The following is a 65,130-nucleotide window of genomic DNA, read 5'->3' on the forward strand; positions in this document are numbered from 1 at the left end:
GCCAAAGTATTGCCATTAGTGAAAATAATGATGGCCTTCCTGTAGACATCAAGATATTCCCTATGGCTGATTAGTTTTTTAATTTTTGGAAATCTCTGGAACTATTTTAAATCAACAGATCTCTGGAACTATTTTAAATCAAATTTGACATTAGAGAGAAAGTTCTGGTGAAGTTGCTTAATAGGAGCATCATTGATCTAGTGTTACATTTCCTTTTATTAATTTGATACTTAATACACACTGTTCTATAATGTAATTTTATTAACATATTAAGTTATGCCCTTGAGTCTGTGAATAAGAACAAGAAGACTGATAACTAATAAAGCAGAATGATAATCAAATGAAAGAGTTCTGGCTTTATAGGAGAGAGTATATCTACAGTGACTAGTATCATTCTACAGTGTCCTTTATTATAAAGAATAGCCCTTTATTTTAGAAAGCTGTCTTTGAATTTACTTTTCCAAAACTCACTTTTGTCCTTTATTTGGGTTAGTTAATTTTTACTGTACAAGTGCTACCACTTAATGCAGTATTTCACACTCATATAAAAAATATGGAATTGTCTTTTAAAAATAAATTTATATGGTTTGATTGCCAATCTTTTTATTATAATGTGCATTTTTATAAAAATAATCTTGATTTTGTTCTTTTGTAAAACAAAATTATAAATATGAACAATTAACATTTTTATCCTTATAACCCTCTTTCAGATTTGCCCCTTTTTTCAGTTTAGCTTCAATTTTTCCTTTGTTTGCTATCACTTTATTATATCCCAAATATTTTGCCTATTTTATCATGCAGTCCTTAATTTGTCCTGTTTCCATTTTCCATTAAAGTTTGTAGCTTCTTAGCAATAATATTGTACAGAGCTCTAGATCAAATTCAATTTTACCCTTTTCAAATTCATAATTCTTATCCATCTTAAAACTTTACATTAGCTGTACATAAAGAAACCAGTGGCATGTAAAGGCTTCCATCTCCAAGTTTTCTCTTGCTTTTAGGTTAAACTCTCCTTATAACAAATATTGTTGTTTCTGAATATTGCAAGTGCTATAAGTCTATGAAGTTTTGAGTATCAGTTCAAAAGGTTTAAAAATATGAAAAAGGTTGATACATAAGCTTTAAGTAGAGTAGGTTACTACAGAAACATACATTATTTTGCAGTGGATGAACCTGAAGTCGAACAGTCCCTAGGGATGCAAACTAAGTACCCCATTTTAAAAGGTAGGATTTACTAAGGAGCTATTAGATCCATTTTTACTTCTAGTTGCTAAATCTAAATCTAAATCTAATAGTCAACAATGGAAAAGTTTAGATAATTTAACAATTGGAAACTGGCATTCTTATATATTTGAAAAAAAATGACAAATACAATTAGAATTTTAAATACAAAGAGGGCCAAATCACAATTTTATCAAATCTGGTACAATTAATGTACTATCTAGGGTGTAACAAATATTGCAATATTGTAATATTACAATATTGTCTATGAAGTTTGAGTATCAGTTCATAAAGTTTAAAATATCAAATTATATATAAGCTATAAGTAGACTAAGTTACTAAAGAAACCGATGTTATCTTGCAGTGTCAGTGAACTTGTTTGGTGTTGGCCACCCTCAACCAAAGATACAAAGCACAGATAACCCTTTGAAAGGTAAGATTTTTTAAGGGACATGATGTTCTGCAGAATAATAATATTAAAATGCTAGGTTAGGATCCTTGAATCTGTCAATAAGAATAATAAAAAAGTAGTTACTATACTTAATGCAGAAGAACATAATGACCTACTAAAAAAAGTCCTGATCTTTCAGAATGGATTATATCATTTCAGCTTGCAGGTGTTGGTTTAAAATGTTTCCTTTAAAAAAAATAATCAGAAAATTACTACAAAATTGTTTCCCCACTTCTAGGCTATTAGAATGTTTGTCCAGCTTTCAGTTTTCATTCAGAGTGAGAAATCATAGTAAAAAACAAAGACTTTCATGTAAATAAGTCAATTTTCTTGTGTGTGTGTGTGTGTGTGTGTGTGTGTGTGTGTGTAGGTAGGTCTTTGGTTATTCGGGTTTTCTCCCACGTAAAATTGGAAGTGTCTCGGCGACGTTTCAACGAAGTCTCATTCGTCATCTTCAGGCTTCAGCTTCGTGCTTCTAGATGACGAATGAGACTTCGCTGAAATGTCGCCGAGACACTTCCAATTTTACGTGGAGAAAACCCTATATATGGTATATTTTAAATACAAGAGGATCCCCAGCCTGAAAAAACTCCTACTGTAGAGCCAGAGCAGCTTGTTCGATTTCTGAGTGACATGTTGGGGGCTACAGTTTAAAATCTGGGACTTGGATAAGAAGCAGCTCTGGACTCAGTTCTCTTAAATTTCATAGGGTCATAATAGAGAAGGCAGGCACATTTTCAGTAAGCTTTCTGGTCTAATATTTTACAAGGACTTTATTAAAGAAAGACAAAACAAAACAAAAAAGATAACAGGGCATGCAATGATTTTAGTTTTACAAAGACATAGGAATCTGTTAATGAAGCCAATGAGAAGCCTGAATAAAGGATAATCTTGTTGGTTTTCCACAAAATCGTTTTCTATTTAATTCTTTATAAACAGTGGTATAGCTGATGAAATGTTTATCATTCACATTTATGATAAAAGTTCATTTCCAAGGCTAAAATAAAAAGTCCTTGGTGCATGTGCTAAGAACTTACCATCTATCTAGACAAAACTAGATATGAATGGTCCTAATGATTCTACTATACTGGGACATTCTTGGTAGAATGGGTTTTAAAACTGTGAAGTTTTAAATAATTAACTCTTCCAGGGGATAAAAGAGGCTTTGGCTTTCAAAAAAGAATAATATTATGGGAGGGAGGGAGGGAGGGAGGGAGGGAGGGAAGGAAGGAAAGAAGGAAGGAAGGAAGGAAGGAAGGAAGGAAGGAAGGAAGGAAGGAAGGAAGGAAGGAAGGAAGGAAGGAATTCTCACAAATGAAGCCGATCCAACCAAACCTATTACAAACATTGTAGCTTAACTTTCTTTCCAACTAACTTATCTGCAGCATCTTTCTTTTTGAAGGCTTGTTCTGACCTTATTGTTTTGAATTTTAGATGTATTTGGCCCTCATTATCCAACAATGAATACAGATGAGCCGCCCATGGACCTTCCAATAGAAGGTACTATTTTGTTAAGATGAGTGATGCTTTTTATAAATCTAATGACAACTTTTGTTACTAGCATTTCCACCAGTATTTTCCCACCTTCTTGGAGGAGCAAAGATGCTTCAGAGTCAAAGCATGATTCAGGTAACATTTGAGAAAAACTGCCATGCAGAATAAGATGCAGATTTAACATCTGACTTTGTTTTCAATAAGTCACTAATGATTTGTTTGAATTAGCTACACTCTTAATGTGGGTGATGCCTGAAGAATGTTTTACAGTACTGTAGCTACTGCAGCTTACGTAAGCCATGCTTAGAGATAATTTCTGCCTATGGGCATGGGAATCTCTGAAATTGTGCAGCCAAAATTTGGTGGCAGAGCTGCCAATTGTGTTTGGATGTGCATATATATTGTAGGAAAAAGATGCACAATATGTACATTGAAGTTCTACAAGTTTTTGCATTTTAAACCTGGCCAAAAAATATAAAGGACCCAAAATGTAAACTTAACCCACAGACGTTCGTGACTTAAAATATGCCTTTTGAGTTCTCCCATAGATATAAATAAAAAATATGACTAGAAGGAACAGAAGCATTGCCCAACTAAGAAATAAACCAAAATAAAGGTAATTTATTTCTTTAGAAAATAAACATGCATCGTTCCGGGTATTTTAATTGGATTGCTTATTTACATTTGTTACAGGATTGCGGGATGATCAAGATATTCCTCGAAACTTGTTTTTCCAACCAATACCACGTAAGGACATGATTCAGCATAGTTAAAACTCAGTGTCATGTGAATCTAACAACATGTATAATTATTTGCCACAAAGATTATATAATCTGTAAAACCCATATTTATTGCTAGTAAAGAGATATCAAATTCTAAGGAATCTGAGCTGAACAGTCAGAAATCAGGATTGTTCATGAAGCATTATGAATTGTTCAAATTTCTTGGCATTCGCAGCAGATTTTTTTAGGCATCGGAAGGACACGGTATCTATAATTTCCACAACCCTATCCATATGCCTAACAGTATCTCTGAGAGCAATAAAAATTTATTTATTCACACATTTTATAAAGCTGGAGACCCAGCTTTATAAATTACTTCCAGATTGTACTTTTCTGGGGATACATACATTTCATTTTGGTTGACACTCACAATATAATTTGTTGTTTGTATTAGGAAAAGCATACCCCACATTTATGACAGCACTTCCCCATTAAAAAATAGCAATGTTCATCATTCCATGAATTTATGATTTAACATCTACAACTGTATTTTATAATTTATGTATTTCTATTTCTAATTTATTTTGAATTCAAATTTTACTATGAGTAAAAAGAAATGTCGCGTAACAGTGGGAACCCGTATTTCAGCCAAAATTGATAAGCAGTACATATCAAATGATTACAACCATAACCTATTTTAGACCTTGCAGTGCCTAGTCTATCCATTCTGGTAGAGCAGGCAGATAATCTCGGGGAGAGGCCATCCTACAGGAACTCTGGGAGTTGAAGTCCACAAGTCTTAAAGGGACCAAGGTTGGAGACCCCTGCTGTAGGGCTTTAAAAGTGATAATCAGTATCTTGAATTGCATTCAGAAAGAAACTGAGAGTCGGTCGCAGCTTGCACAGCAGAGGTGTAACCTGGGTAAGCCTAGAAGCATCCAGCATTGAGTGCAACACTGCATTATGGACAAGTTGAAGTTTCTGTGGTCTTCAAGGGCACCCCCATGCAAACCACATTGCAGTAATCCAAACATAACATAACATCAGAGTTGGAAGGGACCTTGGAGGCCTTCTAGTCCAACCCCCTGCCCAGGCAGGAAACCCTACACCATCTCAGTCAGATGGTTATCCAACATTTTCTTAAAAATTTCCAGTGTTGGAGCATTCACAACTTCTGCAGGCAAGTCGTTCCACTGATTAATTGTTCTAACTGTCAGGAAATTTCTCCTTAGTTCTAAGTTGCTTCTTTCCTTGATCAGTTTCCACCCATTGCTTCTTGTTCTACCCTCAGGTGCTAGAAACACAAACAGGTGCTAGAAACACAAACAGGAAGTAACCGAGGCATGAATTTTGGTGAGCATGGCTTCCCAGTCCAGAAAGGCCCATGAATGAGAGCCATGAGTTCAGGAGGGAACTCAAATTGCACATCAGCTCAGTCAGGGAAATGCAACCCCATCCAGAGTCAAAAATGAAATATCACCAAACTCTGGAGGGGCTAAATTCCAAAGCCACTCCATCTTCCCAGGGCCAATTCAAAATTAGTTCCTCCCATCCAGACCTTCACTTTTTTTTTTATACCAAATCCACCACATAATAAAAACCCTCCCCACTCCTCATGGCAGCAACAACATAGTCAAATTAACCACTTTATCACCTCTAGCTTCGTATGTGGTCCTCAGACCACAAAATCAATTTTTTAAGGCCTTTCAGAAAAGCAGCAGGATTGGCGCCAGCTGTACCTCAGTTTTGGCCACACCTGTGTCATATATGCAGCATATGTGGCTAACAGCAAGAACAGTACTAGTCTGTTTTTGCACATTATGGGCCAGTACTTGGAGACGTTCACAGATAGAATCTCTAATCTAGAAATTATTCTGAAAACCATCGAAGTTTTCTATATCCCACCAAGAGACATATGCAGTGTACTGACACAAACTCAATATTCAACTTTCTTTTTTCATCAAGCAGGGCTGGCCTAACGATTTTATTGAGGGTTTTTTAGTGGGGTTTTTAGAATTTTACATCTCTATTTTAATTACTTAGTGCATTGAATCAGTTTTTTAACTAATATGTATTTTAACTTTTTTGGGTATTTATGTTTTATTTGTGATGTACACTGCCCTGAGTCCTCGGAAAAGGGCAGTATAAAAATTTGCAAAAATAAATAAATAAATAAATAAATAAAATATATGGTAGAAGAGATTTTTCCATTTCTTTTTCCCTCAAGCACTCACGTACATACATATACACAATGGGTTTGTAAGTCACGATAATAGATAAAATGTAAGAAATAGTAAAATTGTTCTGTTTCAGGCTACAAAGAAAGGTAAGTATTTGAGTAGTTCCACATTGCATTCTTTCTCCTCCTCCTCCTCTTCTACAGACATAAAATCAGCATATGGAAAAGAAACTAGCGTTAGGTACTTGCAATTATGATTAGTTTATATTTTGTACAAATAAAGAATGTAATTATTTCATGCAATTACACATAAGTATGTCCACTTGACTCATTTAATAACATTTTTCATTTTCCTCAACCTCCATTATGTTTAAGTTTCAGACAGACTACATCAGATTGAAAGAAGTGGCCAAGGACATCGGAAAAAAGGAATTGAGGAAAAGATACTGCTTCCCATCTCTATTATTACATTACTGGTTTCATTAATTCTTCTTGGGTGTTCTGCCTTTGGAATCTATGAATGTACCAAAGAAAAGAGGTAGGTTTACCCCTCAGGTATCCCTTCTGAAGGGGAATTTTTTTCCAAATATGCATCTTTGTGTAGCACTTTCTACATATTGTAAATATCATAGTAGAGTCAGATATGCCATTGTTCATGAAATGGAGGAAGGATTTAGCAGATTTCTAGAGATACAAATACAGGGCAACAACAATAATAAGGTGACCTTAAAAACAAGTGACTGAGATTTAAGCATAGCAATAGCAGTTAGATTTATATACTGCTTCAGAGTGTTTTACAGCCCTTTCTAAGTGGTTTACAGAGTCAGCATATTGCCCCCAACAATCTGGGTCCTCATTTTACCAACCTCGGAAGGATGGAAAGCTGAGTCAACCTCGAGCCGGTGGGAATCAAACTGCTGGCAGTGAGCAGTGAGTTAGCCTGCAATTCTGGATTCTAACCACTGCGTCACCAGCATATAACTTATCTGGCTAGGTGGCACATAATAATCAGGGCCATTCCAGACCCTTTTCGTAGGCCCCAGCCACCCCACATATTTTAATTACATGATGAGCTATTCCCTGCCTATCTGAAGGGCCTTAAAACCATTTCCCCTCAGCAAGTCCTGATGATGGTGCATAGTCTTATGTTGACTTTTTAATTCTTCATTGCTGACTGCCTGGACTTGGAGCAGTTTGACTGAAGCAGTTGCAAATGTTGTTGGTTGATCAAGTGAGCAACCAAATGCTGATCTTGGGTGGCATAAGATAAATGGAAGGAATGCATTAGCATATTCAGAGCAGTTGCCAGATTTGTAGAAAGAGAAATATCTTTTAAGGGCAAATGATGTCTGATTTCTGTCTGTTAATGGTTTGGAGACCAAGAATGGAAAACATGAGATAATAAAAATCAAATTGAAGACTTTGAAAGAAAGCCTGTAAAAAGACTAGGAATCAGAAGAGGACCATCTGACTTTGCAACCTTTTGCTGTAATGTCTTGTCATCATTCAGTCTACAAATAGCATACTCATTCTTGGGAGGTCCGAAGCTTTCCGAGGGCCTTTTGAAGCATCACGAGAACAGAGTGCACTACTTGGGAGAATGAATAGTATGTACTATTTTGAGAATGGCACAAGTGGCCTTGGGAAGAAAGCTGTCAGGGTTCCAAGTAATACACCCATAGCAAACAAAACTCAGGGGCAGGTAGATTCCTCAAAGAATAGCTTTATTGGATATATCATATTGACACAGTTCTGGTGAAAACCGACTCTGAAGGTTCCTGTAGTTTTCACCTAATTAAAAGTAAACCTTTTTTCCCTTCCCCAAACAGTCACATGATCCATCCAGTTGCCTGGTAACATCACTTCTCCTCTCTCTCTGACCAGCTGTGAGAATGTCCTTGGTTCCCAGGAGAAAGCATTTTGTTTTGGCTACAAAACCCCAGCTATCTCTATTCCCCCCTCCCTATCCCACAGCTCCAGTGTGGCAACACTGAAGCCTCAGAATGGCTTTGTTCAGGTCAGCTTTAGGGTTGACAACTGCTTTGTATACAGTCGTGTCAGGTCAGGCGCGTCTCGGCAGCAGCAGAGGTCAGTGAAGGTAGGTAGAGTGCAAGGCAGCAAAGGGGGCTGGACTGAGCCAAGCTAAGGTGGCTGACGCTTTGCACTGTGCTGCAATTTAGAGGCTTTCTTGCAGCCCCACAGTGCAACAACAAGCTCCAGAGCTACAATGTAATATAGGTAGGTAGTCCTCAACTTACAACCACAATTCAGCCCAACATTTCTGTTGCTAAATGGTTAAGTGAGTTTTGCCCCATTTTATGACTTTTCTTGCCACAGTTGTTAAATGAATCACTGCAATCCTTAAGATACTAACACGGTTGTTAAGTGAATCTGGCTCCCACATTGACTTTGCTTGTCGAAGGTCACAAAGGGAGATCACGTGACCTTGGGACACTGCAACCATTATTGTCTTACACACTGTAAGCCGCCCTGAGTCTTCGGAGAAGGGCAGGATATAAATGTAAAAAATGTTTAAAAAAAAATTATAAACGAGTCAGTTGCCAACAGTGATTTTAATCACCTGATGCTGCAACAGTTGTAAGTGTGAAAAACAGTCATAAGTCACTTTTTTCAGTGCTGTTGTAACTTTGAATGGTCACTAAATGTACTGTTGTAAGTTGAAGACTACCTGTATCTGGTTTTAAGCATTAAGGTCCTGTGCTCTCAACTGAGGGGTATCACAAAGTTTGATCTAGGTCTTTGGGAGCCAGGTCAAGTGTACTAGAAATGGCACAAATAGTGCTCAGGTAGGTTGATATTTTGGAAAGCGGCTTAGACCTGGTTTCTGGAATGCTTTTAGCTTGGCAGGGCCCCTGTTATTGGTTTTCCTTAGTGTGTTAATGGATGGATAGGAAGATTTACTGTTGTCATTGGTTTGTGGAATTTGTTATTTTTATATTCTTGTAGTCCCCCCTCCCCCTTTGGAGTCTTTTTGGAGTAGCACAGAAATTGCAATAATAAACAAACGTAAAACTTAAAAGGTTAGGGGAAAAAAAAAATAAGAAACTTCTGAATACAGCAGTGTTCCTCAACCTTGCAACTTTAAGATAAGTGAACATCAACATCCAGAATTCTCCAGCCAGCAAGAATTCCTCTTCCTCCCCTCCTCCCCCGCTACACGGCTGACTGAAGAATTCTGGGAGTTGAAGTCCATTAATCTTAAAGTTGCCAGGATTGAGAAACACTGGAATACAGAAATGGGACCTAAGAAGTGGTTTTGCTCACTTTCCTGTTTTTAACAGGAATTTGGGTCTTTGCTGTAAGCACAACTAAGAAGAGTGTGCGTACATGCACATACCTGGGGGCTTTTAAAAATATCTAGTAAGATATATAGCAAGGTATTTAATGATGATATGAATGACATTAAATCATGTGTTAAATTGGTTGCACTTATTTCCCCACACCATTCTACAATTCTAGAGACCAGCGTCCAGGTCAGACCAGATATACGCAAACAGAGGATCTCGAAATAACATCCTTCAATGCTATGGTGAACATTGTGGATGAAGTTACATCGTATTCAGATGTATCTGAAGGCTCGCAAGACAAACATGAAAACAGACCACACCAGTAGTCTAAAAAAGCAGCTTGAACCTAGTTAAAAGAAGTGACAAACAGTGAAAGCAGTACATATCTGTATAGCTACATAACTATCTTTGTTTCAAATTTTAAAAATTTTAATAGTTTTTATTATTCTTTTATATGTAAAATAATAGAGCTCTATTTAAATAATGATGTAATTCAACTTTTAAGCAATTGTAATTCTAATAAAGGTGTATGATTTTTATTCTATTTTTTTGGATACCTTTTATTTCTTTCCATTTATTTATTTATTTTATTTATTTATTTATTTTATTTATATATTTATTTTATTTATATACCGCCCTTCTCCCGAAGGACTCAGGGCGGTTTACAGCCAGGGTAAAACAACTCAGAAAAGTTAAAAAAACATTTAAAAACTACTTAAATTAAAGGCTGAAGGAGTATAAGACTATAATAAAACCCCAATAAAAAAACTTCATTAAGCCAGCCCTGCATGTTGAAATAGAAAGGTCTTTAGCTCGCGGCGAAAGGTCCAGAGATCAGGAAGTTGATGTATCCTCGGAGGCAGCTCATTCCAGAGGGCAAGAGCCCCCACAGAGAAGGCTCTCCCCCTGGGGGTCGCCAGTCTACATTGTTTGACCGATGGCACCCTGAGGAGACCCTCTCTATGGGAGCACACGGGTCGATGGGAGGCTATTGGTAGCAGCAGGCGGTCTTGTAGATAACCCAGTCCTATGCCATGGAGCGCTTTAAAGGTAATAACCAACATCTTGAATTGCACCCGGAAGACCACCAGAAGCCAGTGCAGCTCGCGCAGGACAGGTGTTACATGGGAGCCTCGGGTTGTTCACACTATTACCCGCGCGGCCTCATTCTGAACCAGTTGGAGCCTCTGGGTGCTCTTCAAGGGGAGCCCCATGTAGAGAGCGTTACAGTAGTCCAGGCGGGAAGTGACGAGAGCGTGAGTGACCATGCATAAAGAATCCCGATCCAGAAAGGGACGCAACTGGCGTATCAGGCGAACCTGATAAAAAGCCCCCCTGGCAACAGCCGTCATATGCTCTTCTAAAGACAGCCGTGCATCCAGGAGGATGCCTAGATTGCGAGCCCTCTCCATGGGTGCCAATGACTCACCCCCAACAGCCAGCGATGGCGTCAGCTGGCTATATCGGGACACCGGCATCCATAGCCACTCAGTCTTGGAAGGGTTGAGTCGAAGCCTGTTTCTCCCAATTCAGACCCGCACAGCCTCCAGACACCGGGACACCACTTCAGCAGCATTGTTGGGATGGTTTGGGGTGGAAATGTACAGCTGAGTATCATCAGCGTACAAATGGCATCGCACCCCAAAACCACTGATGATCTCACCTAGCGGCTTCACATAGATGTTGAACAGAAGAGGCGAGAGAACCGACCCCTGTGGCACCCCACATATGAGGCGCCTCACGGCCGATCTCTGCCCTCCTGCCAACACCGTCTGCGACCGGTCAGAAAGATAGGAGGAGAACCACCGCAGAACGGTGCCCACCACTCCTAACCCCTCCAACCAGCGCAGCAAAATACCATGGTCGATGGTATCAAAGGCCGCTGAGAGATCTAATAGGACCAGGACAGAGGAGCAACCCCTGTCCCGAGCCCTCCAGAGATCATCCACCAATGCAACCAATGCCGTCTCCGTGCTGTACCCAGGCCAGAAGCCGGACTGAAACGGGTCGAGATAGGCAGTTTCATCCAGGTACTGTGGGAGTTGTCGCGCCACCACACTCTCTACAACCTTCGTCACAAAGCGAAGGTTATATAGCTAAGAGCCAGAGTCATACACAGTATATGACTCTGGGCTGCTTACAAACAGTTAAAACAATATAAAACAACTGAATAATACAATATAACAGTTTGAAACAATAAAAAATATTTTGTAGGTAGTTAGGACTGTTGCTACTTTGGATACCGAATATTGTGTTTCAACATTTTTTCCTCTCAAGAAGTCCTCCTACAAAAAACCTGAATAAATTGTTTGAACTAAAGAGAAGCTACCCATAACAAGACACCAGCTTAACTTTTGAGGCCAACCAAGATCATGGTCACCAGCGGCCCCCAATCTTTTGGGCATCATGGACTGCTACCTTGGATTTCAGAGCTTTTCCTTAATCTACCCCACTGAAGCAGAGAATTTGATACATGAATTTGTTGAGATGTCCATTTTATATTTCAAAAGTATGTTATCTCCGCTCTTCTTATGGACCAGAGGAGAGAAGATTTGACCTCATGGACCTCCTCCTTCCAAAGCTCCCCTTTTAAAGAAGAACAGCTACCATCTGTAAGGTTAAATTTTCTGATATGTTTTAATCAGTCTCCCTGGGGTGCTCTCGTCTTTTTCCCTACAGACCTCTCTCACATAGTAAAAAAACAAGGCAGAGATTTGACTGCATCGTTGCAGCTGCCATGCTGATTTTTTTGATACCTCATTCCAGTGTTGCCTTTCTATCATACATGTCCTTAACATAGATGTCTAAATACACTCTCTCTTTCAGAGGGCAGTTTGAGAATTAAATAAAGCCCTTGCAGTACTAATTAACTTATGTAAGTTCAGGTGATATTCTGCTCCATTTAGGAGACAAATTAATGGTGATTTCCAGAGGGACTGAGAAATTATGTTCAATCAGCTTTGCTGTATGTTGTATAATATTATATATTTCTTTCTGCTCAATATAATGTTTTCCAGTTTTCTTGGAAAAGTCAATATTGTGGTTTTTCTTTAAAAAAATCTACTTCCATGGTATTTTCAGAAAATAATTACTGCTTTCTTCATAGCCATTTTTGACTTCCAAGGGTAGTCAACAGTCTTGCAAATCTCTTACCCAGATTTAACCAGACTCAATCTTGATTAGTTTCTGAGTTCAGCCAACATCTACTTGGCTATTGACATTTTCTGAAGCACACACAGATGAGGGTAGTTCAGTTTATAAATGGAAACCTTATTTTATAGGCAATAATGTATCATCACCAGTTCTTCTTTGAAGCCATATGTTCTGGCAGATCACCCATCCATACAAAAATGTTTCATATGTGGATTTTTATGGAACAGAAATAACTTTTCGGGATTGGTTTCAGTTAGAATTGGCAGCCCAAGGGTGACATGATGGGGGAAAGGGTATTCTTCCTATGAAAAATTGCCTACTTTTCCCCTTAACTCAAATCTCCTTTTTGACTATGGTAGATGAGATGTATTAGAACAATAGAACAGAACATCAGAGTAGGAAGGGGCCTTGAAGGTCTTCTAGTACAACCCCTTGCTCAGGCAGGAAACTCTATAATATTTCAGATAAATGGTTATCCAATCTCTTCTTAAAACTTCCAGTGTTGGAACATTTACAACTTCTGGAGGCAAATTGTTCCACTGATTAATTGTTCTATCAGGAAATTTCTCCTTAGTTCTAGGTTGCTTCTCTCTTTGATTAGTTTCCATCCATTGCTTCTTGTCCTGCCTTCAGGTGCTTTGGAGAATAGGTTGATCCACCCTCCTCTTTGTAGCAGCCCGAGATATTGGAACACTGCTATCATGTATCTCCTAGTCCTTCTTTTCATTAAACTAGACATACCCAATTCCAGCATCCCTTCCTAGACTAAATCCTTTAGGTCAGGAGTTCCCAAGTAGGGGTGCTTGCACCCTCTGGGGGTGCAAGACAATATTCCAGGGGGTGCAAAACCCAGGTTTAGCAGTTTCAAAATTATTTTTTTATTTTTTTTTATTTTATTTGCATTTATATCCCGCCCTTCTCCGAAGACTCAGGGCGGCTTACACTATGTCAAGCAATAGTCTTCATCCATTTGTATATTATATACAAAGTCAACTTATTGCCCCAAACAGTCTAGGTCCTCATTTTACCTACCTTATAAAGGATGGAAGGCTGAGTCAACCTTGTTGACTTATAGTGTATATTATAGTGTATATATAGTGTATATGCATAATTATATGCATGTAAAGTATTTAGTTTTGTAAGAGATGCGAGAATATATCAAAAGCGTTCTAGGCAGTAGTGAAATCCAAATTTTTTTACTACCAGTTCTGTGGGCATGGCTTGGTGGTTGTGGCAAGGAAGAATACTGCAAAATCTCCATTCCCACCCCAGTCCAGGGGAAGGATACTGCAAAATCCCCATTCCCTCCCTACTCTGGGACCAGCCAGAGGTGGTATTTGCCGGTTCTACTCAAAATTTCCACTACCGGTTCTCCAGAACCTGTTGGCTTTCACCCCTAGTTCTACGGGTGTGGGTTATAGGAAAAGTTGGGAACCCCTGCTTTTAGGTGGACTGAGCCACCCCTACTAATCACTCCCAGCCAATGCTTTCTGGAAATGATGGGATTGGTAGTCCACACACTGGGCGGCAAGGGGGGGGGGAAAGGGGAAGGGACAGAAGCTGGCTCCCTGTGTCCAAGATGCTGTTCTTGCCGGGAGGGCTTATTGATTATGCAAAAAGGCCGTCATGCAGGTCACAGCCAGGCCAGAGCCAAAAGCCTCCGAACGGCCTCGGCGCAAGCGTGGATGGCTTTGCGCGTTTGCGAAGGGCCCCTCAGAAGAACGTCGGCGAAGGAGGCGCAGTCGGCGGCCGTGCGCAGGGGGCGACAACGCGCGAAGGAGGCAGCTGCGGCAGATTTCCACCCAACCCCCCTCCCAGCCACCTCCGCCGCCTATGGCCGCCCGCTCTCGGCCGAGGGCGGAGTCTCCCCGGGTGAAATTGCTCCGGGTGCCGCTGCCGCTGCGACGTTGTATCTTCTGCGACTTCGTTCGCTGAGGGAGGGAAGGCAGGGCTGGAGGGGGCCGGTGGTGACGGTGTTCCCGTTGCAAAGCCGCCGCGGAGCCGCCGCCGCCGCCGCCGCCTCTTCCGCCGGCGGAAAAGCGGGCGCTCCCTTAGCTGAGCCCGAGGCGGCCTCTGAGCGGCGGCGAAGCTTGCGGACAGGCTTCGGCTTCGGCTCGCCCCTGCTCCGCCTCCACCATGTCTGTAGCTGGGGATGGCGGGGCGGGGACTCCCAAGGCGCTACCTTCGTCCGGACCCAAATCCCTGCAGGACATCCCGCACCCGCTGGCCGCCTCCAGCAGCGAGGAGCTCAGCGTGGAACTGACGCCCAGCCCGGATTTGCAACTGCCCCGCAGCATCGCCGACAAGGTTAGTGTGGGGAGAGCGCCTTGTTTTCTCTCCCCCCCACACACACACATCACATTTCCAGGGCCCTCCGGCTTGGGTCTACGGGAAGACGCGGCCGCTTTCCTTGCATTTCGGGGAAACGAGGATCGCCGAGCGACCCAAACGTGGACGGGGGTGGGGTGGGTTTAGCTACTTCTCTCTTGAGCCAAAATGGTGGGGATCCTGCTCTGGGATCAGCTTTTCGGCTGAGCTTCTGTTCTCCTCGTGGCAGCCCCTTTGTCGGGTATGGGGGAGCGCGAGTGGCCGTGCAGATCGGTGGCCTTTTTATTGGCAGGGCTTTGCTAGTTTAGGGGTCCTGCGAAAGCCGTCATGCGTGCTGGTGGAGGGGCTGTGAAACGTCAGTATGTTATACGTGTCGTGGGATTCATGGATCTTTGAGAGGGGCGGGTTGGTGCACAGCTCGGTTTCGCTGTCAAAATTTGCCCTGGTCTCATAGATGTGTGGAGTATATTGTAAACATAACTGGGTGGTGAAGCAATCGGGCCCTTTGAGGAGCCAGTTTTGGTGACATTAATAGTAGCTGCTTGTATTCATTTGTGTTATCTCACCTGGTTTCAAGGGTAGCCCTCACCTAATAGCTTCAAAAAGAGGTGTAACTGCACGGTTGATTAAAAAAAAGATGTTTGATACACTAGTTTTAAACTGAAGCCAAATGAAGGTAGTAGCTGCTCATACATCTCCCCTCATGACTTTACTATGTGCTACAAGGAGAATTGGGTCTTTGCCTCCTCCTCCTCCTTCCTTCGCCTGAACATTTAATACTTCTATGCTTCTTCCACTGAGTAGTTGTGATGGAGCAATGGACTTGTTGCCGGTGTCTGCAACTGTTCTCCTTGCACCTTTCTGTAAAGTTTTGCTCATAATCTTCTCTTTGCGTAACAGGACAGGAAGTATTGCGCTGACCACCAGCAGCTGATGGTGAGACAATAAAGAGAATAAAAGGAGACACTGTGGTGCTTAATAACCATCTTCCACTGAAGGAAAATAAGCAGAGTAATTACCTTACTCCTTGCAGAAGCAGCCGCTACTCATTGGTTGCTTGAGCTCTCTCATCAGCAAAAGTCCATGTGAGGATGATGTCACTGCATCTTTGTCAAAACAGGGGGAAGAGACTAACAGGAGTGGCTGCAAATAGTAATCTGCTTTTTATTCCTAGAGAAGGTTGTAGGGATAATCATGTCTGCCTTTTTTCTCTCTGCCCCATTGGTAGACTGCAGTAATACCTTATGAATAGCTTGACCTAAAATATTAGAAAAGGCAAACAGCAATTGCATTGTCTAGTGTATTTTGTCTTTGGCTCAGTGTGTTGTGTGGATCCACCTCTTTTAAACCGTGGTTTATTTTTATTCAAATTTATATGGCTGCCCATCTCACAGACTGACTATGGGCAGTGTGCAACAAGCCAATAAAACAAATATAAAACAGTTATCTAAATTCATTATTAAAAAACATTTAAAACAAAAAGAACAGAACTGAGCAGGAAAGAATAATAGATGCCAGGATGTTATTTAACAGTGGAGCTCCCTCATGAGCTCACCCATCCCCTGGAGTCCCCAGGTCTGCTGGGATAACTAAGTCCTTAGTTATGTTTTTTGAGACAATATAGACTTTGCTAGCCACTCTCCTTTCTTAATCAGAGCTGATCTGAAATCATATTTGGCAACATAGATTACTCCTTTATAGATTGCCAATGGAGCAGGATGCCTACAGTAAGTAATATGGTTAGAGTTAATGCTAAGATATACCATGGTGGGTCTCCTGCTAACTGTAAGAATATGTATGCTATTATGGCAAACATCCTTGACTTAATTTTCACAGTTGATGGCTGTTTCTTGAGAAATGATACCTATATTGACTGATATATTTTATTACAATTTATTACAATTATTTCCAAGCTATTATTCAACATTTCAATCTCCCAAAGTTGGTGATAATAAGAAAACAGCCTATAATTTCCAGTACAATAAACAAAACCACAATGCTATACATAAACCATTAATTTAAACCAGGCCAGCTGTAATAAAATAAAATCAGAGTCCAACATGTAACCAGCTAAACAGGTAATGAATGAATGACCTTAATTGTTCAGGCAGTATTGTCAATAGGGATCATATGTGGATTGATAAACTAACCCTGCAACATTAGTGACTGTAACAAATAAACTGAATAAGAAATGGTTTGGTTTTGTGTTTTTGTTTTACAATTTGGAAACCACAATTTAAAAAAAAACAGAAGATCCTTTCCAAATGGGTACATCCTTGAGTGCATGTTCAGGCCTTTAAGGTCTTAACTGAGGTTATTGTACAGACAAGATAATTACACTAATCATAGAGCAGGTGCATTATGTTAACAATTCTGCATGGTTTTTGCTGAGGGATCAAATAAGTTTGGCATGTGAACATGCAACAGGTTCGCATTCATTTTGCGAATGTAAAGCCAGCATCCGCCATTCCTCAAGAACCAGCTTTGCAACTTTTGCTATAAACTAGTGTACCAAGCCTCTTATTTATGGGGAAAGACTTTTTCCATTTGGTCTATCATCAAATGGTCTGGATTAACTCAGTTGGAAACTGCAAGTGTGTAGTATTGCTATTAAGGGGGATAAGTCAAATTTCTCTTTCCAAGCACCATTTGTTCAGTATAACCACAGTATGCAGCTATACAGGTAGTCCTGATTTTTTGACCATTTGTTCAATGATGGTTTGAAGTTACAACACTGGTGAAAAAAAGAGACTTGTCATCTATCCTTGAAGTTGCGACCACCCCCATGGTCATATGATCACAGTTCAGGTGTTTGGCAATTGACTTGCATTTACAATGGTTGCAGCATCCTTTGGCCTTGTGATCCTGGATTGCAACCTTCCTAGCTGACTTTTGTCAAGCAAGGTCAATAGGGAAAACTGAATTGCATAATAAAAGTGTGGTTCACTTAACTGGTAAAAATGATTAAATCTGGTCACATGAAAACATGCTTAAGGAACACATTGCTTAGGGACCAAAATTCTAGTTCCAGTTCATAAGTCAAGGACTACCTGTAATCTTACAAATGGGGGGGGGTGGTATTTTAGCAAATGTTCGTCTCTTTCTATTTAGGTAATATTGCAATGTATGGACCAAGTGTAAGAACATATTTCTTTGCTGGCGTGGGAGAAAGAGCATGGTGTAAGTCTGCCTTTGATGTTGGTCCCCTGTATGTTAAAAAACAACTATGGATATTGTCAGGGTTCCAGAAAACACCCCCAATGAAATAAAACTCCAAGGCAACAAGTTCCTCAAAGTTCTACTTTATTAGAGATGTATGTTGGCACATCTGGGAAAACCAGAATCTGAAAGATTCCAGGTTTTTCCCACCCAATTGAAAGTTCACAATCCTGCTCAACACCAACAGGTTCATCACATGGTCCAATCCATTCTTCAAACACAACTGGAAACAATCCCCAATCACTCCCATCCAGGTGCACGCAAATGTCCTTGACTTTGGCTAATTTTCCACCACTCCAACAAAAACACCCCTCCCAATTTCCCAGGCTAAAATATGTGGCAGTTCAGGACACTAAAAGAAAAAATGATTTCCAGGCTAACAGATATTGGAGGGGATGGTGTTTCCATCTGCCCTCAGGAATTTACCTATTCAAGTAGTTCTTGCTTAGCAACCAGAATCAAGACCAGCAGCTCTCTCACTAAGTGCTGCAGTCACTAACTGGAAAATCTTGACTATGACCGGGACTTAGTATCATTTGTCATTTGATTGTTAGGCAAAATATATGACTGCAGCTTGAGATTTTATTTTAAAGCAGGGGTGTCAAACTTAAGGCCCTCAAGTGCTTAGATCTGGCCCATGGGGCCACCCTGGAAACAGTGGAGGACTGGCCCGTGGTGCCTCTTCCGGTGAAAATGGAGCTCGCAAGGACTGCGGGTGGCCCTCACGAGCTCCATTTTCACTGGCAGAGGGTTTCAGGAAGCTGTCACAGCCAAAAATGGAGTTCGGGAGCCCGTTTTTGCTAGCAGAGTGCTTGGGCCACCACAAGCTCTCCCCCCCCACATAAGTGACATCGAGCTGGCCAAGCCCACCCCGGCCCCCTGAGGTCCTCAATGAAATTGAGTTTGGCACCCTTGCTTTAAAGCATTTGCCAGTACTTCTGCTTGTTGCAAGCCAGGATTGATAGCAAAGCTGTTTTTATTTATACTGTCATCACTTGGAATAATTGCTAAATGAAATAGTTGGTAAGCAAGGACCACCTCTAATGTTGAAGGCAAGAATGAGAAACTAGATAATGCCAAACCAGTACTTAGTAGCTCCAACCAACATAAGATATTTTTTAAAATGTACTACTGGAAGTCCGTAGATTCCTCATCCTTTGTTTAGAGGTTGGAATTCCAAGAACCTTTAGATCAGACTTCCCCAGTGTAGAATGAAATAGAACAGGGTTAAGGAATAGGAATAGGAGTAGAATAGGAATAGAATATTTTATTTGGCCGAGTGTGGTTTGTCTCCAGTACAGAAGGTCTCAGTGTACATGCAAAGCAACAGAATAATAATCATAATCATAATACCAATAGGTGAGGGGAGTAAGAAGGATAATAAGGATCAATAATAATGCTACAGCCATACAACAGAGAATGAGGTGGCTGGATGGAGTCACTGAAGCAGTAGGCATGAGCTTAAATAGACTCCCAGGATTGGTAGAGGACAGGAAGGCCTGGAGGAACGTTGTCCATGGGGTCATGATGGGTCCCACACGACTTCACCACTAACAACAACAAACATTGGGTAAATACAAAAGACGTTTGATAACACTGTGAGGATCAGGTGCTCAGCAGAATGATGGCCTGAGGGGAAAAAACCTGTCCCTGTGCCTAATTGTTTTGGCCTATGATGCCTTGTGGTGTTATCCTGAGGGGAGTTGAAACAGTTTATGTCCAGGATGTGAGGGGTCTCTTCGGTCTTCCTCCTGACCTGTGCAATATACAGGTCTTCTATGGAAGGCAGGTTGGTTGCAGTGATTCTTTCTACAGTCTTAGCTATCCCTTTGACTCTGTTTTTGTCCTATTTGGTTGCTATGGCAAGCCAAACAGTTATAGAAGTACATATGACAAACTTAATAATTCCTCTGTAAAATTTTAACAGTAATTCCTGGAACAGTCTGAACTTCTTGACTGATGCAGGAAGAACATTTTTTGTGGTGCTTTTTGTTCTAATGTTAAGTGTTCAAGTCCTGGGAGATTATAGAACACCACAATTTAAAGGACTCTACTGCTGATACTGTGCTGTTGAATGTGGTAAGTGGTGATAAAATAGAAGGGCTCTTCTTAAAATCCACTCTCAACTCTACGGATTTAAGCATATTGAGGTCCATATTGTACCACAGGGCAAGTTGTTCAACCTCCTGTCTATATGCTGATTCATCACCATCTCTAATGAGGCCAGTGACTGTCGCATCATCTGCAAACTTCAGTATTTTAACAGAAGGATCCCTTGAAGTCCCATCTAGGTCCCATCTAGATTGGTTAAATAAGGGAATGATTTAAAAAAAAAGTTCACAGATTCTATTGCATCAACCTAACTCACGTAGGAGTGTACTTACCAAGACTAAGTTGAGAAAAACTATATCTCATCTGCTGCCAGAGTGAACATCAATACTATAATGTAGGTTACTTTATCCTTTTTAGCCAATATCAATATGGAGAGAGTTAATTACAGTAACTGCAGTCTGATGCTGGATATTGTCCAGAGGTAAATCTATATATTTTAAATCAACACAGATAACTTAAATGATTTTTCCCTCCCTCTAAAATAAGTGTTGGTTTAGGTGATTACAGGCTTTCATTTACAGCTAATTTTGGAGAGGGAACTTGAAAGATTCAAAGTAGTGATAATACCTCAATGTTTTAGCAAGCTATTAAGTATCACAGGATAACATGGAAACTATTAATTATTCTTGTCCTCTTTAGTTGTAAATTTAAGAATGTTGAATTGTTTCAGTTTGTCCATATTGAAAAGAGTAGAAATAATAACATGAAAACTTCAATCTTTTAACTTATTCTTATAGCTACTGGGTTTCAACAACTCTTTAATCTTGTCTAGGTTCAGTAATGAAGGAGGGTTGAATCTGGGAATTCTAAGGCCGAGGGTAGAATGTTGAAAAATATTGGACAGGAAAGCAGTGGCGAACATAGTTGCCAAGAAAACTGGCTGGTTATACCTATGTAGTTATCAGAAGTCAAACTTAACTTGATGTCTTTACCTTCTGATATTGCTGAACCAATGCAGTTAGCAGGGGTTCAAATTTAGAAAATCCATAATCGTATTCCAATGTAGAAAAGCAGGATATTTAGCTCATGCTGTGATGTGTAGAAATAGACATGTCTCAGATATTTGTCAAGTTGATAAAAACACTTTTGAGGGAAATTGAAAGTTTCCATAATTTCAATAAAGCATATGATACAATAATTGACACATAACATTATAAACTTATTGCAAAGATGACATAAAAATCTGTCCTGATTGACAGGTATTCATTTTGCATAAACTATCTTGCAGAGATGAGAGAAGAGGAAGTCTGGGATGCTGTTTCTTCCTTGAATGACTCATTTGGGTCATTTGCAACTATTGGGATGTTCTCTGTCTCTCCAAGTTACCAACTTCCGCTTATCCCGTAAATACTCTGTTAAGATGATATTTTGCTAAGTTGTAGCTATTGGTGAGGTTTTATCTAGCAGCTGTGCAGTTTTTAGTTGCATGCAGTCTTTCTGTTTAAGGGAAGGCAGTGGCGGATTAATTGTGCTCTTTAGTCATTGGGTGTTAAAGCATAATTAAAGGTTAAGCAAATCTTCAAGAGATTTCATGAAAAAGTGGACTCTTTAGAACAGTGCTGGCAAACCTTTTGGTTTCAGTGTGTCAAAAATTCAGAGAACATCTAACTTGACTCTGTTGGTGTGTCACCCCTCCTCCTGAATAAAAGAGAAATGATTCTTTACATATTCATTTATAACTCGACAAACTTCTTGTTCACATGAATGCAAAAGTTATTTTCACAAGATCACTAGATAATGTGCTTATTTTGGAGACTGTGGTTGCAGATATCCTGTGCGCTTGCACCTTGAAGACAAGTGCAAACCATCACCCTGGGCAGCATTTTGAGGACAACAGAACTGTGTGACTGCCACATTTCCTACCACATTTGCAAGTTACTCTTTCATGTCACCACCAATCACAATTCTCAAGATGACAGATTGCATGCTGATACAGATGGCGAGAATCCATTTTAAGCTCTGACTGGTACAGGGTCACATATTTCTTGCGTTTTTGTTCAATATTTTTAGTAACTCAGAATAGTTGTTGTCAGGTGTTGGTGAACGGTGTGTCACTCAAAACTTTGTGGCATATCACCTTTGACACGTATGTCATAGGTTCGTTCTCAGCACTCTAGAAACATTCAGCTTGGTATAAGGTTATTGTCCAGTGGTTTATTTCTATACCTGTAGCACTGGCAAAGAATTAGCAATGTTATCAAACAAAACTTGAACAAATAGAACTTCAGATAAAAATGTGGTGCTTGAAAATTCTGTTCCACATATTCTTCATTCAGAGAGAAAGTTGCTATCCCTGTTTTGTTCTTTCCCATCTTCTCTGAGGAAAAAGGAGAATTCATCTAATTTCCCACTGGATTTTTTTGAGGATTGCAGCAAGGTACTGCTGGTATTGTCTCTGGACATTCTCTTTGCAGAAGAGAAACGTATGGCTACAGAGGCTGATTCTGGCCTGAAGTGGAAAAATAACATTGCTCTTTTCTACTTCTGTGGAGGAAAAGAAGGCTGGCTTCTTTTCCATGAGCATGGGAAATGTTATTTTTTGGAATCATAACCCAGTTGGGGAACGGGTGCTCACATCTGGTGTATTTCTGATGTTCTGCTTGAAGACAAAATCCACTCAGAGCAACCTGCCCTTTGATAATACAGTCTAACAGTAGTTAGAAAGTTAGAATGTGCAGGTAAAGACCATCTCATATTTATGGTTGAGATGTTTCTTGATATCTGAAGAAATACTGTGTATGCTAAGCACAGTTACTGTGTAGTAACAGGATGTGCCAACCACTGGTTAAATGGAATAATACAGGAAATTGACATTGCATCACAATCTTTCTTATTAATGAAAGGTCCTTATTCTAAAGAAGATTGCACTGCCACATAGTTTCTGCTGTTTCTTGAGAAATGAGTTACATTGTTCAACAAACCAGATAACCACTACATTGTTCAACAAACCAGATAATTTATATAATGTAGAGATGAGCCAGAACAAAAGTCGATGTGTATTTTGGGAGGAAGATACTAGAGAACGCGTACAGGAGTTACATAAAAACCAAGTGTATTTGTAGTTGCAATTCAAATGTGATGGGAATTGTGACGTATTCTGATTGCTTAAGAGCTGTGGTGGCACAGTGGGTTAGAATGCAGCATTGCAGGCTAATTCTACTGCCTGCCGACTGCCTGCAATTCGGGTCTCGCCACCAGCAGTTTGGCAGTTTGATTCTGACTGGCTCAAAGTTGTCTCAGCCTTCCATCCCAGTAAAATGAGGACCCAGATGGTTGGGGTCAATATGCTGACTCTTTAAATCGCTTAGAGAGGGATTGTACAGCACGGAAGCAGTATATAAGGTTAAGTGCTATTGCTATTTCTATTATTGCAGAAGCCAGACAGTCATTCATGATCTTTTTAGCATTCTTTATGTTTGTAAAGTCATGTAAAGAGTGAAATTGGTGGTTTCTTTCATAGCACACTAACATTTATTTTTTTAAGTAGAAGATTCTAAAAGCATTAAATCAGGCAATACAGATGTTTGGTGGAAGGTGACTGTAATCACATTAATGGTGTTGGATACTGGATATTAGTTATACTGAGATTGTGGATACAAGGCCTCAGTATAACTAGAAGACCAGAATTGTTTCTAGCCTTTCTTCCATCTTCCTCTGGTAACCTTCCTTAACAGAATCAACAAATCGGCTAGCATGGAAGAAATCAGCCCATCTAGAATGCTCCTTTGCCTGTCCATAAGTCTTCAGTCCTCTTTAGCTTTTCTTTACCTATATGGAGAGAGTATTAACCAGATTAGCTGCCCACTTTTTACATGGCAAATAGAAAATAAGGTTAGAAAGTTGCATAAATAAGTAGTTCAGAAAAACTGACAAAATAGAAAATGTTGCTTCAGTGTAATTGTCTAAAATATTAGTAATGTTACCTAAGGAAGAGGATATTTTTATTAGCAAAGATATTCCTTATTCCAAAGAACCAGGAAAAATTCTGGAAGAAAAATCAAAATTAATGAGAAAGCCAGATTCACTTAGCAACTATGTTAGTAACATAACAACTGCAGTGATTCGCTTACCAACAGTGGCAAGAAAGATTGTAAAATGGGGCAAAACTCACTTAACAATTGTCTCACTTAGCAACCTAATTTTTTGGTACAATTGTGATTATAAATCGAGGACTACCTGTATTCTTATTCAGGTGAGACATTCCATATTGTCTTCTAGGATACTTATCATATTACAGTACTCTTTTCCAAGAAATCATCAACATTTCATTCCTTTCACAGAAACTCGGTTCTTATTTGGGTACCATTGAAGTCCATACCTCATAGCACCTCTAAAAGCTTTAGTTCTCTTCGGGCAGTATTTTCATGTTTTTAATTCACAATTAAATTGTTATTATTAATTGGGTAGCTACTTTTGTCTTGGAGTCCTCTTAGCTTTTATCATTCTGCAGATCTTGAAATTTTTCTAAGGTTGATGCTTTTTCTGTAGCAATAATTCTGTACAGTAGCTTTGGAGAAAGTTCAATATCATATATCAGGATATACTTTATATCTACTGCAGTATCTGGATTTCATCTTTGTAATATAAGCAGACTGTAAATATCATGATAGGCTAGAAACTTCTTTTCTGCCAATTGTTTGTTTTATCTCATCTGCTCCCATGAGCCTCTGTTGTTTTAAAAACTGACAATTATGCAAAATTGACAGGAACATGTAATCTCTGATGAGTAAGATTTACTTTCAATTTATTTCCTTAATAAAGAAGCAACTAAAAATATAGAATTATCTTTGCTTTTTATTTCAAACTATTTTTAATCTGTATGCAATTCTACAATTTGCACTGGGAGATGGAAAAACAAAACAAAACAAAATGTTATGAATTAAGAACTCCACTGGTTCTTTTAAAAATGCCAGGGCTGTAGGCTAAACAGCCTAGGAAGTGGAAAAAAATACCACAGAAGAAAACAGTGGCAAATCACTAATTTATCACTGTCGGAAAAGCTACGTGTCTGAGTTCATTAAATCTCAGGTATTAGGCATCACTTATTTTACCTTTACGTACAGACAGTGCTTTCTGAAACTAAAAGATAATTTTTAAATTGTCAGAAGAAAAATAAAGAGAATCAAAGACCATGGTGGTAAAAAACAACAACTCATGAGTTTTGAGAACAAAACATTCCATTTCCTCTTAGGACCATGCAAAACCTCTTCCACGCCATGCTGTTGTGGGCATGGTTCAGAATTAATTTTTGGAACCCATTGAAGTGCCTTTAAAATTGTATCCAAAGGAGGCTCAGCATGGTTTGTGGGGTGTGTGGAATGAAACATTCCAGAGTTCTATGGAAAATTATTTTCTTGAACTGGCAAATTTTACATATCCCTGCAGAAGTTCATAAATATTCCTTCCTTATTCCAGTGGTATTTAATTACCAATCTCAGAATTTTCAGAGGTGTAGAACTGGGCTTAAGGAGGCTCCCCAAATGCTGGCAGCAGCAAGAATAAGAATTCTTAGCCAGATGGCTACCATGAAGATAGAAAGCGTTTTCTTTTGCAGAGGCAGCTGCAGAAAGAGCCCTTCCAGCTTCTTCTGGAGGAGTTGGAGGAGGTAAAATAAATTGGCTTAGAAGGGAATCCCTTAGCTGAAGGTTTTGGCTGTATTCCATTTCACTAAAGTTATTAGGGGAATATTGGCATTAGTAATTGAACTCTATCTAAAGTCTAGAGAAACAAAATATAAATAAACACATATGTATCTGACAGAACAGAATGGAGGAAACTAGCAAACAATCATTTAGTAAGATTTGAAAGATAACTTTTTAGGTTAGCAAGAGGGAACAATGGATTGGAGAAGAATCTCCAGTCTTATTCTCCTTCTAGTAAAGATAATGTTTGCCTACATTACAACACTGAGATAAGAATCACAAGACAACATAAAGCACTGAACACATGAAGGTCTATATAAAATCTGTATAAATACTAAATGTTTTTATCATATTATACTAATATTCTCTACAATGGAATATTCATTAGTATTCAGTGTGTGGCGCACTCTGCTGGCTCATCTCTTTGGCTGAACCTCAGGAACTGGTTTTTGTCCCTCTTTCCCACACCTGATCGTTGTGTCTTCCTCCAGGATCTCAGTTTGCCCAACGGTACTCCTGCAGATACTTCTAGTCCCGCTTCTTCCTCCTCGCTTCTTAATAGACTACAACTGGATGATGACTTGGATGGGGAGATGAGGGACCTCTTTGTCACTGTTGATGATCCCAAAAAGCATGTCTGTACAATGGAGACTTACATCACTTACCGGGTCACAACTAAGGTACCACAAGATAAGTTGCTCTATTCGGAAATATTGCTTTTATTAAAAACAACTTTACTTCAGGTTCCTTGAAATGCAAGGTAGCATTGGGATTCACGTGCATCCTCAAAGTTTGTTTACTCTTGTCCTAAGAGTCAAATTGTCAAGTCAGAGTTGATTTCATTCTTTATGTAGAAGAATGTAAAAAAATGTGTGTATTGGAAACACGCAAGAGCCCCTTGCAGTACATTTTGTTTCCTTTACTTGGTTAAGATCTAAAATACTTTTCATTTCTAATTGGTGTTGGTTGCATGTTTTGAACATCAGTAATGGAAAGGTTTCTACAGCCTACCCAGTTTCCAATAAGATTGAAAATCTTGACCCTATCCCACTGTGGCTATATGAAAAGTAAAATAAAACACTATCCTGGAAAAAGACACTTTTGTATCACATCCAGGAAAACAGCTTCAGTATGTTTACTTGGATGTAGCCACCAGGAGTTGAGCTTAACTCAAAAAAGACATTTGTGAATTGCTTGTATCTATGGAAGAGATAACAATTTGATTTTGGATTTGTTATAGAAAGAAATTCCTTTTAAAATCAAAAGGGTAGAACTTTGCATAAATGTTGGAAATAATCTGGCATTTGCCCACAAATTTGGTCTTGCAGAAATTAAAACTTTTCTCTCTGAAAACCTTTTTTTCTGTCTTTTGTGCATATAACGATTGGACCATAACAAGTTATTCCAGATACAACCCGAAAAACTATCACAACATTGTATCTTTGCCTAAATTGCCTAAGAAGGAAAGATTCGTAATTTGTTTAATTTTCTTCTGTTGCTTGAGTGACTCAGCTTGTGAAATGCTGCATGGTTTGCAAAAGGAATTAAACAAGAATTTTGCAGCATTCAGAAATAATGTATTTTATTTAAGGAATGCCGAACATTAGTTTTCATATACTAGACTTTCTTGTTCTCTTAACCTGTTGATGTTTATTTTTTCTTTTCAGACCACACGAGCGGAGTTTGACTTGCCAGAGTATTCAATGCGCCGAAGATACCAGGATTTTGATTGGCTCAGGAATAAACTGGAGGAATCTCAGCCAACTCATCTCATTCCTGTAAGTTCTAAGTCAGAGCCTAGTCTTTTTTAAACAATGTTCATCTCCCATTATAGGTGCACGGTGGCTTGAGAGGTTGGAATGCTGGGCAGGAGGTTAGCAAGCCCACGTTCAAGAGGATGAGGTGAGGTTGAGCTCTCCTCCTTTACTCCAGCTCCTGCCAGGAACACGAAAGGAGCTCCCAGGCAACAGTGACATCACTGACTAACCTTGGTGCTTCTGACACAAGTACAGAACAAAACAAAAAACAAAAAAACCCCTCCCGTTACAGGTCCAGGCAGTCCCTGAGAATTGGACACAATTTGAATGAAGGGGGAAAAATGGATTCAGGATATATCAAGATGTTCAATTCTGCGCTGAACAATTTTCTGTTGAACTAAGTTACCTTGATATTACGATTCAAAGTTTTAATTTTATAAAATTAGATTTATAGTTTTCTAATAATTGATTTAGATTTAAATTCGAGAGTTTCATTGGACTTCTTGAAGCTGCATATTTTTATGAATAAATAACAAAAGTTCCTTGGACTGGAAACAGTCTTTGACTGTTGTTGATGTACTATTCCATTTTACGTGCTCACTTTCAAATCATGTTATCTAATAGCATTCCCTTTTTTATAAAGTGGGTTACTGGATAAACATCTCTATTAAATTGACTTTATCTGCTGGGATCTTTGGGATTTTTAACATGCACTTTAATTCATCTTCTACTTCCTGCCTTTACCACAACTAAGTGAGATTTAAAGTGCAGTTTGGAAAGTACTAGTGGCAAAATTGTTGTCCCCATAAACATAAACATTAATATTCATAAATGGAAAGCAACTTGCAGTTGATGTGATCTTATGGTGTTAGCACTGCAGTCTTAACTGTATTTCATTGTTAACTTGGAGATTGCAGTGATAAGCTGGCAACTAAAGCAGGCCATGATGACTGAGTCGCAGCTTCTCTTACTGCTCTGCAGGGAACAAAGTGTACTTAAAACAACCCAGATGTCTTTGAGATAAAGCAGAAGGACAAGGCAGGTTTGGGGCGGGGTGTGTGTGGAGTCTTGCATGGTTAACTGGCCTGAGAGTCTGAAGTCAGAAAAACCCAAAGCCTGTGACTCTTACTGGGTTGGGACCAAGGAAAAAACTCATCCTGCTACAGAATAGGTGTAACCTGAACATCAAGGAGAGATGTCAGGTTCCAAGGAGATTTTAATTCTCCCACAGTTACCTAAATACTAATGCAAAAATTACTGTACACACACACACACACACACGTATACATATATGCATACACACATAAGTATGAATCTTGCTCCCTGTAACTTTCTTCCTCCCCTCCTCAGCCTCTTCCAGAAAAATTTGTAGTCAAAGGTGTGGTTGACCGTTTTTCAGAAGAATTCGTTGAGACGAGGAGAAAGGCCTTGGACAAATTCTTAAAAAGGATTGCGGATCATCCGGTACTTTCTTTCAATGAACATTTCCATGTGTTTCTTACAGCCAAAGTAAGTGCATTGAATCCACACAGATTTTCTGATTTTTCAAAAGTTGTAGTTAGAGGTGCACGTCCTTAGATTATGAACATTTTCTTGCAGCAGCATAAATATATGTTTCTCTAATTCATTAGCCAACTCTTTTGTTAAATGCTAGCTTTAGATTCTGGTAGGTGTTGGGTATTGTCTTTTAGTGTACAGCTTGTAGTGTTTAGAACAATAAAATAAACCCAGCTGAATTTTTTCAGTAGCCAAGAACATCCTTCTTTTCTTCAAACAGTTACTTCACTTTGATGTCTTCATTGCATTTAAATAGTCACTTAGATATTGCTAAAAATTTTCTCCTTTTTACAAGCACTCATAGTCTGTAATTTACCAAAACTATAACAAATTCAGTGGTATGAATATGACTGTTTCTTGCTCAGACAGTTGTTTGAGAGTGAATAGTTTCAGGAAAGCTGTAAATTTATTAATCATTCTGTCAATACCAGGATCTTAATGCTTACAAAAAACAAGGAATGGCTTTGCTTACCAAGATGGGAGAATCGGTAAAATATGTCACAGGAAGCTATAAATTAAGAAGTCGACCGTTGGAGTTTGCTGCCATGGGTGAATATCTAGATACGTTTTCTCTGAAGCTAGGAACTATTGATAGAATAGCACAGCGGATAATCAAAGAAGAAGTGGGTAAGTTGGACTTATACTTCCTTTGTAACTTCCATTTTGTTACTTTTGTTTTCAAGAAACAAATTGTGAAAGATGCATGTATTCCTCCTCTCTTGGATGTATTTTATTTATTTATTTAGATTTTTATACCGCCCTTCTCCCGAAGGACTCAGGGCGGTTCACAGCCAGATAAAATAAACAATAATATTACAATATAAATACTATTAAAATACAATTAAAAACTTATTCAATTGGCCAGGATTAAAACAATTTAAATGATAAAACCCATATAAAATTAAAAACCATATAAATCTAAAATCCTATGCCAGTCCTGCGCAAGTGAACAAATAGGTCTTCAGCTCGCGGCGAAAGGTCCGAAGGTCAGGAAGTTGGCGGAGTCCTGTGGGGAGGTCATTCCAGAGGGTAGGGGCCCCCACAGAGAAGGCCCGTCCCCTGGGGGTCGCCAGCCGACATTGCCTGGCCGATGGCACCCTGAGGAGTCCCTCTCTGTGAGAGCACACGAGTCAGTGGGAGGCATTCGGTAGCAGTAGGCGATCCCATAGATAACCCGGCCCTAAGCCATGGAGCGCTTTAAAGACAGTAACCAAAACCTTGAAGCACACCCGAAAGGCCACAGGCAGCCAGTGCGGCCTGCGCAGGAGTGGTGTCACATGGGAGCCACGAGGGGCTCCCTCTATCACCCGCGCAGCTGCATTCTGAACTAACTGGAGCCTCCGGATGCTCTTCAAGGGGAGCCCCATGTAGAGAGCATTGCAGTAATCCAAGCGAGATGTCACAAGCGCATGAGTGACCGTGCATAGGGCATCCCGGTCTAGGAAGGGGCGCAACTGGCGGACCAGGCGAACCTGGTAAAAAGCTCTCCTGGAGATGGCCGTCAAATGGTCATCAAAAGACAGCCGTCCATCCAGGAGAATGCCCAAGTTGCGCACCCTTTCCACTGGGGCCAATGACTCGCCCCCAACAGTCAGCCGCGGCTGCAACTGACTGTACCGGGGTGCCGGCATCCACAGCCACTCCGTCTTGGAGGGATTGAGCTTGAGCCTGTTTCTCCCCATCCAGACCCGTACGGCTTCCAGACACCGGGACAGTACTTCGACAGCTTCGTTGGGGTGGCCTGGGGTGGAAAAGTACAGCTGCGTGTCATCAGCGTACAGTTGGTACCTCACCCCAAAACCACTGATGATCTCACCCAGCGGCTTCATATAGATGTTGAACAGGAGAGGCGAGAGAATCGATCCCTGCGGCACCCCACAAGTGAGGCGCCTCGGGGTTGATCTCTGCCCCCCTGCCAACACCGTCTGCGACCGGTCGGAGAGATAGGAGGAGAACCACCGATAAATGGTGCCTCCCACTCTCAAACCCTCCAACCGGTGCAGCAGGATACCATGGTCGATGGTATCAAAAGCCGCTGAGAGGTCTAATAGGACCAGGGCAGAGGAACGACCCCTATCCCTGGCCCTCCAGAGATCATCAACCAACGTGACCAAAGCCATCTCTGTACTGTATCCGGGCCGAAAACCGGACTGGAACGGGTCTAGATAGACAGTTTCATCTAGGTATTGGGGTAATTGACGTGCCACCACACTCTACAACCTTCGCCACAAAGCGAAGGTTGGAGACCGGACGATAATGTCCTAAAACAGCTGGGTCCAGGGAAGGCTTCTTGAGGAGGGGTCTCACCACCGCCTCTTTCAAGGCAGTAGGAAAAACCCCTTCCAACAGAGAAGCATTAGCAATCCCCTGGAGCCAGCCTCGTGTCACCTCCTGCATGGCCAGTACCAGCCAGGAGGGGCATGGGTCCAGTAAACATGTGGTGGCATTCAATCTCCCCAACAACCTGTCCATGTCCTCAGGAGCCACAGGGTCAAATTCATCCCAAACAGTCTCAACAAGACGCATCTCCGACCTCTCACCTGGATCAACCCAATTTTGATCCAATCCATCCCGAAGCTGAACAATTTTATCGTATAGATAACCACTAAACTCCTCGGCACGTCCCTGCAATGGGTCATCCCACACCTCCTGTTGAAGGAGAGAGCGGGTCACCTGAAACAGGGCGGCCAGGCGGTTATCTGCCGATGCAATGAGGGAGGAGACATAGAGGCGTCTCGCTTCCCTCATTGCCACTAGATAGGTCCTGCTATATGACCTAACTAGTGTCCGGTCAGCCTCGGAACGGCTGGATCTCCAGGAACTCTCTAGGTGTCTTCTCCGGCGTTTCATCTCCCTCAGCTCCTCGGAAAACCAAGGAGCTGGTTGACACCTACGCCAGGTCGGAGGCCGCAAAGGCACAACACGGTCTAGAGCCCCAGCCACAGCCTGTTCCCAAGCCGCAACTAGTTCTTCAGCCGTGCCATGGGTCAGACCCTCAGGTAACGGCCCAAGCTCCATCAGGAACCTCTCCGGGTCCATCAGGCGCCTGGGACGGAACCAACGAATTGGCCCCATCTCCCTGCGGTGTTGAGTGGTGGTCCGAAAGTCCAGACGAAGGAGAGAATGATCTGACCATGACAAAGGCTCGGTGACTAGATCTCCTAAGTCCAGATCATGTAACCACTGACCGGAGATGAAAATCAAATCCAGTGTGCCTCCCCCAATGTGAGTAGGGCCATCAACTACTTGTCTCAGGTCCAAGGCCGTCATGGAGGCCATGAACTCCCGAGCTGCTGTCGATGACACGCCGGTCGATGGCAAGTTAAAGTCCCCCATGACCATAAGTCTGGGGGTCTCAATCGCCACCCTGGCAAGCACCTCCAACAGCTCGGGCAGGGCTGTTGTCACGCAGCAAGGAGCCAGGTACGTGACCAACAAGCCCATCTGACCCCTATGGCCCCACTTTACAAAGAGGGATTCACAACCGGCAATCTGAGGAACAGTGGTCTCCCTCGGTTCTAGACTCTCCTTAATAACAACCGCCACCCCCCCACCCCTACCTTGGGCCCTCGGCTGATGGAATGCTCGGAGACCCGGTGGGCACATTTCAACAAGGGGCACTCCCCCCTCCATGCCCAGCCAGCTCTCTGTAATGCCCATAAGGTGCGCGGACTCCCCCTGTATAAGATCCCGAATCAGGGGGGCTTTATTAACCATGAACCACGCATTGCACAACATTAGCCAGAGATCCAAGCCCTGGTGATGCTGACCGCTCGGGGAACGGGAAAAGTCTGAGGGGCCGGAGCGCGCAATCGCTTTTAAACAGCGAGGACGCGCCCCCTGAACATGATACGGCCCCTCACTTTCGCCGTATCTGCCCCTCCCACTTACCGTGCTGATGGAACATCCTTCTGGAGTAGAACAATGAACCTCCCCCTTCACCTCCGAACCTAATAAAGTCTCGCCGCGAGCATTTGCGAGGACTGGCTCCCTCCCTGACGGGTATCCCCCATTACCCGACTTCACCCTCCCTCCCTTTAAAAATCTATCTAAAAAACCCCAAAGGTTCCTTCTTGCCGCATGCCATCTCTCTGGGTCCCAAAACCCATCATTGAGATAGGCCCCCGGTAACGTAGAGGGCCATTCCTGCGAGGCGTGGGAACCTCGCAGATGATGGAGTTCCAACAAAGAGTATCTCATATCTCATATTGGGCCAAACTGGCATAAAAAGAGTTCATCCCAGACCACTGGTGATGGTATGGCAGTCATATTTTAGGGGCCAATAACAAAAGCCCACAGATGGTAAAGATGATAAAGATGATATAGATGATAAGGCAAGATGATGAAGACAAGATGGATGCTCTCTCATGAAATCCTCAAGACGATGTTAAAGTAGCAGATGTTTAAGGTGACGCAGCTGCCAGTCTATTCCCCTCCAAGACACCCCACTCCCCACCAACAGAGAGTGCGGGAAGGGGGGGAAGAGCCAGGATAAGGCAGATCTTAACATAGATTGGCCAAAATGAGGCCAGTCCCGAACAGCAAACAAACGCTGTCCCAGGGCCCTTGCCAGATCTTAAGGCAAGCCTGGCAAAGCAGTCACAACCATCTAAAACTCCCCCATCCAAGCTCCAAAGTCTAGGGGGGAGTCTAAACTCCAAAGTCCAAAGTCCAAACCCCCATCCAAGCTCCAGAGTCCGGGGGGGGCACCATCATGGAACACCATCGCACACACAGACCACCGAGGCAGAAATAGTTGGCCCAAAACAGCCCTAACAGGTCCAGATGGAATTCCGGGGGGGGGGGGGGAAGATGGAGAAAGCCTACTACGATCACTGCCACGAGTAGCTCAGGCGTCATCCACCACCCCAACAAGACGTCTTCGCCCTCGTGGCAACGGCCGCGGGCCGCCCCCCCACTCTGTGGGGACCTGTGAGTCTTACATTCGTACATCTGTTGCTTAGCTAGGGCCCTTCCTTAGATCAAAAGCTAAGCCGGGGCTGCCATAGCTGTAATCAGGGCTAAGCTGGAACTCCTGTGTCCTGTGTCCGTTGTTGGGGTCAAAGATCAGAACGACCCTCATCCATACCGTCGCCATCAGAGATCGAAAAGGAGGCCGGAAGATCGCCGAAAATAAGCCAGGAGAAAAGAATGCTGCCTGGGAGAGGGCCGAAAAGTAGGCCGGAAGATAGGCCGGAGCTTCAATTGCCCCGCCCCATCCAGCCGCCGCCATTTCACCACCCGTTCCACCGACTTGGTTCCTGACCCGGCACTCAACAACCGCGGACTCCACGAGGGCGAAAAGCCTCTCACGTGGTTGCTGAGCAGTTCACCCATCCGGTCAGGCAAACCAGGACAGCTAGGTCGTCTGCAACCGCTGGAGCGATCGGGACATCTCCGCCAAGGCCCGCTCCGAGATATCGTCAAGCGTCCATCCTAGACATGTGCAGTAGGAAAAAAACAAATGTAGATTTGTTACGCTGCAGAAGTAGCTCTGCAAAAAGATTTTGGAAATGTTGAGCATGTTTTTAAAATCACTAAATTCTTACATATCTCTTCTCTTTATTTAGCTTCTTACAAGACTGTTCTTCATAGTTTTCCCAAGTGTAAAATAGTTTATTTGTCTCCGGCTTGCCAAATACGAATATTTCCACTCAAAATTAGATTTGAATTAAAAAAAGGTCTCCTAATCTTGAAACACAGAATTTTCTGTCCCTCATTTTTATCTGTTGCAGAATATTTAGTGGAACTACGAGAATACGGTCCTGTTTATTCAACCTGGAGTGCACTAGAGACAGAGGTGTCTGAACCTCTTGAAGGAGTATCAGCCTGCATTGGAAACTGTTGCACAGCTCTTGAGGAATTGAGCGAAGACATGACTGAAGACTTCCTGCCTGTTTTACGAGAATATATCCTGTATTCAGATTCCATGAAGGTAATGGGGAATTGCAAGACAGATGTCTGTGCATGCCTTGAGTAGCTTTCCGAATCCTTTCTTTAAAGGAAAGGTAACTCCATCCCTTGAAATTTTATACATCTTAATTAAAATAACCCTCCACTTTAGCATCCCTGAAACTACTCTATGTGTTTCTGTCCCCAGAATAAAGTAAAGGTAAAGGTTCCCCTCAAACATAATGTGCTAGTCGTTCCCGACTCTAGGGGGCGGTGCTCATCTCTGTTTCAAAGCCGAAGAGCCAGCACTGTCCAAAGACGTCTCCGGACGCACTTCAAGGGAGCCCCATGTAGAGAGCATTACAATAATCCAAGCGAGAGGTATGGCTGAGTGACCGTGCATAAGGCATCCCGATCAAGGAAGGCGCAACTGCCGAACCAGGCGAACCTGGTGGAAGGCCCTCCTGAGACGGCCGTCAAATGATCTTCAAACGACAGCCGATCATCCAGGAGGATACCCAAGTTGCGCACCTATCCTTTGGGGCCAATAACTGCCCCAACAGCCAGCCGTGGTTGCAGCTGGCTGAATCGGGATGCCGGCATCCACAGCCACTCCGTCTTGGAGGGATTAAGCTTGAGCCTGTTTCTCCCATCCAGACCAGACGGCCTCCAAACACCGGGACAGCACTTCAACAGCTTCATTGGGTGGCCCGGGTGGAAAAGTACAGCTGGGTGTCGCCAGCGCACTGCTGGTATCTCACCCCAAAGCCACTGATGATCTCACCCAGCGGCTTCATATAGATGTTGAACAGCAGGGCGAGAGGATCGATTTCGCGGGACCCCACAAGTGAGGCCCTCGCGGCCCACCTCTGCCCCGTCAACACCGTCTGCGACCGGTCGGAGAGATAGGAGGAGAACCACCGATATACGGTGCCTCCCACTCCCAATCCCTCCAACCGGTGCAGCAGGATACCATGGTCGATGGTATCAAAAGCCGCTAAGAGTATAACAGGACCAGAGCAGAGGAATAACCCCTGTCCCTGGCCCTCCAGAGATCATCCACCAATGCGACCAAGGCCGTCTCTGTGCTGTATCCGGGTCGGAAACCGGACTGGAACGGGTCCAGATAGACATCTTCATCCAGGTACTGGGGTAGCTGTCGAGCCACAGCACTCTCTACAACCTTCGCAACAAAGCGAAGATTGGAGATCGGACGATAGTTACTTAAAGTAGCTGGGTCCAGAGAAGGCTTCTTAAGGAGGGGTCTCACCACCGCCTCTTTCAAGGCGGCGGGGAAAACTCCCTCCAACAAAGAAGCATTGATAATCCTCTGGAGCCAGCCTCGTGTCACCTCCTGAGTAGCCAGTACCAGCCAGGAAGGGCACGGGTCCAGTAAACATGTCGTGGCATGGAGCCTCCCCAATAACCTGTCCACGCCCTCGGAGCCACAGGATCAAACTGATCCCAAACAGACTCAACAAGACGTGCCTCCTCTCCCCGCTTGATCATCCCAAATTCGGTCCAGATTGTCCCGGAGCTGAGCGATTTTATCGATAGATAACCACTAAACTCCTCGGCACGTCCCTGCAAAGGGTCATCCCGCACCTCCTGATGAAGGAGGAGCGGTCACCAAACAGGGCGGCCGGGCGGTTATCTGCCGACGCAATGAGGGTGGAGGCGAGGTACGCTCGCCTCCCCATTGCCACTAGGTAGGTCCTAGTATAGGACCTAACTAGTGTCCGATCAGCCTCGGAGCGACTGGACCTCCAGGTGCTCTCTAGGCGTCTTCGCCGCGCTTCATCTCCTCAGCCCTCGGAGAACCAAGGGGCCAGACGAGACCTCACGCCGGGTCAGAGGCCGCAAAGGCGCGACACGGTCCAAGGCCCGCCGCGGCCTGTTCCCAGGCCGCGACGAGTTCCTCAGTCGTGCCGTGGGCCAGATCCTCAGGAAAGGCCCAAGCTCCGCCAGGAACCTCTCAGGGTCCATCAGGCGCCTGGGACGGAACCAACGTATAGGTTCCGTCTCCCGCGATGGTGAATGGCGGTTCGAAGTCTAGGCGAAGGAGAAATGATCGACCATGACATTGGTTCTGTTACTAAATCATCTAGTACCAGATCATTTAACCACTGACCAGAGATATAAATCAAGTCCAGCGTGCCTCCCCATGTGCGAGGGGCCATCATTTACTCGAGTCAGGTCTAAGGCCGTCATGGAAGCCTCAAACTCCCGAGCTGCCGTTGATGACAAGCCAACTGACGGCAGGTTGAAATCCCCATAACTATAAGTCTGGGGTCTCAACCGCCACAGCGGCAAGCACCTCCAACAGCTCTGGCAGGGCTGTGGTCACGCAGCAAGGAGCCAGGTGCGACCAACAAGCCCAACTGGCTCCTATGGCCCCACCGCACATAGAGGGATTCACAGCCGGCAATCTGAGGAACAGTGGCCTCGGCTCTAGATCTTCCTTAATGACAACCGCCACCCCCACCCCTACCTTGGGCCCTCGGCTGATGAAATGCTCGGAAACCTGGAGGACACATCTCAACGAGGGGAACCCCCCCCTCTGGGCCCAACCAGGTCTCCGTAATGCCCATAAGGTCCGCGGACCCCGCCTGAATAAGATCGCAGATCAGGGGGGCCTTGTTAACCACGGACCGGGCATTACACAACATCAGCCGAAGGTCCAAGCTCTGAGGATCATGGCCACCTGAGGAACGGGTGGGGGCTGGGGGGCCGGAGCACGCGATCGCATTTAGACATCGAACACGTGCTCCCAACTCTCGATACGGCCCCCCCCCCCGCCATATCTGCCCCTGGTGGAACACCATCGCACACACAGACCACCGAGGCAGAAATAGTTGGCCCAAAACAGCCCTAACAGGTCCAGATGGAATTCCAGGGGGGGGGGGGAAAGATGGAGAAAGCCTACTACGATCACTGCCACGAGTAGCTCAGGCGTCATCCACCACCCCAACAAGACGTCTTCGCCCTCGTGGCAACGGCCGTGGGCCGCCCCCCCACTCTGTGGGGACCTGTGAGTCTTACATTCGTACATCTGTTGCTTAGCTAGGGCCTTCCTTAGATCAAAAGCTGAGCCGGGGCTGCCATAGCTGTAATCAGGGCTAAGCTGGAACTCCTGTGTCCTGTGTCCGTTGTTGGGGTCAAAGATCAGAACGACCCTCATCCATACCGTCGCCATCAGAGATCGAAAAGGAGGCCGGAAGATCGCCGAAAATAAGCCAGGAGAAAAGAACGCTGCCTGGGAGAGGGCCGAAAAGTAGGCCGGAAGATAGGCCGGAGCTTCAATTGCCCCGCCCCATCCAGCCGCCGCCATTTCACCACCCGTTCCTCCGACTTGGTTCCTGACCCGGCACTCAACAACCGCGGACTCCACGAGGGCGAAAAGCCTCTCACGTGGTTGCTGAGCAATTCACCCATCCGGTCAGGCAAACCAGGACAGCTAGGTCGTCTGCAACCGCTGGAGCGATCGGGACATCTCCGCCAAGGCCCGCTCCGAGATATCGCTGCCGTCCATCCTAGACATGCGCAGTAGGAAAAAAACAAATGTAGATTTGTTACGCTGCAGAAGTAGCTCTGCAAAAAGATTTTGGAAATGTTGAGCATGTTTTTAAAATCACTAAATTCTTACATATCTCTTCTCCTTATTTAGCTTCTTACAAGACTGTTCTTCATAGTTTTCCCAAGTGTAAAATAGTTTATTTGTCTCCGGCTTGCCAAATACGAATATTTCCACTCAAAATTAGATTTGAATTAAAAAAAGGTCTCCTAATCTTGAAACACAGAATTTTCTGTCCCTCATTTTTATCTGTTGCAGAATATTTAGTGGAACTACGAGAATACGGTCCTGTTTATTCAACCTGGAGTGCACTAGAGACAGAGGTGTCTGAACCTCTTGAAGGAGTATCAGCCTGCATTGGAAACTGTTGCACAGCTCTTGAGGAATTGAGCGAAGACATGACTGAAGACTTCCTGCCTGTTTTACGAGAATATATCCTGTATTCAGATTCCATGAAGGTAATGGGGAATTGCAAGACAGATGTCTGTGCATGCCTTGAGTAGCTTTCCGAATCCTTTCTTTAAAGGAAAGGTAACTCCATCCCTTGAAATTTTATACATCTTAATTAAAATAACCCTCCACTTTAGCATCCCTGAAACTACTCTATGTGTTTCTGTCCCCAGAATAAAGTAAAGGTAAAGGTTCCCCTCAAACATAATGTGCTAGTCGTTCCCGACTCTAGGGGGCGGTGCTCATCTCTGTTTCAAAGCCGAAGAGCCAGCACTGTCCAAAGACGTCTCTGTGGTCATGTGGCTGACATGACTAAATGTCAGAGGCGCACGGAATGCTGTTACCTTCCCACCAAAGGTGGTCCCTATTTTTTCTACTTGCATTTTTTACATGCTTTCAAACTGCTAGGTTGGCAGAAGCTGGGACAAGTAATGGGAGCTCATCCTGTTATGCGGCAATAGGAATTTGAACCGCTGAACTGCCGACCTTTCGATCAACACGCTCAGCATCTTAGCCACTGAGCCACCATGTCCCTAGTGCCCCCAGAATATTAACTGACAAAACAATGAATGCAAACTGTTATGGCTGGCATAGATGTAAACTGGCTTTGGATTAATAATAATTCCATCATCAGAACTATTTTCAGAAATATATTCTTTTCTAGAGCAAATTTCCTTTTTTCTGTTACTTAGTGTGATTTGCTCTCAGTTTAGTGGTGTTTATAGTTACACTGAGTTATTTGAAACCTTGGGCCTGAAATATAATTTATGGTTTTATTCTTCGGAGTAGTTCAGTACCAGTCCTGCTAAGAATTGGGTAGGGAGGGGTTGATGGTTTGTCAACAAACTGCAGATGAGGACAGAGGATTATTACCCATTATTTCCCCACAAAGCTCTAGCATATCTATTCCATGTGGTATCTCTTATAACAGTGATTCACACATGGCATAGGAATTTTGCAATGTATAATGTGGTTTTTTTCTCTTAAAATCCCTGTCTCCAAAATATAATATATATATACATGTGGGTTGTTTGCCATCAGAATAGAGAGTTAAAATCTTGCCCGCAAGATTTTGCTGCATATCCTATATTTAGATTTCATGGCTAACCACAATACAGGCAATCTCTGTGAGCCTGTTTTCCTTGACCTTAGATTGATTTGAATGTTATTTGCATGTACCAGGTTGTAGTCTACATAACACATGAGGATTGGCTGTTTAAATGTAATCCAGTTGTGTGTTTCTGGTGTATGACTTACGATATGTAGGTTGTGGGAATTGCAAGAGGGCCAGGTTGTGTGGTCTTCATGCTGACTGCTGTTGCGTTTTTTTTAAAAAGCAGAGCAATGAGAACTCTTGGGATGAAACAGAACAACTGGGCAGAGTTAGTACAAACAGTCCCCAATGGAATGTTTGGATCATTAGGTAAGGAGTTAGTTTTTAAACTTTAATATTGCTCGTGCTAGAGTAGTTTACAATACATTTGAAATACTCTCAATGGGCAAATGCTCTCAGTTATCCTTGCTCTGTCTTAAGAAATTGCACTGCTTTGTGTGGTGTTTGAGAGATCTGTAAATTTTTCCAGTCTTAATTTTAAAAGGAAAAAAAAAGTTGACATGTCTTTTATCAATAAAACACAGAAAATTCAGGGGTGGGCAATTAATTTTCCCAAACTGGGACTTTTTTTTTTTTTTTTTTATTAAAAGAGTTTAAAAAAAAAACAAAAACATTTTCCCCCCTTTTTCCCCCCTCCCTCCCAAAAAAAAAACAACAAAAAAAAACACCACCCCCCCTCCCCCACCCCCCGGCTTCCCGGGTCAATCACAAGGTAAAGTTATACATAAACCAAACATAGAATAAAATTTTCCCTTCCAATCCAAATAACCACATCCAAAGCTTTTCATCTCCCAACCCCCTCCCCATTACATAAAATAACTTTCTAATTATTCAAAGGCAATCTGATATTTCTTAATCTGATATCTGTTTTGTAGATAATCAATCCATTTTTTCCATTCAATTAAATATCTTTCCTGCGTATTGTCTTTTAAAACGCTGAGATTTTAGCCATCTCAGCCAAATTAATAACTTTCAATATCCATTCTTCTATTGTAGGTATCTCTTCTTTCTTCCAGTATTGTCCAATCAATAGTCTTGCTGCTGTTATTAAGTTCAAAATCAATTTAGTCTCAATCCCTGTACAATCCGTTATAATTCCCAAAAGGAAAAATTGTGGCAGGAACTTTATCTTCTTCTTCAGTACATTTTGAATAATCCACCAAATTCTTATCCAAAAGACCTTAATTTTCTTGCAAGTCCACCAAATATGAAAATATGTAGCATCATCACAATCACATCTCCAACATTTCGCTTGGATATTAGGATACATACATGATAATTTTTTGGGATCAAATTCTGCAAGTTTCATATCAGACAACTTTAAAAATTGGAGAACAGGAGTTGAAGGTGTTGAAAGAGATTCCTTCAAAGATGTTAAGAGACAGGAAGGAATTTGCTTTTTTTACACAAGAACTTAAAAAACATCAGATTCAATTCAGATGGGAGGTGCCAGTTGGACTGACACTATTCTATCAAGGAAGGAGACATAGAATTGACACTGTTTTAAAGGCAAAGGATTTTCTTTCTACAGTTTTGAAAGTCGAAATAGAAGTGATAGAAAAATTTCAAGAGACTCAAGAAGGCGTGGTGACCCAAGAGCCTTTATTGCTGCCAGTATTAGAGGAACCACAAGAGCAAAGGGTGACAAGAGGAGCTCTTAAGTGTAAAGAAGAGCAACAGTCTCAAAGTAAAAGTCAGGATCCCATTATGGAAGCTGTGGGAGGAGCTAGACGGAAGATACCGGAGGAGGAGCTTCCGTTGTCTGCTTCAAAGCTTCAGGAGGCCAGTAATGGCAAATAGAATCTTGTCATGGAATGTTAATGGCTTGAATTCAGCTCAGAAAAGAAGGAAAATATTTCACTACTTGAAACAATTTAAAAATGATGTGATTTGTTTGCAAGAGACACATATAAAATTATCAGACCAAAATATTTAATTAATTCAAAATTGGGTAACCATTTTGTTGCATCAGCTTTAGAAAAGAAGCATGGAATTGTTGTATATATCAGGAAGGATATACCAGCTAAGCTAATTGAGGCAGATATTCAAGGAAGATTTATTGCTATTGAACTGGTGATAGATGCAAAAGACTTTGTTGATAGGTATTTATGCACCTAATCAGCAACAAGAAAAGTTTTACAAAATGTTACATGAGAGGTTGACTCTCTGGGATTATAGTTCGTTTATTTTATTAGGAGACTGGAATGGAGTAATTGATACAAGAAGGGATAAGAGAACCTCCTCCAAGAAGATACCTATACATGCAAAATTACCAAAATCCTTTTTTGAAATGATGGAAGACTTTGAGTTTAGAGATATATGGAGGTTACGGAATCCAGATGAGAGAGATTTTACTTTTTTTTCTGATAGGCATCAATCTTTTTCACGCATTGATTTTATTTTAATTTCTAATGACTTGCTTTCTAGGGTGAAGAAAACGAAGATATTTCCGAGGTGTTTAACTGACCATAGCCCAGTATGGATGGAATTATTACAAGGAAAAAAAGGTGGTAGAACATGGAGGTTGAATGAAAATCTGTTTAGATATGAGGATAATGTAACTTATTGTAAGAAACAGTTAAAAGAATTTTTTGATTTTAATATGTACAAAGGGACACCTATAGGAACTGTGTGGGAGGCGAGCAAAGCGTTTATTAGAGGGATATTGATTTACTTGGACAACAGGCAAAGGAATAATAAACAAAGGCAGCGTAGATATTTGGAAGAAGAAATTCAAAGGAAGCAACAGTTATTAATTCAAAACCCACAAGATCATAAACTTAAAGAGGCTATAAAAATATTACAGAGTCAATTTAATATGTTAATGGCAGACCAGGTGGCAACGAATATACAATATGCTAAACATAATACCTTTTGTAATGCAAATAAACCTGGGAGATGGTTGGCATATAATTTAAGGAAGAAACAGAAAGCACGTGTCATACAAAAAATAGAATATAAAGGTAAAGAGATATACCAACAGGATAAAATTAAAAGGCATTCTCAGAATTTTATACTGCACTATATGCAAAAGACAAAATATTGGATAGGGACATTTATGATTATTTGAAAGATTATAAGGTGAATATTCTAACATTAGAACAGAGGAGGAGCTGAACCGGCCGATAGCTACTGGAGAAATAGTGGAGGCAATTAAACAATTAAAATGGGAAAACCCTGGTACAGATGGTCTTACAGCAACTTATTATAAAAACACAGGATGAAATATTAGGCCCACTTAAAGAATTATTTAATCAGATACAATTAGGAGTGGGAATACCCCGTCATGGAAAACATCTTTTATTTCACTGATACCAAAGAGGAGCAAGACTGCTCTAAACCTGGTAACTATAGGCCGATTTCACTTTTAAATAATGATTATAAGATTTTGTAAAATAATAGCAAATAGATTAATGTTAGTTTTACAACAAAGAATTCATACTGATCAATCTGGTTTTATAAAAGGGAGGCAGATGAGGAATAATGTTAGACAGATTATTAATATATTGGAATATTTGGAAAAGAAGAATACTTCAGCAGCACTTATTTTTTTGGATGCAGAGAAGGCCTTTGATCGATTGCATTGGGATTTTTTATTTAAATTAATAGAGAAAATGCAATTTGGAGACTGTTTTATTAGAATAATTAAAGCGATTTATGGAGAGCAAACAGCACAGATTATAGTAAATGGTAGTTTGACAGAAGTTATTAAGATTGCGAAAGGAACAAGACAGGGATGTCCCTTATCACCATTATTGTTTGTTTTGACTCTGGAACCATTATTAGATAAAATACGAGAATTAATGAAAATAGAGGAATTAAGATTAGACAATATGAGTACAAAGTTAGAGCTTTTGCAGATGATGTAGTGGTTACGTTAACGAATCCTATAAATTCAAGTAGATTTTGTTGGAAGTAATTGATAAATATGGAAAGGTATCAGGATTTAAAATAAATCAGAAAAAAACAAAAGTGATAATTAAAAATATGTCTATACAACAGAAACAAAAACTAGAGGAAATGACAGGATTTGAGGTAGTAAAAAAGGTTAAATATTTAGGGGTCTATATTAGCTCATCGAACAAGAAACTTTATAAGAATAATTATGACTTGCTATGGCAAAAAGTTCAGAATGATATGAATGGCTGGAAGAAATTGCAGTTATCCCTATTGGGAAGGATTGCGGCTATTAAAATGAATGTGTTACCTAGATTTTGTTTCTGTTCCAGATGATACCTATAATTAAAAAGGATAAAAATTTGGAAGATTGGCAGAGTGGGATTAATAAATTTATATGGCAGGGTAAAAGGCGAGGTTAAAATGAAAATAATACAGGATTCACGGGAAAGAGGTGGTTTAAGAATGCCTAACTTTAAACTATATTATGAAGCAGTAACCCTTTCAGTAATAAGTGACTGGTTTAACTTAACAGAGGAAAGAATTTTGAATATAGAAGGTTATGACTTGTTATATGGATGGCATGCGTATTTATTTTATGGAAAAAAAGTGGATAGGGCTTTTAAGAATCATGTGTTGAGAAGTGCTCTTTATGGTCTGGAATAAATATTCCTATAAATTAGATTACAAGATTCCTATATGGGCGAGCCCTAGACATGCAATAGAGAATATAAATATAGAACAGAAACAGGAAATGATTACATATAAAGAACTTTTGTATGCTGAAGGAGGTAGATTGCAATTAAAATCATTACAGGTATTAAATGAAGAAGGGAGGAATTATACTTGGTTTCAATATGGGCAAATAAGTGCTAGATGGAAAGAAGATCAAAAAATTGGTATAATGCAAAGGGAGGAAAATTTAATAAAGCAAATTAGAAATCAGACCCAGGAGCATATAAAGAGATTGTATAATGTGTTGCTTGAAATAGATTCGGAAAAGGATTTGGTAAAGGATTGTATGATAAAATGGGCACAGAATATTCAGGAACCAATAATGTTGGAAACATGGGAGAAAATCTGGGTTAGAAATGTTAAGTTTACACAAGCACAGAATTTAAGGGAAAATTTTTATAAGATGTTTTATAGATCCCAAACTGGGACTTTGTGCAGGGTCGAACCAATAAGCTAAATTTAATTCTGCTGCTACCTCATGTTGAGGGAAGAGGGAGGAGGGAGCCTTGCCTTGGCCCAGCCACTGTTTTTTTACCACAGGTGCAGAAACCTGTGGCCCACTTATTTATATTTTATTTTCTAATTTCTGATCGACCTCACATGGGCCAGACAGGAACAGTGGCCCCAGGAGCTGTAAAATGCCCAGATCTGGCAGAAAATATATATATTGTTATTCAAACTCAAAGGAATAGCTAGCATACAGCTAACGTCTAAGACTTTTTTCTTTTTTAAGGGAGCTAGATCAGTGATACAGAACATCTCTTGCATGCTGGATATTTAGGCTTTCAACCTCTGGCACCTTCTTTTAAAAAAAAAAAATCTAGTGAGAAAGTCTTACAAGAACACTGCAAGCTGCTGCTGCTACTACTGGGTTAGGTGGTCACATACGGTAATGTAACCTGAATGACTTTTCTATTTACAGATAAGTCGGTTAACCATTTGTTCAGTGACCGTTCAAAGTTATGATGGCACTGAATAAATGATAGTTATGCCTGGTCTTTGAAGTTATGGATCATTGCAGCACTCCCACGATCACTTGATCAAAATTCTAGCACTTGGCTGCCTGCCAGGACATAATGACTGCCAAGGTGCTTCAATTCTTTCCCCCATCACCATTTTTTGGCCATTTGGTCACTTCTGCCAGCCCCAAAAGAGCAGGGATGGGAGTAGATAGTCAGGGGAATTGAAGAGGATGCAGTTCTTTATCTTACTGTGGCTTGGAGCTAGGAGGGACCAAGCTGTGATGGTGACAAATGGGGCCAGGATTATGGTCACTAAGTGAAGTGATCACATGAGGTCACGCTTTTTACAATTGCATCACTTAGTAATGGAAATTGTGGTTCCAATTACTCATTTCTCAGCTGAGGAGTACCTGTACTATGACAAATAGCTGAAAATCCTTAGCCTAAACTGAAGTCTAACTTAATTCTGTCTAAGATGATTTTTTTCGACTCTGCAACCTGTCTTGCCGAATATATATTTGTAAAAAGGCCTCAAAATACCATTTTAAGATGTAAATTCGAAGTGGGAAACTACAGCCCTTTTATGACCTGTGGACTTCAACTCTCAGAATTCTTGACCCAGCATGGACATGGCTCAGGGATTCTGGGAGTTGAAGTTCACAAGTCATAAAAGGGCCGTAGTTCCCCACCTCTGATGTAAATGAAGAAGATAGATGTAAATAAAGGAAATATATATTTTTTGAGTGTGCATTTACTGGCTATGCACCCATCATAACTGCCAGTCATTTTTCAATCTGATTTCCCTAGCTGGGTAAACTGAAGATAGATGTGTTGAGGAAACGTGAGGCGTTTAGATTGTTAATTATTGTTGGTGGGAGACAGTATTAGAGAAGATATGATCATAGAACTCTCTTTCCATTAATGGGATAGGTGGTTCGGTTAAGCCTTGTTGATACATTGATCTGAACACATCACGCTCAAATGGTGAGGGAGATCGAGCTGTGGATGTTGCATCTATTCTCTGTATTTTTTTGTCGTTTGTCAGCCTTCAGTTTTAGACTTGGTCCACTTAAGTCCCAGGTGTCAAACTCGCCGCATCACATTGCCATCACATGATGTTTTGCGACGTTTTCCCCATTCGCAGAGCTGGAGTGGGCATGGCCTGCACGTGAGGTATCTGGCATGCCAGCTGCCAGTTTGACACCCCTGACTTAAGTGATGAAGGTTGTAGTTTCTGCTCATATATTGCTGAAGCGAAGAAGCACTGACTCTGGGCATAAGAGCTGAAGAATATATAGATGAATGGATGAATAAATAAATAAAATATTATTTATTTTATTTATTTATTTTATTTTATTTACATTTATATCCCGCCCTTCTCCGAAGACTCAGGGCGGCTTACAGTGTATAAGGCAATAGTCTCATTCTATTTGTATATTTTACAAAGTCAACTTATTGCCCCCCCAACAATCTGGGTCCTCATTTTACCTACCTTATAAAGGATGGAAGGCTGAGTCAACCTTGGGCCGGGCTTGAACCTGCAGTAATTGCAGGCTGCTGTGTTCTAATAACAGGCTTCTTACCAGCCTGAGCTACCACGGCCCCTTATGGATGCAAAAGAAAAAGAATTGTATGGTTATTGACAATAACAAACAAATAAGGGAGTCTTTGCTTTAAAAACTCCTAACTGGTGAGGAGGCTGACAGATGTTATCTTCTGAAGAGACCTCCCCTCCTCTTTCTCCCTCCTTTTATAAAGAAAACATCTCTGTATTTTTAAGCTGCATTGCAATGTTCTAAAATGTTACATTAGTTGTCCGTATTTTATAGATAAATCAGAACCCTGAATCAAAGACATGTGCTGCCAACTTCCTAGGATCTCTGGATGAATTTTGAGAAATTAGGAGTGAAGGGCCAGCATAGCACATGGTTGTATGGTGCAAAACCAGGACAGGTAGCTCTGTCCACATATCAGTTTAGATTTTAGCCTGCACAAAAACACCATTAAGATCATTCAAGACTTGGTGACATTGCTTTTCTACTCTTAACTACACCTTTGTTTCTCAAAACTGTATTGAACAACATGGAACAGGTGTGACGTTGTGTTATAAAAGAAGATAATGTAATCTTTTTCTGCCCTCCTCACAGACTTGCAGGTAGCCCTCAACTTACAACCACAGTTGAGCCCAAAATTTCCATTGCTAAGCAAGACAGTTAAGTGAGCTTTGCCCCATTTTACAACATCTCTTGCCATAATGAAGCCACACTGCATTACTGCAGTTGTTGAGTTAGGAACACATTTTTTTTTGTTTACATTTATATTCCGCCCTTCTCCGAAGACTCAGGGCGGCTTACAGTGTGTAAGGCAATAGTCTCATTCTATTTATTCTATAGTATATTGATGTTTTATATGCCTGTGAACCGCCCTGAGTCCTTTGGGAGATAGGGCGGTATATAAATTCGAATAATAAATAAATAAATAAATAAATTTGTATATTTACAAAGTCAAATTATTGCCCCCCCAACAATCTGGGTCCTCATTTTACCTACCTTATAAAGGATGGAAGGCTGAGTCAACCTTGGACCTGGTGGGACTAGAACCTGCAGTAATTGCAGGCAGCTGTGTTTTAATAACAGGCTTCTTACAGCCTGAGCCACACCGCGGACATTGTTAAGTGAATCTGGCTTTCCCATTGACTTTGCTTGTGAGAGGATCACAAAAGTTGAACAGATGACTCTGGGACACTGCAATTGTCATAAATACATGCCAGTTGCCAAGCATCTGAATTTTGATCCCGTGACCATGGGGATGCTGCAACAGTCATATGAAAAAGGTCATGTCCCTTTTCTCAGTACCATTGTAACTTTGATCACAAAACCAAGGCTTGTAAGTCAAGGACTACCTGTTTTATTTTCCTGAACCACGGTGGTTTCAAATGGATTATGCTTGTCATTGCTATACAGAATATGAGATCTAGAAAAATGGAAGTTTTCCTGTAGACACCATTGATTTTTAAAGTTAATTAAGTTAATTAAATAATTGAAGTGCCTCTTTCTCTCTTCTCCCCTCTTAGAATGTGCTGAAGAAAAGAGATCAAGTTCAAGCAGAATATGAAGCCAAACTAGAAGCTGTGGCGCTCAAGAGAGAAGACCGTCCCAAGGTTTGCTATGGGGGAGAAGCTTTTAAATAGAATGTGGGGATCTGTTGAATAGTTTATTTTACTGAAGCTTTCCAATATCATCTATTCTTTGAAGAGTAGCATCTTATTTCGATTCAATACCAACATCTATTGAACATGAGGCTAGGATGTGGGTCAGTTTTGTGAAAGAAGTTGTTTTGAAAATACACAAGAGTTCTTATGAAGTATAGAATCTCAACTCTATTTAATTATAATTAGCATTAACTGATCTAATTATAAAACTGCATCCTGATAGGTGAATAGAAGCTTTTATGCACACAAATAGCTGGTGTATTCTGGATCATGAAGTACAGGAGATGAGGAATTATTAGTTTCATTTCTAGACATAATGTCACATCTCCTTCAGTTTAGTGTTGATAAGTGTTCTGAGTTTGCTTTGTTGCTATTCGTTCTTGCCCAAGAACCTACAGGATTAAAAAAAAAATCAGTACTATTTTGTGATTATTAATTGCTTGCCTTGGGAATAAGCTTCACTGGATTTAATTTACCAAATTCTGTGTGCGATAGCTTGAAAATCCCTCCCAGGACAACATCCAGTAGTAACTCCATTTTGTTCTCTAAACAATCTCATGTTGAAAGAAATATTAGTGGGCCAGATGTATCATGTGCAGGCACGCCCATTTCCAGCTCCACGAATGGGGAAAAACATGGCGAAACGTCATGTGATGGCAACATGATGTGGCAAGTTTGACACACGTATAGTAGACTGTATGAGTGGAACTTTAGGAACTCTGCAGCGGACATTAATTAAATTCGTTGTGAGAGCTTGGAAGGTATTTCTCATTCTTCTCAGTGAGAGGCATCTTTTGACATCTAAAAAGCTTTCAGAACTTATTTCCATAGCATTGCTTCCATTTTCAGATGCCCACAGATGTTGAAAAGTGTCAAGACCGGGTAGAGTGTTTCAACGCTGACCTGAAGGCTGACATGGACAGATGGCAGAACAACAAGCGGCAAGATTTTAGGCAGCTGCTGATGGGAATGGCAGATAAAAACATCCAATATTACGAGAAGGTAATGCTCTGAATTTGCCACTAAATGCAGGAAAGCAGTTGAATGTAATTTACTGATTAACTTGCTCATGCCAGTTGAATACAAAGCTGATGCATTAAGGTTTAGAATTGCGCTCTCTTTCTTCCCAGGTGCATTAATCTTGTTAAAGCTTTAGTAGTTTTATATTTCCACTGTCCGCAGAGATAGAGCAGGGATTACACTTGACGGCCATAGCATAGGTCAGGGGTCTGCAACCTTTAACACTCAAAGAGCCGTTTGGACTCATTTCCCACAGGAAAGAAAACACCAGGAGCCACAAAACCCTTCCCGTGCCTGACAATTTCTTGAGTGGCCAAAAAACTAGCATATGTAGTTGAATTAAACGTTCTGTTTTCTTCTGAAACTTTTCTTGATTTATCCATGCTTGGCCTATCTGGTTGAAAAGCTCAATAAATCACGTGCCAGGGGGTGTCACACATGGGCAGTTGTGATGCATATTTTGAGTGACAGGGAGCCGCAGCAGAGGGGTGAAAGAGCCACATGCGGCTCCAGAGCCGCAGGTTGCTGACCCCTGCTATAGGTTAACCTTGCATATCATGGGTTAGATTGGCTGAAAATTCTGGAAAATGTCCTTCCAACAGATTTGGAAGTCATCAGATTATAGAGGACTGACTACCAAAGGCTATTTGCAAGGCCACCATTAAATCTGTTCTGGGTAGGACCTTGCAGAAGTTACATTTTAACACTGGTCAAAAAGACATCCATGTATGTTAAAATGATTGAGATCTGCCAGTCAGTATTGGCATTCTGGAGCTGCCCAATCCATTTCCCCCCCTCCCCATTTTCAGAAAGTTTTAATCCTTAGTTTCCTTGAAGAATTTCACAGCTGAAATATTTTTGCATGCTGTTGCTTCTGTAAAGGTTTATCCTTTTACAGGAGATAATTTACAGGAGATAATTTAGGAGTCAAGCAGCTGGAATAGACGTCATTGGACCCAAACAGAGTCCAGTGCTATTAAGTAGGATCTTAACAAGTATCAAAACTTTCAGAGCAATAGTGCTACTACCAAATAACCCAGATACTATTGGAAATGCAAACAAGTTCATTAGTGTAAAGTTGAATGAGTTGTAAATTATGGGAAACCATATGTGGGTAAGTAATTTTTTACCCTGCAAATAAGGCTTATAGATCTTTTTAACTTGTCAAGACTTCTTTCCACATGGTCTTTTTGCCATATTCTTATGACACATTTTTTTTGGCTCTCCTTAATATCATCTTATACTGATTTATTACAAAATAAATAAATATTGTATATTTCCCATGGTCCTTCCCAGTGTCTCTTCCACATAACTCCTTTGTTCCTGTTCACTTTTGTGTTTGTTCGCACTGGTCAAGCTCCCATCTATCATGGTACTAAAACGTTTTATGAATTTTTTTGAATTTTCAATTTCAGTTCACAAATACCACCCAAAATGTGATCTGTCCTACCCACAAGTCCTAAAACTATATAAAGAAAATCCAATTAAACAAATGAATCAAAAACATACTTGTTCTACAATTTATTGAGGAAAATGATCTGAAGCTACAGATTTGTGTGTGGCAAAAGTATGTGAACCTTTGAGAGGTAGGAAATCTTGAAAATATAAGCTCCAATGCAGCTGGAAGGTGCTAGATTTGGAAAGAATATGAGATATCCCACATAAAGGAAGACAATCTTCAAGGTGTATATGATGTTCTTTAATAGATAAAATGGTAGTTATCATAAAATTGTGCCTTTGCAGCTGCTGTGTTGGAAATGCAGATACTGATAACATTGTTTAATCTACAAATTGTGTTATTTAGGGCCGCTTAAGTTTTATAATTGGAGCGGCCCTATAATAATACCATTATTATAAGACTATTTTTATGATTACTTGATTTAAAATGGCATTGTTAATTAATTGTTGTATCTGGGTTTTTTTTGGTTCAAATAGTGCCTTACGGCGTGGGAGTCTATTATACCACTGTTGCAAGATAAGACAGAGACCAAATAAGCTGCAGCTTTTTTCTGAATTTCTTCCCTGCACCACGGACATTCACCAAATGCCCAGAATCACTACCACTAATTATACTGAAGATTTACTATACACCTTGATGTAAGATTTTTTTTTCTCTCCTGGAGGAACACCAAGTGTGCTAATACTGAACTGTACATTTTTGCCACTTTTTAACCAAACCACCTTGAACATTCTTACTCTGTGAACTTTGGATGATGGAAGTTAAAACAAGAGCACTTTTTTCTCTTGGACCACTTTATATTAAATGAAATTGATAAATGGAACACTAAAATCATAATAAAAATAAAGACTCTTAAATGCAAGGTGCCAACTTGCCCTTCCTTTTTATTATCGGTCAGGATAAGGTATGTTGATCGTGAAACAAGCATCTTCAAGCCATCCTGATTTTACTTCCCTTCACGTATAGAAAGGGAATATGATTGATGTAAGATACCTGTTGGATTCTCTAGCATCTCTTTAATGTGAGCTTTTTGTGCAGAATGGGAATTATTTAATTTAATGTAGAAACAGGAGTTGCTATGGTCTCCATATAATATATTGGAAATGTATAGAATATTTGTAAAATAATGTTTCTAATCTAACCTATGGATATGGTGCATACTCTGACTTCAACTTTGGGATGGGAGAGGAAAGAAACTTATGATTCCCAAAGTTTGTATCCAGTATTGTTTACGGTTTTTTTTTTCCTTTAAAAAAGAATGAAAAGCCAGGTAATTCCTTGATTTCTCAAAATGTTTGGTTTGTGTGTGTGATAAGCTACTCTTTATGTCATGTCTTAGCTCATGCCAAACTTCTCATTGTCACCTAGCCTTGGTTTTTGTTTTTTGTTTTTCTGTGGGAATCTTCAAGATAAATTAGTATAAAGTATTTAAGCAAGCAAATAGTACCTATCTATGTAAGTGATTTTTTTTTCTGACCAATTCTGAAATAAATTCTTGACACATTTAAGGAATCTGGAGGGAAACTATTGCTTTTCCCTACTAAATTGATCAGCTCAGCATTTCAAGCACTTCTGATTCTGCGTTTGTTCTTGTGTTTCTTTTTAGTTCAATAGGCATTTATTTTGGGACATTCTGTATTCACTGTAACCTTGAAAGGGAGAAGTACAACCAAAATGGAGCCTTGATTTAAGGTTTCTTGCTTCATTTGTATTTTTAAGAATTCCTTGGATTTTTTTTATACAATAGCCATAAAAAAACCCAGAAGTGTAAGATTTGAAAGTAGTGATATGTTCAACAGCAAAAAAACAACAACATTGAATTAAATCTGAATTTATTGCTGTCTGACATTTTGTGAATTAGAGCCAACATCATTAGATGTATGAGATAACGACTGTAAGCTCTGAAAACTTTCTGCCTTCCTCAGTGTATTGTCTTCCAGACCGGTTAGGCTACAATTTCCGTCCTCAAGCAATTTTGGCTGCCATGATTGAGCTGATAAAAGTTAATAGTTCTGCATAGTACGTAATCCATCATGTTAATGAAAAGTAGCTTAAATAATGCTTTAAAATACTTTGAAACACTTGATGGTTGATTGCTCAACAGACTTACATAGTTTTGTTAGCATTGCTCTACAAACAGCTTTAACACTATTTAACTAGCAATTTTCTAATTTTTATTATTACCTACGATCATCGAGTGTTCAAACTATTAGAATGCCAGCCACTTAAAAAGCATCCTGAAAAGCTTCAGTTACATTTTTCTCAGTTTCAATAGTTTGGACACCAGTCCCCTAAAACTCTTGTTAACTTGAAGGAAAATTGAAAATCTGTGTCAGGATAATTTCTGAAAATGAACTAATGAAATCATGGCCCCCATAGCGATCCTGCAATTTGTAGAACCTGTGACGCTTCAATCTAAATTAATTAAAATCAATAACTTAAAATAATGTATGATTTTGTATATCAATTCAGGCACATTTCTGGTAGTGGATCTCACATGTGATACTTGCTTAGGGGGAAGAATTTTTACTTGCTCTAAGTTTAGATGATTAGATATACGTAAATATATGATCAAACAGTAACCCCAAAAAGTGAGAGGGAAACAATAGTTTGTAGTTCAGATAATAGACGTTGCTATAAAATCCTTGTTTGTCTGTAAAAAGAAGAATTGTCTGTTCCAACACCCACAAAAGCACCACAGAGAAGAGGTGCAGTTGTTCCTCTGTATTTGGGTAGTACAATTTAATTGTATTAGAAAACTGCCTTCCATTCATTTTCACAGCTGGGGAAAAAAATCATTCTTCTCCCTGCAGTGTTTTCTTTTTCTTAATTCTTATTAGTGTTCGAATTTAGCAGCTTCTCTTATTCCATCTGTTCGTATTTCTAAATTAATTAAGCAGACTTTCTTATGCAGTACTTCATTCTGCTCTAATAGGAATAGATAAGCTACCGTATATACTCGAGTATAAGCCGAGTTTTTCAGCACGTTTTTTGTGCTGAAAAACGTCCCCTCGGCTTATACTCGAGTATATACGGCTTATACTCGAGTTTGTTTTTTTTCTTCTTTTTTTCACATTATACCGGATGGTGCAAACTTGGCGGGCTTTTGCATTAGCGCGGGGAAGCCCTGCCGGTGCAGTGAGAGGGCGGGGCGGGGGAGCCGCCAGCCTTCTCGGCTGAGGGAGGGAGGCTTTCCCTGACCGGTAGCTGCCTCATTTCCCTCCCTCGGCTTATACTCGAGTCCCCAGTTTACCCCAGTTTTTTGGGGTAAAATTGGGGACCTCGGCTTATACTCGGATCGGCTTATATTCGAGTATATACGGTATATGATTTCTGCTCTGATCTGCTTATTCATTTGGATGAATACAGTAGAAGCCAATTTGGGGACTAAATGGACCAAACAAAAATAAGGTGAATATTCCTGTTTATTCCACCTTGCCCCACCCTATTACTCACCCTATTACTCAGTATCACAACTGCCAGCCCTGTATTTATTATCCTAATTAACCAAACTAAATCATGTTGTCATTTGACCACTAGGGGGAGAAGTAGCACATATTTTTCAGCAGCTATAAAATAAATTTCAATTTATAGCCAAAAGTTTTTATTTTAAATGTTAACTTACACAATTATAAATGTTTATTTTAATTGTTAATTATAACTGTTTGGCTTGAGAAGTGGCCTTTTTCTTCCGAGATCTTACTTGTTCCTTCTAATCCAGACTATGGCTGCTTCGGTGTTTTCTATGTGCACGGTTGTAGATCAGGCTGATATTTTTTTGAAAGAAATACTAGCTAATTAAAGCTTGGCAGTAGATTTGTTACTACCAAGGGATTACTACCTTACCCCTTGACAGATGATGGAACATATTTATTGCTGTGGTGTTAAGCAAGCCTTCTGTTTTTTGTGCCAGCTTGCAAACTCTATAATAATTTAGAGAAATGACCAGTATATTACTAAGAAAAAACAAATGTGAATTACTTTCTAAAGAGATGATAGTAATGGCATACAAAGTTGTTCTTGTAAACTATGTAATTCTCTATGTCTGCGTAACTCCGATGGCCTGTGGTTTTTTTTTAAATTGCATGTAACACCTGAGGCTATATATTGGCCTGAACTGGGACAGTTCTGCATACCTGCTTGTTAAAGGTCCTGTCCCAGTAGACAATCTTTCCAATACATTCAAGAGTTGCTATCATCTGGCTTCCATAACTAGCACATGAGAATTTTTGAAATAAATCCTTGTTTATTTAACCAGTGCCAGATTTAGACTTTGTGAACTATACAGAACAGAGCCCTTTGCTAAAACATTACACCTGAATGTCTCACAAAAGTGTGTACCAAAATAAGACTTTGGATCACCACACAAAAAATTTTGAAAACAGAAAATTTTAATTTTCCACGAGGTATTTAAAGTGAAAAATATGAATCATTTTCAAATGGTGATTTATGTATTACATATTAATCATTTGGCCAGCTTGATCTCATAGATGACAGTATAATATGCCTTGGAAATAATACTTAAATGTAATTTTTAAAATAGTGTTAAGATATATTTTATATACACACACAGTGCTGACAAAATAATCAGGATCATTTTTAATAAGTGATAAATAACAATTTGCAAAATGAGAAAACTGACATCAGATACAATTTAAAACATTTTCTTGATTTCTCAAAAGCAAAATAATTCTGGAATTTTGTGAGGCCCTAAACTATAGCTTGTTTAGCTTTTGCCTATGTCTACCCCTGTATTTAATGAAACACACAGATAATTTCCAACATTGTAAAAAGAAATGACCCTTTGGGATTTGATTTCTTTGGGGCTTATGTAAAATGTAGCAGGAATTTGATATGTGGTTTTGATTCATGGGACTTTAATGTTAGGATTCTCTTCACTTATGTTCCCCAAATTGTTAATATGCTTATATTTTGATATTGTCAACGAGTTGATTTGACAAACCTCTTATTCAGGGGTGATTTCACAAAATAAAAATCTTTCAAAAGACAGTACATAAATAGCACTTTGCCCAATATTTGAGCAAACAAAACAGGAGTGATTTTTCTCTCTGAATTATGCTAAAATGTATGGACGTAGGTATGGACATTTTCCCTTGCATTTTACAATCAACATTAATAATAGAGGTCATCTCTGTCTAGTTTGAAATCTGTTTGGAAAGCAATCTTACTTTTAACTATCTAGCATTTACAGATGAATAACCCAATGCTTATTCCAAAGATGACTGACAGGTCAATAGAAATCCATCTTTTGGCATTTTCACATAAGTTTTTTAATGTTCAATACTTTACATTGGAACTTTAGATTGTAATGCAGTTATGCATTTACTGAATTGCACTACAAATGTGTTGCCTGTCGTGTACCTGATAGCAGCGTGCATCTTAAAAAGGGGGGGGAAGCCCCTTTGAGTGTCAGCATGTTCCTTTGCCACCCAATGGTTAAGCTGATTACAGCTTTAAGAGGAATATTAAATGATTTGCTTAAGACCATTACTAGAAATTGCATTGTCCATGTAGACCACAAAAATGGAGCCAGGTTGAATTCCCACCCCCCCAGGAGCTTTAGGAAAGGTATGGCTTTGTGGGGGCATCATTATTGAAAAGAATGTTAGAAAGTTGCCTTAAATCAGATCCTTGAGCCTGTTCAGGTTTTTTTTTTAGAAATATTTCACAAACCATTGAACAATATCTGATATCTGTTGGCAAACCATGCAGATTATCTCTCAACTGTTTGTTTTGAAGGAGGCTCCTGGCTGGCTGCCTTTTTTTTTTTTGGACCTCTAGTTTTTAAACTCCCTCGGCCATCAACATCTAGCAAGAGCCACATATGGCCACCAACAGTCATTTTTCCCCCCTCAAGTTGATGCCAGGCAATTTCTCTCTGAACTTGGCATGAATCAATTTAAAGAGAAATACAACTCCACCACGGGAGTAACTCTAAATGCTTTGCTGAAAAACATTCCCGATTTTGTCTCTGAAAGAACCTGATACAGTAAAAACAGGAGAAGAAAGGCTGCAAAAGCAGAGTTTAATTCCTCCTATATCCTTCTGGGCAGATGCCAAATCAAACTTCTGCAGTGATGCTTAGCAGCAAAGCAGGAGCAACAAACGTGTACAATGCTTGCACAGCAAAGACTTGTGAGATGTTCAGAGGGCATGACAGCGTGGCTTAAGGTTAGATACAGATGTGCTTCGTTGTGTTCATGGCCCCACTATATCTTTACTGGATTGTTTAAGGCTATTGTATTATCATCCCTTGCTAGCCAGAAACAAGAATGGGAGCAATACACCTTAAATAAGTTTATTCAAACTTATTTAAATAAGTTACGCTGTAGGCTGTGGGCAAGCCAGCTAACCAAATGTGAAACAATGCCAAAGATCTAGTTGATTCAATCAGCTATCTTCAATGAATAAAAGAGTTGAACCACATCTATCATAGCAATGTAAAACTTAGTTGTTCTTCCTTGACATGCATTCCATTAAAGATCCTCAGGTATCTGAAACCGAATCTGCGAGATTCTGGAGTATAAAAGCTGTTTGTTATATGCTATGGATTGGGCCTTTTCAACAGTTTCTATTTAGGAAAACATGGCGGAATGCAGTCGGAGATAGCTAGCCTAGTCATCTGTTTGTTCCCACTTGAACAAAATATGTAAATGGTTTTCATTTTTTGATCACGTTTGGGAAATCTAAGGGCATGCTTTGGCAGAAAATAACTCCTGTCCATGCCATACTTTGCACCAGCACTATGAGGTGAGGCTTGCCAAATAATTTTTTCCAGTGAATTTTGTCCAGGTGCTAGCATGGTCACTCCATTTTGTGCTTTTTAAGAAATATATAAATAATATGTTTAAAAAAGAAGATTCTGTGATGTGTTTCTTATGTAGTTAATATTTTGTGGGGAAAAGGGAAGTAAACTAATTTATAAAACGTGGGAGATTCTTTGTGTATCTTCATGAATACGGTTTCTTTTGACAAAAGGACATTCAATAAATGTATTTTTCTCTACCAGCATGCTGGTGTTTCAGTGTATGTTGTTGGACTAGATCAGGGATCACCAAACTCTTCAGATTATCAATCCCTTCATGAAGTTTCAGATTATTCATTAATCCCAAACATTTATTATATGGAAATGATTTTATGAATACTAGTACTATGAATAATAGCAACTTTGGATAGTCCATCAACACTTGGGGGCCAACAGAGACTACTTTTGGGAAACCCTGCACTAGATAATCCCTGACATTTTGCCTATTATTTTCCCCCACTTTCTTCACCTTCATAGATTGGGCTCAAAAGCTTTAGATAAGGCAAGGACTGATATTATATCCCCAGGTTTAGGAGCACCAGTTTTAGTTGCACGATTTTTTAAAAATTACATTTTCTTTTTGCAGAACGATTCCAAACTCTTAGATAAACTACACCAGAGGGGGGGAAATTCAAGCCAACTCCTGTATTTTTAGGAGCTTTTAATAGCAAATGTTCTTCACTTTTTAAAAAACTGCAAATCTTAAATTACAAAATAACTTAGATGGACAAATAATGACCCTCCCTACATTGTTAGGTTCGAACTCAAATCATGCCTAGCCTATTAGTAGTGTTGGGGTCCACAGGAGACCAAGTCAGGCAGAGAACGTAGCTACTAACTTGCTTTAATAGATAACTCCAACATGTCATGTCTCCCTTCATGCTTTTTTGGGTTCGGCTATGGGTGGGAAATCAGATTATATATGTGGCAATATTTGCAGATTTCTTAACTTGCACATATTAAGTTATAAACAACTGGGAATACAATACAGACTTAGTCATTTCATCTTATGCAAGGAGTAATTAGGTTCATCCAGAACACCTGAAAAGTGAGGTCTTGAACTGGGGGCAAAGTAAAAGCTACAGGCTTGCCTTGGCTGCACTGATTGGAATGTTTGCAAAGATACCTCTGCAGACTTGGATGAACTCACAGATACTATAACATCATATGTCAGTTTTTGTGAAACCTAGGTGTGCCAACCAGAAACCTGCAAATTATATAATAACAACAAACCTTGGTTCACAGCTAAATTTAAGTAGCTATGTCATGCCAAAGAGGAAGCCTACAGAAAAGGCGATAGAATGCTGTACAATCATATCAGAAACATATTAACAAGGGAAATCAAAAAGAAGCAGCAAAAAGAAGCTACTATGAAAAGCTAAGGAATCAGTTCTCAACAAATGAACCAGCAAACTTGTGGCAAACTCTTAAAAATATCACCGGTTACAGCAAACCTCTTTCCTGTGCTGAAGGAAATCGACAACGGGCAGATGACCTGAATGTGTTTTACTGTATGTTTGAGTGGAAACTACTGCCACCTATCTTCACAATCACCATCTCAGACACACCAACAACAGCCAGGCCTCCTACAACTGATCCCATCCCTTTGAGCCCCCCACCTCTGGTGATTACAGAAAATGATGTGCAATGTCTATTTCACAGATGAAAGCCAGGAAAAGAGCCAGGCCCAGACAAGATAACTCCTTCTTGCTTAAAAGCTTGTGCTGACCAACTGGCCCCCATCTTCACCTGCATCTTTAATAAATCACTAGAGATGTGCTATGTTCCTTCTTGCTTCAAACACTCCACTATCATCCCAGTACCATAGAAACCCTCCATTAAGGAACTGAATAACTTCAGACTGGTTGCTCTAACATCTGTAGTTATGAAAACCTTTGAAAGGCTAGTGCTGGCCCATCTGAAAACCATCACGGATCCACTGTTAGACCCCTTGCAATTTGTCTATTGAGCAAATATGTCAACAGATGATACTGTTAATACGGCACTGCACTACATCCTACAACATCTTGAATCTCCAAAGACCTACGCAAGGTCCTCTTTGTAGACTTCAGCTCAGCACTAAATACCATTATTCCAAATATTCTTCTAACTAAAGTAAATCAGATAGCTGTGCCTGATCGCACTTGTAAGTGGATCATAAGCTTCCTAACAGACAGGAAGGAACAGGTGAAGCTATGCAAAATCACATCAGATATCTGTACAATAAGCACAGCCCCCCCCCCTTCCGGGCTGTGTGCTCTCTCCACTTCTCTCTATATCAGGAGTCCCCAACCTTGGCCACTTTAAGACTTGTGGACTTCAACTCCCAGAGTTCCTCAGCCAGCTTTGCTGAAACCTGGGAATTGAAGTCCACAAGTCTTAAGGTGACCAAGGTTGGAGACCCCTGCTCTATATACCAATGACTGCATCTCAAAAGATCCCTGTGTTAAGTTTGCAGATGATACAACAGTGATTGGTCTCATTCGAGATGATGAATCTGCATACAAATAGGAGGCTGAACAATCTTGAACTAAACACACTCAAAAACATAGAAATGGTGGTAGATTTTACGAGAAACCCTCTTATATACTACCACCTCTTACAATACTAGACAATACAGTATCAACAGTAGAGACTGTCAAGTTTCTAGGTTCTATCATATCTCAACACTTAAAATATGCACGGTCACTCACGCTCTCGTGACGTCTCGCCTGGATTACTGCAACGCTCTCTACATGGGGCTCCCCTTGAAGGGCATCCGGAGGCTGCAGTTAGTCCAGAATGCGGCTGCGCGGGTGATAGATGGAGCCCCGTGGCTCCCGTGATAACACCCATCCTGCGCAGGCTGCACTGGCTACCTGTGGCCTTCGGGTGCGCTCCAAGGTTTTGGTGACCACCTTTAAAGCGCTCCATGGCATAGGGCCGGGTTATTTACGGGACCGCCTACTGCGACCAGATACCTCTCACCGACCCGTGCGCTCTCACAGGGAGGGACTCCTCAGGGTGCCGTCAGCTAGGCAGTGTCGTCTGGCGACGCCCAGGGGAAGGGCCTTCTCTGTGGGGGCTCCCACCCTCTGGAACGAACTCCCCCCAGGACTCCGTCAACTTCCAGATCTTCGGACCTTCCGTCGCGAGCTCAAGACTCATTTATTCATCTGCGCAGGACTGGCTTAGATTTTTTAAATTTAGAGGGGTTTTAAATCGATTTTAATATTTATATTTCTATTTTTAACAATTGGTATTATTAACTATTGGCATTAGAATAAGTCTTTTAAAGATTATTTTAATTTGTATATTGATGTTTTTTATATGCCTGTAAACCGCCCTGAGTCCTTTGGGAGATAGGGCGGTATATAAGTTTAAATAATAAATAAAATAAATAGACACCTAATGTCAAAAACGCCATCAAAAAAATACAATAAAGAATGTTCTTTCTGCACCAATTCAGAAACTGCCTAAGGAGCTGTTGATACAGTTCTACAGAGGAATTATTGAGTCTGTCATCTGCACCTCTATAACTGTCTGGTTTGGCTCTGCAACCAAACAAGACAGACACATATTTCAATGGATAATTAGAACAGCTGAAAAAAACAATTGCTACCAACCTGCCTTCCATTGAGGACCTGTATGTTGCATCAGTCAAAAAGAGGGCTTTTTGAAAAATATCAGTGATATTTTAAAAAATATTTTGAGTAGATATCAGTGAAAATATCTACTCGTACCCTGGACATAAATTGTTTCAGTTTCTACCCTCAAAATGACACTATAGAGCACTGCACATCAGAACAACTAGACACAAGAACAGTTTTTCCCCGAATGCCATCACTCTGCTAGACAACTAATTCCCATAACACTGTCAAACTATTTATTAAGACTGTATTAATATCATTCTTCTCATCCTTCCTATTATCTATCTCCTTCTACTTAGGACTACAACCTTGTTGCTTGTATCTTTATGATTTATATTGTTTTATTTAGTTTCCTAGTATGATTTTGATTCTTATTTAGTATCCTATGACTATCACTAAGTGTTGTATCTTATGATCCATGATGTATTTTTTATGTACACTGAGAGTTTATGCACCAAAGACAAATTCCTTGTGTATCCAATTACACTTAGCCATTAAATAATTCTTCTTCTTCTCCTCCTCCTCCTCTTCCTCCTCCTTTTTTTCTGATAAGCCTTCTCAGAAAAGCAAATTTTATGGGGTTCTGCTCAGGTTTTCAGAATGCAGGGAGACTTCTATCTAAGGTGATGAAGTGATACTAACAATACTAGAATCAAATTAGTCCTTTAAAATATTTAAAATATAGAGTAGCTGGTGCAAGCATGGTATGGACTATCTTACAGAAGATACTTATCTTACTTATCATGGCCAAAGGGAGGGTTATTTACAAAATGACAGCATCCATCACAGAAAATGGCTATTTACCAGTTATCCCTATTGGTGAAACTCTTTCCAATCTCCCAAAATTGTAACTTTTATATTTTGGCTCATCCAACTATAATTTTCCAAAGACACCCCACTCCCTGTCAAGTCTATGTGGGACCTGGAGACAGACTTGGAAAAATTGTAGGGGCAGGTGATACGTTTTGCAGCATATCACAGTTTCCATTTAGAATAGAATAGAATAGAATAGAATAGAATAGAATAGAATAGAATAGAATAGAATGGAATGGAATGGGATGGAATGGGACGGAACGGAACAAAACAGAACAGAGCTGGAAAGGGCCTTGGAGGTCTTCTAGTCCAGCCCCCTACTCAAGCAGGAGAACCTATACTATTTCAGATAAGTGACTGTCTAGTGACTAGTCTCTTCTTAAAAACCTCCAGTGATGGAGCGCCTACGATTTCTGTAGGCAAGCTGTTCTACTGGTTAATTGTCCTCACTGTTAGGAAGCTTCTTCTTAATTCCAGGTTGCTTCCATCCTCGATGAGTTTCCATCCATTGCTTCTTGTCCTCCAGGTGCTTTGGAGAATAATTTGACCTCTTCTTCTTCTCCTCCTCCACCTTTTCCTCCTCCTCCTCCTCCTCTTTTTCTGATAAGCCTTCTCAGAAAAGCAAATTTTACAGGGTTCTGCTCAGGTTGTCAGAATGCAGGGAGACTTCTTTTTAAGGTGATGAAGTGATACTAACAATACTAGAATCAAATTAGTCCTTTAAAATATTTAAAATATAGAGTAGCTGGTGCAAGCATGGTATGGACTATCTTACAGAAGATACTTATCTTACTTATCATGGCCAAAGGGAGGGTTATTTACAAAATGACAGCGTCCATCACGGTAGCCAAACAGAAAATGGCTATTTACCAGTTATCCCTATTGGTGAAACTCTTTCCAATCTCCCAAAATTGTAACTTTTATATTTTGGCTCATCCAACTATAATTTTCCAAAGACACCCCACTCCCTGTCAAGTCTATGTGGGACCTGGAGACAGACTTGGAAAAATTGTAGGGGCAGGTGATACGTTTTGCAGCATATCACAGTTTCCATTTAGAATAGAATAGAATAGAATAGAATAGAATAGAATAGAATAGAATGGAATGGAATGGGATGGAATGGGACGGAACGGAACAAAACAGAACAGAGCTGGAAAGGGCCTTGGAGGTCTTCTAGTCCAGCCCCCTACTCAAGCAGGAGAACCTATACTATTTCAGATAAGTGACTGTCTAGTGACTAGTCTCTTCTTAAAAACCTCCAGTGATGGAGCGCCTACGATTTCTGTAGGCAAGCTGTTCTACTGGTTAATTGTCCTCACTGTTAGGAAGCTTCTTCTTAATTCCAGGTTGCTTCCATCCTCGATGAGTTTCCATCCATTGCTTCTTGTCCTCCAGGTGCTTTGGAGAATAATTTGACCTCTTCTTCTTCTCCTCCTCCACCTTTTCCTCCTCCTCCTCCTCCTCTTTTTCTGATAAGCCTTCTCAGAAAAGCAAATTTTATAGGGTTCTGCTCAGGTTGTCAGAATGCAGGGAGACTTCTATTTAAGGTGATGAAGTGATACTAACAATACTAGAATCAAATTAATCCTTTAAAATGTTTAAAATATAGAGTAGCAAGCTTAGGGGGCTGGTGCAAGCATGGTATGGACTATCTTACAGAAGATACTTATATGACTTATCATGGCCAAAGGGAGGGTTATTTACAAAATGACAGCATCCATCACAGAAAATGGCTATTTACCAGTTATCCCTATTGGTGAAACTCTTTCCAATCTCCCAAAATTGTAACTTTTATATTTTGGCTCATCCAACTATAATTTTCCAAAGACACCCCACTTCCTGTCAAGTCTATGTGGGACCTGGAGACAGACTTGGAAAAATTGTAGGGGCAGGTGATATGTTTTGCAGCATATCACAGTTTCCATTTAGAATAGAATAGAATAGAATAGAATAGAATAGAATAGAATAGAATGGAATGGAATGGAATGGAATGGAATGGAATGGAATGGAACAGAATAGAATAGAGCTGGAAAGGGCCTTGGAGGTCTTCTAGTCCAGCCCCCTACTCAAACAGGAGAACCTATACTATTTCAGATAAGTGACTGCCTAGTGACTAGTCTCTTCTTAAAAACCTCCAGTGATGGAGCGCCTACGATTTCTGTAGGCAAGCTGTTCTACTGGTTAATTGTCCTCACTGTTAGGAAGCTTCTTCTTAATTCCAGGTTGCTTCCGTCCTCGATGAGTTTCCATCCATTGCTTCTTGTCCTCCAGGTGCTTTGGAGAATAATTTGACCTTTTCTTTGTGGCAGCCCTTCAAATCCTGGAATACTGCTATCATGTCGCCCATAATTTTTCTTTGCATCCATTACAAATATTATTTTTAACATAGAAATCTTTTAAAGAAA

General features: G+C 40.6%; 1 protein-coding gene across 1 annotated transcript; it reads left to right on the forward strand.

The window, feature by feature from the left end:
- The first annotated feature begins 14,330 nt into the window (after window positions 1-14,330).
- Window positions 14,331-52,323, forward strand: SNX30 (sorting nexin family member 30). Its single transcript, XM_058168584.1, has 9 exons — window positions 14,331-14,835; window positions 26,321-26,509; window positions 27,497-27,607; window positions 28,937-29,095; window positions 29,575-29,770; window positions 34,879-35,078; window positions 48,841-48,927; window positions 49,828-49,980; window positions 51,934-52,323. Exons 1-9 carry the CDS (start codon window positions 14,665-14,667, stop codon window positions 51,991-51,993), a joined length of 1,326 nt encoding a protein of 441 aa, XP_058024567.1. The 5' UTR covers window positions 14,331-14,664; the 3' UTR covers window positions 51,994-52,323.
- The last annotated feature ends 12,807 nt before the right edge of the window (window positions 52,324-65,130 follow it).

Source organism: Ahaetulla prasina, chromosome 2 (genome assembly GCF_028640845.1).
Source record: "Ahaetulla prasina isolate Xishuangbanna chromosome 2, ASM2864084v1, whole genome shotgun sequence".
NCBI lineage: Eukaryota > Metazoa > Chordata > Lepidosauria > Squamata > Colubridae > Ahaetulla > Ahaetulla prasina.

Excerpts from the sequence above, each read along its gene's own strand:
- SNX30 (XM_058168584.1), top strand. The coding sequence starts at position 14,665 with ATGTCTGTAGCTGGGGATGGCGGGGCGGGGACTCCCAAGGCGCTACCT. Across the intron at positions 29,096-29,574 it reads ATGTGTTTCTTACAGCCAAA|GATCTTAATGCTTACAAAAA; the intron begins GTAAGTGCATTG and ends TGTCAATACCAG. Across the intron at positions 35,079-48,840 it reads TGTATTCAGATTCCATGAAG|AATGTGCTGAAGAAAAGAGA; the intron begins GTAATGGGGAAT and ends CTCCCCTCTTAG.